Genomic DNA, 72,089 nt, shown 5'->3' on the forward strand with positions numbered 1-72,089 from the left:
TCTTAACGCACAACCTGTGATATTTATATCATATAAATAAAATATAATGCGGAAAAGAAATAACACAGACACCAAATTTTTTTAATGAGGAAACCGCAATGCAGAAAAACCCCGGGACCTAGTCCTGAATAAACACACATTAATTATAAGCTGTTACACCAATTTCCTACTACGTATTCGGACTAGATGTAATACCAGCTTCAACACTTGTAAAACTCCTAGCAGAATACCGATTCTCTTTAGGAATTCTTCACACAAATCTTCTAGCAGAACCCGAGGTTCTCTTTAGAAGATACCACAACACGATTGATACGATTCGATATTTTGTTTGCACAAAACACCGGTTTGATTTCCCTTTAGATGTGAATCAAGGTTTTGAAAATCTTGTGTTTGTTTTGATAAAAACAATTACTAGGTAAAAGTAATATCAAAAACAAACTTGTAGATTAGGGATTATTATACTCTTCAATAAAGGAAGAGAACCCTAATAGCTCTACAACAAACAACAACTAGAATAAATCTAGAGATATCTTGTCTAAAAATTCTCAAGGATTTTTACGAGATGCCTCAATAGAAGTTTTTCTTTCTAGTCTCCGATTTCGACTAACAAGTGTTGGGTATACGACCGGAAACTGAAATCTATCAAAATCTAGGGTTTATGATCAACAACTCTTGAATGGTTTTATATCAGAAGAGAAAACCTTAGAATAGACAAGAGGTGAAAAACCTAGATTACAAGTTGTATGATCAATCACGAAGATTAAATCCAACTTGGGTTTGTGATCCCTAATACAAAGACTTTTATCTCACTCTCGTTCACGAAGAACGGAAGACGTGGAAAACAACCTGCAGAGCTTACGCCAATTTTCCAAAGGGATAAAAACTGTGTAAACTCACGAACCCTCTATTTATAGTGAATAGGGTAGCTTGAAAACAAAGATAGGGTTTTGACTATTTTCCTTTTTCAAGACTCTCCTAAAAATGGGAGTCTTACCTAAGTTACAACTCTTTCCAAAATAATTGAATAAATAACTTATTTAGCAAAAATTGTATTTATGTGAATAAATCACATTTTAACTTAGGAAGGAATCACAAACACTTTAATATGGTAATCAAAAATGTTTGGACCAATAGCCATCTTTCCTAGATAAGGAAACATCACCAATTTGACCAAAAATGCCTTTTAGTCACGTAATTGGGCCCAAGTCCGCGAACTGTTACAAACAGCCCATGGATTGTTTCCTACTAACAAACTTTAGTAAATCACTCATAACTTCGTCGTTATAACTCGGAATTGAGTGATTCTTGGCTCGTTGGATTCGTAAGCTCATCCATTATAACATGATATTCTTTATATGGATAAAGGTTATTGTCTCCAACGTCATGAATCAAATAACCTCAAGTATATATACATAATGTACATTTACCGTCATCGGAATTGTTCCATATAGTGAGCATATATCTTGACAGATTAGAAAGTTAGAATTGAACAAGAATCCAAATGAAATCAATCACATACCTTTGTTGATGAAGTACTTGTTGATGTCTTCTTGTATTCTTCAATCTTCAATCTCCATCCTTTAAGAATAGCTTCGATTCAACTTCTTAGACCTAATCTAGTTCGAAACTATCTTTAGTATGCTAAATCAAGAATGCATTTTGGAAACTAAAATTGACAACTAACTTGACATACCAACGCTAGTGGGTTAAACCGAGCAATGCTTAAAAGATCTTTTTCCTATTTATCATATTCTTGAATACCAATTTATCAAGATTAACATCATGGATGTTAGCATAAAAGATTTTTGTACGAGTTTCAAATCCTTCACCAAGACCATTGAAGATGTTACAAAGATTATACTTCTCAAAACTAGATAATTCTTCTTTATGACCACTTTCCTTTACCAATTTCTTCTCTAGGATGAAATCCCTATTAGAAATTTTTTCAAAGGTCTCACTATTAGAATTATCGACAAACACAATTCTAATAGAGTCTTGGTCACTTGATATAATCTTACTCACGAGAGTGGTCTCTCACTATCTCCATTAGAGCTTCCCATAATAACCAAAAATAGTAAATTGTGTGAAGAAGAACAAGATTAGAATCTTACTTGATGGACTTCCTTGTAGATGCCTACTTCACTCTTCCTTGGACCAAATTTAAGCTTTCATGGTGTTGGTACGAAAACCCTAAGAAAAAGCTTCATGTTCCGTATGATATGAGGAAGAATGAAAGGTACGCGTGCCATAACCTTTATAGATTCTTAATGGGCTTGGACCCATACCGATATCGTTCCCCATGTAAAACAGAATTACACATCTTGAGAATCAAGACAAAATTCAGAAACAATGGACACACACACTCGGAACTGGGTGAGTGATGCATACCTACTATTACTAGCAGATAAAAACTTCATTCAGAACCCTTATTTATTTATTTTATCTTTTGATGTGGCTTTTGGTTTTCCCTGTTTTCGTTCTCTCTCAAATTTTTATTTTAATGAAGGTTTTGATTTTTTTTTTACTCCTTCAGGTGATAATAATTTAATTTTAAAATTGGGTATGCTCGCGATTATATCTCTTCATACTAATTGTAGGTAATTTAAGTTTCTTCTTCTCTCATACCTTTTCTCATAACCCTAAGGTATCCTCTGGTTTTTTTTTTACTCAAGCTAAAACAAAAATCATTCGAAACCAATGATGGGGTTGTGTTTTATGTTTTGGATATTCTTAAGGTTTTCTGAATTCGGTGTTGTTTAGGGGTTTTCTCTTGATTTTGTATTTTGATTTTTGTTTTAAAAAGAATGGGCTTCTCCATGTTTTGGATGTGGCAGGTCATATTTCATCTCAGTTATATAATCCATGAATGACAATTCCATTTTCATAAAGTATCGGTTCTGTTCTGTAGAATGCCCTAGCATTTTGTAGTGGTGGAGATCAGTCATTAAGAGGTAAAGATGGACATGTTTAAATCTACAATTTTGGCCACCTTAATGTTTTGGATCTTCAGGTAAGGTATAGATGAGTTATCTTTATAATCAAGGGGATATTTCTAAAAAAATACCATTTTAATTGATTATTGTTACCACAGGAAATATGCATAATTTCATAGTCATGTTTATATTCGTTACGTAGGTGTTTTAAAATGATTTTCAACGGTATAAAGTTTACGAAAAACCGTAGTATGGTTTAAGAAATGAATCATTTCCAAGTTTACTAGTTATTATCCATATGGTATAATTGTAAAAGATACTTAAACATACTCCCCTTTCCTCCTTGCCTTAAGAATTGTGCAAACTACAACTAGCTCATTTAATTTGAGACGGGGGGAGTATTTTATTAAGCACCTTGCTATTTCATTTTTCTTATCTTCTGTTTCTATCTTTATATAGGTACAAATACGTCATCCCCGAACATAGAATAGCAACAATAACCTTACTATATCTTCTTTAGATACTACGTATAATTACCTCTATAATTTCATCGTTTGTATTTGAAAGTATAACGGTACAATATATCTCCATACCAGGTAGAAGGTTACATGGTTGGTGGAGGACATGTACTACATATGGTTTGTGATTTAACAATAGTTGTTGACAATGCCGTTTGAAAGCCAAACAGGCCCAAAGGTACTCATTTTGCATCATTTTCTCTAATGTTGGATACTTGAAACTGATCATGGTTCTGTATGTATGTTAAAAGAATAAAGTTGGATATTTTATATCACCTAAGATAATGACAATGCATGATATTATAGAGAATTTTGATTAGTCGCTGCATGTTTTTCTTTAAGCGTATTTCCAGACCATAAACTTATTTTCCTCCTATAGGCATTTTAATTCTAATATCATCAATTCAATTATATAACACTTGATGCATAACATTGAAAAAAAATGAAAATTAGTCGTTGAATTTTTCTGACCGTTTCACTAATCTTCTATAGTTGTATGCTTCATAGGAGGTGGATTTAGTTGTATGCTTAAAAAAAAATAGGAGGTTTAGATATCGCCAACTTTCAAAACTGAAATAGGATTTTGAAGCCTTATGTAAGACATATTTTCCTCGCTTCTGTTTTGTATATATGACTCTCCATGGAGTATATAAGCCTAGTTTGGTATTGCTGTGAATTTTAAAAAAGCACTTTTCTGTTGTGTTGTGTTGTGCGTTGCTGTGCTATGAAAATAAAAAGGCATAACGTTTGGTAAACAATAATTTCAAAAGCGCTGTGAAATTAACAAACTGTAAATTCTATTTGGTAAGTTGGTATTTCAAAGTGCCGGTGATGTAGCTAATGACGAAAATAGACATGTTTTTATAAATACACCATAATTATAATAAATTATATTCTAAATTTTCATATATCTAATAAAATATAAGGATTATATGCAGAAGTAGGCCTGATCTGGACCCTCACTTTCATTTCTAGGCCACTTTTTTTATTTCTTGCAAAACTAGGCAAGTTAAACGGATTCCATCCACTTTAACCATCTCGGTCAATTTATCGCGTTGACTTGTCAATATCTCGCCAAAATATCATATAGGGAGATCTCATACATGTGGTAAGATTACTGAAATGTCCTTCACACGTGTGTGTCAGTCACATTAGATAAGATGTCCACGTGTTGCTATCTGAGAGCCTAATCTAACTAAGACGACATCTCGAGGATTAATTGAACGTCCATGATAGTGACGACATGAGTATCTGAAACCAGTCGAGATAAACTCGATCTCATTCATTCTTCTTCTTCTTATCTTCTTCTTCTTTGTTTTCTTCTCTTTCCGTTTTCTTTCTTCTGCTCAAATTAGTGAAGAGAGGATTTGGAATTAAATTAGGGTTTCACTGAAAATATTTGTAGGAAGAAATTGATGATGGTTCTGAAATTGATTGAACATGGGAATTCGAGAAAAAGGGTTTGATAGAAATTGAGAAGCAAAGTAGCTTAAGGTTCAGTTTGTGAAGAAAGTATTGATGGTGTTTGGATCTAATCTGAGGAGAATCAGAGACGGTTTTCTTCTATAATTGAGTATTAGATCGATGCGATTGAAGAGAGAAACCAACATGAACTGATGGAGATGCCATTGGTCGGAGATGTGATTTGCTGTTGTGCTCGAATTATCAAGAAGAAGAGGTTTTGAAGATGGGTACTGGTAGAGATTATGAGATGGTAATGGTGGTGAATTGAGCAAGGTTGAACTGTGAACAAGAGATGCGAACAGAAATAGAAGAAATGATTAAGCTGTGGTGATTCAGAGTTAGGGTTTCCGTTGGTTTTGCTGCTGCTGGGTGAGAAATCGAAGCTTTGTAATGAAGCAATCAGCAGTTGTGTTGATGAATAGAGATGGGTATGACTCATCTGGTGAATGGGTTTGAGCTCGATGAGAATTCAGGTGGGGTTCTTGTTGGATTAATTACAGCATCATAAGAATAAGATGGTGGTGCTACTAATTCACAGTTCGTGATGGCCTGGATGGATAGATGGGTGCTGTGTATAATTTCACAGAAGATTGAAACCGAAAATCGCATGAATTAAGAAGATTGGGTTGCTCCTAGATTTGATTTTGGTTTGTGTGTGACTGAGTTCTGATGGTAATTGGTGCTGGTAGTGCATTTGAGCAAGAAAAACACAGGGTATGAGTTGCTGCTGTGGAGATATGCAGGGGTTGCACTGCAAGAATGGTTGCAGTCTCAGATGGTGCTGGTACTTAGAATTACAGGTGGTATTGATCTATTGTTGGTGGTTGTAGCTCATGACAGTGAGGCATGAGGTGAGTAACAGAGCAAAATGTGCAATTGGTGTTGAATGAGCAGATGGGTTCTTGAGTTGGTAGGTGGTTTGCAGCGGAGTGATGCCGTGGTGAGATGAACTAACAAGAGCTGAGGGCAAGCTGTGATTGCAGGGTTGTAACTGAAGATGAAGCTGCGTAAATGATGAGATTACAAGGCTGTAGAAGGTAGTGAAGGATGTTGAAGGTAGTGAATTTGATGTGGTGATAGTTGGTTGAGGTGTTGCAGCTGGTAGAGATTGAAGACTGTATGTGTTTTCCATTCTAGGAGTTGCTTCTCTTGATCTTTGTTCGGGCGCAATACAAGGATGATATGTATCCCACTTGAAGTGTCCAAGGTAAAGAAATACTAAAACTGTGTTGATACTTTTTTTTTCAAAGCCTGTCTTCATGACCAGTCAACTAGTGAAAAACAACGATTATATTTTGTTGTAGTTGAAATTTTGTTGTTTAGACTGTATGGCTTGTGCAAGAATAGAAATACTGTTTTAGAGGAGATTTCTAAGTAAATGAGATATAACATTTCAGACACTAAGTGTGAGTTGTTGTAAATTCACATTAGACATTTGATGCCAAACTAACTAGAAAGGACACCTTTGTCTTGTGCTTGCTTAATTGGAATGTCTGGAGATCAGGCTGGTAGATTAATAAGATTTCGTTGGTGTCTTGGGCTTGATAATGCTCGTCAGTGTTTGAGCGCATTTCTTTGTTTCATTGGGGACTGTTGATGGTTGGCTTTTGTTGAAGCAGGCTTAAAAGATGGTTGCAATGGAACTATGAGATTTGTATTTGGCAGAAAAGCGTGAAACTGGTGTTGATGAAGGAATATAGGCTTGCAGTGGATTTGTTGCACAAGTATGGCTGGAAGAAGATCTGTTGCCATTTGAAACAAAGATGGTTGAAATGGTTTGGTTAGATTGCAGCTGTGGGCTGAGTTGTTGCCATGATTAGATGTATGTCTAGGATACATGGCTGGTACAACAGGTGTTTTTGTTGAAGCTGGTTTGCAGTGGATATTATGTTATTGTTGAAGCTGGTTTGCAGGTGTTTTTGTGGTTGTGGCAGAGTGCAGTTGGCAATGGCTGTGAAAGAAGTACAGTTAAGAGCATGACAAGGAGTTGTTGCTGCTAAAGTTGGCAGCTTTGTGCGATTAACTGGTGGTAATGAGAGGGCTCCCAACTGTAGAATCAGGTGGAGAGCAGGAGCAGTTGGTGGAAGCTGAGCTGCAAATGGTTTATGGAAATCTAAAATGGCAGCTCAGCTTAGTTGAATTTCTGGTGTAAATCTGAAATTGGGTTTTACATGGATTTATTTTGAATTGAAGGATATTGGGCCAACTAATGGAACTGTGAATGGTGATATGTACAAATTTTTCCCGTGACATGATTCCCACGTAATCAGTCCACATGGCATATCCAAGCCCACGTAAGCAATCCACATGGCATATCTGAGCCCACGTGTACAGTTTTCATGTTGATTTAACTGAGTTAAATCAATGATATAACATTAAATCAGTGATACAAAGTACTTTTAGGTCTTTTTAGTTACACCTAACGGTGCTAACTTTCCATCCATCACTTTTGGTCAAAACTTGCCTAGTCTAGCAATAAATAAATAAAGTGGCCTAGATTTGAAAAGCACCAAAAAAACAGGCCTATTTTTGTAAAAAGCCCATTAAATAACATAATACCATAGTGAATCGATTCTTCCTACAACTTCAATCAGTCCACTCCACCAAAGAACACCCGGGACATTCCCATAAATGCCTTCCATATGTGTCTTCTGCAGAAGAAGTCCATAAATGCATAAAAGTCCTGCAATCGGGATTTGAGCATGAGCTGATTCTCTGTGGACAATGTTTGTATTCGTGATCTCCATATCCACAATGCTTGCAGTGTAATAACTCCTTCTTCAATTTGGCTTTAAGTTTGAAGTTTTTGCAGAGTGTTGCAATCTTTTCTTCTTCTTTTTTTTTTAATCTTCATAGCATCATCTAGCATATGTGGTTCCTCTGGACAATTGGGATCTTGACATTGCAAATACCTGAGCTTTTTCGGTTGTGATTCAATCACCATTCTGATGCGTGAACAACCTTCCTGCGGACACTTTTAATACATCCAAGGACATTGTATAGGAATGTGGTTATCCATGAAACATAATGGACAAACCTATTTTGCTTCGACACATAATATTTGCTTCGCTTTTCCTTTAGAAAACATGGTGGATGTTGAGAAGGAAATCGATTGGTTTGGTTTAGAATAAAACTCTAGTGATTTATTTATAATAGAAAATAGGCGTTGGTGATTCAAATGGGCGCTTAAGGGAATGCTGCCCGCGACATTAATACAAACGCCAACAGCTAAATTTCCATTTCCAACGGAAATTTTTTCTCTCTCGTCCTATAAATTTCATTCCTTCCATCTCCAAAATCACATCTTCTTCTTCTTTTTCTTTCTTATATCTCTCCTTCTTTGCAGAAATGTATGTTAGAAATCGTGGTCCCAAGGTTACCGATGAAGAGGATATAACTCTATGCAAAGCATATTTCTTTCATAGGGTAATCACTGGTGTTCTTATTTCTCATGACAATTCTTTTTGGGAGAACGTTTTTTCAATGTTCGTCTCATTGACGGGAAACCCAGGAAACCGAAATGCTCGTCAATTGCATGCTCGTTTTCATTCTATTAGGCTTGCAGTCCAGCCATTTGTTGCTTTGGTAATAGAAATTGATCGAGAAAAGTTCAGCGGTGTAATTGAAGATGAAGTGATCCAAACAACTCTTGATAATTGGGAGGAAGTTCACGGTAAGGCTTTTCGTTACGAAGCATGTTTCAGAATTCTAAAATATGTTCCATCTCAAGCACATCGTTACTGCACTCGAATTCCGCTGCCGGAATTTACAATGGAAGAAGATGTTGCTCTTGTTCGATGTTGGTTACATCGTATGGTGAGACCTATGAACCATGACAATTTCTGGGAAAGAGTATTCGGACATTTTGTAGCATCGCGGAACGAAGCAATAAGAAACAATAAGAGCCTAGAACTAAGAATTGCATTCATCAGTAATGAAGTCAAACATTATACAGAAATATTGTGGATGGTTCATCGTAGCAATTCTGGATTATCCAACGAAGAACTGAAAACCATCGCTCAGACCAAGTTTACCGAAGAAAGCGGGAGAGAGTTTAGGCATTTTGAATGCTATGAAATTTACAGAGAGAATGTCGCTGGATTTGATGTAGTTTGATGTTTTTGTTGTGGTTTATTAAAATATAGTTTGATGTTATTTGCAAGTTTAAATAAATTGTAATAAATTTCACTTAATCTGAAGTGGAAATCTATTTTAAAATATAAACTTTTGCATTCATTGATATTACTGCCAATTTTATAAGATATAAACTTGACAATAATAAAAACTTCAATAAAAATCAAGTACAAGTTTTGGCCTCCTGTTTATCTTCATTTGACATATTTTCCATTCAACACGCTCTTTGACAGTTTCACCTTTGTTTTTGAATTTTTTGTTATTAACTTTCAAAACTGGACCTCTTCTTTGCCTTTTAGCGGAACATTTTCTTGGTGCAACTTCTAAAACTTGCACTTCCCTTTTACAATTTTCAATCTTTTTAAAACTCCCACATATCTTAGAAACATCAGCTTCAAGTTTTGTATCGCAAAAAAGTGTGATTTCCTTTTCAGCCATTTTTAGAAGAGAATTGTTTGAAGACCGTGGCAATTTATAAAGGGAAAAAGTGAAATTTGAAAATTAAAAATTATCCGTTGGCGTCAGCAGCAAAAGCGCAGGAGATATACCTAGTGACGCGGGTCGTCAGCGTTTGCATACTTGACACCAGCGTCCTAGTGTTGAGCGCCAGCGTTTTCATGTATGACACACGTCTACTCTTCTAACGCTCAGTTCTTTCCCATAGTGGAAAACCCAGTTTGGCCATCCATCTGGCTGAATTTTTTTTTGTGTTTGGCTATTTCCATAGGAATTGCTCTTATACGACAAACCTTCAGAAATTGGATTCAAGCTTTATGGTCAATGTGCACAAGTTGGATCTTGTAGGGTTTATGTGTTGGGTATATTAATTAAATACCCATAGGCTTTAGATGCTAATGAATTATTCCTCCGAGGAGAAGGTGCTGTTTTAGAGACTAATTCATTAAATGAAGGTAATCATAGACATTTAGTGATTATATCATGATTTTGTTAGTATATGTAAGAATGATCCGAAAAGATTGATTCAAAGTTGACTATTTAAGAAGAGAAAATACATGTAAAGGTAATTTGATTCATACTTTTAGTATTCAATTTGTAGCGTTCGTGAAACGACAATCAATTTTTCTGATTGTTGAAGTTTCAAGTTATCTTTAGCAGAGGGTAGATGGGGTTTAGGGGGCTTATATAACTGAACTTGACAAGTGCGCAAAGGATAGATGGGGTTTAGGGGGGCTTATATAACTGAACTTGACAAGAGCTCTTATTGCAATTTTCCAACAAATGAGAAGTATAGAATTGATGATTCTCATATACTAGCTTCTGTTTTGTACTTTCCCTTTTTTTTTCTCCGGAACTTACGGTGGAGAACTAGGTGAATAGGGACATATGGCTTGGTAGATACCATAGTTGAGCCTTAATTTTCCCCAATTTGAGCCGTACGGTGATCTATTACTTAAGTAAGATTTGTGTGTGTTCTGTTTTGTGGTGGTTCTTATGCAGGCGCACCCTAAACTTGGAGGCGGCTTGTTTTACTACCATAGCTTAATAGTTACCAGAGGAATAACTTTGCCAAAAATTGTAGGGAAGTGCAATCCCTGCAGCAGCTTCTAAGAAGTAAGAAGAGAAAATCCTACGCACTGCTTTAGGAAGATGGAGTGTTTTTGGTACAAGCAATATACCATGAAGATGGTTTACCTCGATGAAAACTAGAATCGGGATTAATGTTGTCAGCTGGTTGCTTCCATTTGCTTGGACTGTCCCGTTATCTTAAACTGTTGTTGTTGTCGCTGTCATCTTACTTTTGATTTGGGATTCTGTTAGAGCATGACTCGGTTGAACCCACCAAGCGTTGGTATGCCAAGTTTGGTTGTCATATTTTAGTGAACCAAAACTCATTTAAAGAGTCGCTTGATTATTTACTAGAGTCAACTTCGTATAGGTTAGATGAAAGTATTAGGATATGAGACATTACAAGTATTACATGAAGACTTGAAGAATGTGAAGAAGTAAGGAGATACAACGACGACATCATCCTTCCACTTGAGGTTAGTAATATTTGACTTGAAATGTTTCATTCCCTAATGTATCTTTCAAGTCGTGCATATTGAAAACATAACTGCGAAGCTGTGAATGATTATACTCTAGTTAGACGTAGTATTAAGGAATACAATACGAAGTATAACTCTTATCCTTTGAACCTCATATATAAGACATCGACATAATCGTGTGAATGCTATTGTGATTATGTATGGGTATGGGTGAAGATTTTGTCCTAGGAAACAATATTTTACATTCGTTCAAAGGAAGTACAATTCATAAACTTGTTTTATGAATCGAAGGGGACATCACTAGGCTTATTGGTATTGTTATTCATTGCAAATCTTTTGAATTACCAATATGTGTGTTTAGTATAATCGCTCATAACTTGTTTATGTATCTTGGTAAAACTATTCACGGCCTTACTTTTGTATTGGTATGACTTTTATTAGTGAAACCGATCTTAAGTAATTACCTGAGATGGTATGATCGATTTGTTGTAATTGGTATGACCAACTCTAGATATTGGGGAACCGATCCTAGTAAGAGGTGCAACCGGTCACAAAAGGGGAATCGATCCTTGTAAGAGGTGCAACAAGTTTTTAGTTATTGGGAACCGATCCTATGAACATGTGCAACACTTTTTTAGTTATTGAGAACCAATCCTAAGAACATGTGCACCGAATACAAGTTAGATACCATATATATGTGGGAACCGATCCTAGTACCTAGTCAACCAAGTTTTGGTAACTAGCATGACTAATTCTAGTACCCACATGGAGGTAAAATCGAAACTTGTTTTGGTAGAACCGTGAAACCCATGATTGGTGATTTGATAGGATAATCAATCACATAGTTCTTGGAAGTCAGATGAACCAATTCTAAACTCGTTTGGAAGTGTGGCAAATCGGTTCCAAGATGGTAAATATGAAAAAGGATCTACCAAGTAAAGATGTCGACATCTTTGAACATGTGCAGTAACGCTTATCTTTTATTGTTCAAAGATATTCCTTAATAGCTAAAGGAGAATCCCAAATCGAAATAAATTGAGAATCTTTTAATTAAGGTTTTTAGTTTTGCATATCTTTAGAAAATAAAAATTAGTAATGTGCATTTACTAGTTGGAGATTTTCTACTGAGATTTAGGTCAATATTTGGACAAAGCATTTCCAGGAATTATGAAAACCGAATTTGGAAATATATTGCATAGCTTGAGAATATTTTCGGTTTTGGAAATTCCTTGGTCTGTAAATATTGAAGTTTGCATTTCAAGCAAACTAATCCTCAGAGCCAGCAAAACTACCTTGTTGTGTTGTTACTGGTGGAGACGTCTATTCGGAGAGGAAAATAACCTAATTAGGAGAAATCTCTTACGACCGCTCGTTTTAAAGACTTCTTTGGGATTGGGAAGCTCTACGAGTACCGTTGGTGGGAAACTAGATAATTGTAGTTTATTATTAGTTTTTGATTTATTTGATTGATTAACGATTGTTGAACTTTGATTGCACCTAGTTTGTTTATGCTTGAGAATCTTCTCTTCTGATATAAGATTCACTCAAACTAGATCGAAGTTTCGACGAGGATCTTTAGACTGTTTGTAGATCTAAAGACGTCTTGTAATAATTCATTGTGAACAGACTCCATTCTGTGTGTGATTAATTACAAGATATTCAAGTTGATTGTGTGCAGGTGTTTATTGAAGATCAAAGAAGATTTGAAGACAAAGAAGATATTTGGGTTCATAATCTTTGGTGTGCAAAATACTTGTTTCGGCTGGAAAAGGATCCAACTATAATCGGTTTATCTTTGTGATAGATTTGATTGATTATTTGAGTAGATCGGCATCAATAAAATTCTTTGTGATTCAAAGTATTGATTACAAAATCTTGACAATTACTTTGGTAGTTGTTATTGGATATATCTAAGGACCTGACAAAGGAGTTTATTGGGATAAACGGAAGAGCCTTTTGTCAAACTCATATCACTTGATTGAAAAGACTTGTTACCGAACAGATTTGTTGTTCCTTTACTGTTTGGAATACGAACCAAAGGAATTGTTCCAAGTGCGTGACTTACTGCAAGTTGGAGGCGCAGGGATACATACGGAACTAGGTGAACTATAGGTTTAGTTGTTTGGTCTCAATTATACGAAGTTGGTTTAGATTTTGTATAGCGGCTTAATCCTGAGAGTATTCAATCATGGACAAGGTTCAGGGGTTTTCTGCATTTGCGGTTCCCGGTTAACAAAATCTTGCAGTGTTTCTTACTTTTCTATTTCCGCAATTATAATTTGTTTTATTATAATTAGAAGTAAAATACACAAACGTTAATTCATATTTACTTGATAGCAATCCTATTGTGTTTGGTTAAGTCCGATCATTTTATCAAGTAAATATACTTTTTTGTCGTACTGTCTCGATCCCGTATCCATAGACGATCACACGAAGTGTGAACCGATTAGTTGTATTGTCTCGACTCAGTCCATAAACAATCACTTTCGAAAAAAGAACTTATAGGTGGAAATTTTTTAAATTGAGACATATTTGAATACCCTCGCCTTTTCAGATTCAACTACGGAGTTAACATACTGTTGACTTTATAGCATTCGATACTATTGCAAAATAAGATAGAAGCTCAGGTATCATAAACTCTTAGTTTGTAATACATGAAGCTGATAATCATGTAACACAACACAGAGAATGAAACCACTCTTCTAGTTGTGTTGTATTGCACCCCTCCTAGATTTATAAGTGCACTAATCCAGACATTCATGATGAATTTCTTATCCATGATATTGTCGGGATGAATTTGGTGAACTGTAAGCTGTTCTGTAATCATGTATTTTCCTCTTTCACTGAGAATACTTTCATGGAAGCATTTTGTAGGTCCCTACTCCAAACTATTTAGGTTTAATACTTTTCTATATATATTATTTCAATCTCTGATGACAGGTTGATCACATGCAAAATATACTCTGACAATCTAAAAACTTTTCCTTCTTAATTGGATATCATTTTATTGATTTGTTGTTTAATGGCGGAGCTTGGGCATATAGACATTGCTCTATGCTGTTATTAGTCCATGGATTCCAAGTGACTTAGCGTGAGAGGATGTGAAATTTCTACACTTCGTTCTCGCTCAGAAACTCTTTAGAAAAATCAAAGATGATCACACACTTGTTTTTCTTTCTCACAAAGTTCATTTTCTAATAAACTCAAGAAACATGATAGAAAACTCTCACATAAGAAAAAAGACTTTTTACAACTCTCTAAATTCTCTTTTATCAAAAACTGATTTTCAATAACCAAAAAATTAAATAAAATTAAATGACATGCATTATTAAGTTATTAATTAGCACCATTAACCTATTCAATAAAAAACGATTTTTGGCATTAAAAATGAAATAAATTTATTCTTTAAAAAAAAGAATAAAAGTCACATTAAAACCATTTAAATGAGAGATAATTATTCGGAAATTAATTAATGTTTTTAAAACATGTATCCCAACAGTGTGACATAAGTATAAGCTGTGTATTTCTTTTTCTTCCTCTATGAGCTGAACTTCATAGAAACAAGCTTCATCTTGACCTCTTCAGAGTTGTACAATTTAATGACATTTACTCAATCGTAAAATGAAAAGACTAAGAAACAAAAATCTTGCAGCAAATGTATAAAACGCCGTGTTTCTTTTTTGCAAAAAATAAATAAAAATGAATATAGGGAGAGGCAATGTCCCATCTTTTTGTAGTCCGAAGAATAGGTTTGAGCATTCACAAGGCAACTGAACTATATACTTTTCACAAGGTTACCTTGTCTCTGATCTTGCAAGGACAAACGTACATTTTCACGTACAAAAAAAAATGAATCTTGTTAGTGGGGCTTAAAAAGGGTGGGTTTTTTCTTGGGGGTTGGGGGGTTGGGGGCTTTTTTGGGTCATGAAATAATAACCTATATGACCCCTTATATGTATTTTTCTCTAATGTCTAATCTACCCTTAATTTGATTAGTGTTAATTAAATTGATTAAGCTAACTAATCAGTCTTAGTGAATCGATTAAACTAATCCAAACATTAATTTTTTGTAAATCTAAACTTGACTTTTTTGAGTTTTGAAGAAGGAAAAATGTTGATTTTGGTGAAATTTTTTTGACAAATTTTGAAGACAAATGACGAAACCCTTCATCACAAAACTCAAGATAACCTTATAATCAACTCCCAACATCAATTTTATCAGTTCAAATCCGTCGAAAATCTGGGAAAAAAATCTGGATAAACTTGTCGAGCCGGCCGAAAATCAACACAACGGTTGGGATATTATAAATTCCCAGATGTAACACCAAAAAACGGTTGGGAAATCAGGAAATCCCAACCGTGATTACAGAAAACAGACAGGAATTTACGAACTTCTGGCCGTTATTTTCCCTGAATAACCTGAGTATGCAAAACGGCTGGGTTTACAAAACATTCTCGGCCGTAATTAGATTTGAAAGTTGAGAAATTTTTCGATTTGACATGAATTCTTAATACGATTGAAAATTACTAATACTTTCATTAACTAGACCACAATAAAACTCATTACATGCTTAATATATCCCCATTACAAAGTTGGTTTTAATAACATCCCTTCCGATGTATCAAGAAATCTTTGATGATGGTCATTTGAGCTTCGAAGTTGAAATTATAATCTTTCCATTTTCTCCATTCCTTGTTAGCTTGAGCTACGACTTCTTCATCAGTCTCACCTCTAAGTCGAAGTTGCTTGCACATACAAAGTAAAGCCATATACTCTTCCACTTTTTTGTGTATGTTTGAGAATCGAAGATACAATTTAATCCCATCGCGGTTGTTAGGGTTACCTGTTTCACTACAAAAAATTTCAAAAATCGCCTTCCAATAAGATTGACTTGGTACACCACCATTCCTTCCTTCTTCTCCCTTCTTTGGATAGCATAGCACAAAATTTTGACAAAGAGATAAGTCTTCATCCAAATTAAAGTCGGGTTTATCCTTTGAGTACATTGCATTGAGTTATTAGGAGTTTTACTAGAGCTTGTAGGTGTGATTTTGATTTGGAATGGGTGGTTATATGGAGAACAAGTTATTTCAAGTTTAAATAGGTGGTTGAACAGCTAGAACCTTCTATAGATTAGTCTTCAAACGGATATATTTTTCAAAATTCAAAAAAACTAGCCGTTTTGAAGTGGTACAAGTGAAATTATAGAGCATTACGGCTGGGAAATGCTAGGCATACCAAGCCGTAATTAAGTATGACCTGCAGAGTTGGTGGTCTGTCAGAGCTACGGTTGGGATTCCTGGCCATAATCCTGATTTTTTATTTTTAGCCAGAAAAACGGCTGGGAATCTTGTCTGTCCCGGAAATTACGGCTTGGATATGTAGCCGTTTCGAGGAGCCTTTTTTTTCTTGGTTTACCAAAGTACTATACGGCTAGGAATTTCCCAACCGTAAACATTCTCGGATGGGTTTCCGAACCGTTTCCCGTACAATGGATAGGAAATATGTTGGTCGACCAAGACGTAAATTTATTTACGAATATAAGACCTAACCGTGATTTCAGCACGGTTTGGATATCTAGCTGTAAACATGACTCATTGTACTTCAGGGAATTTAGACCAAACAACGGCTAGGTTTTTCCCAACCGTGGACAAGACACAGACGGGTTTCCTAACCGTGGTGCATTCTACGGCTGGCAGTTTTTAACCGTGTTCAATTTTACGGCTATGAAAGTTTATTTTTCAACATTTATAGGCATTTTCAGCTAGGTTTTGTGAAGCAACGACCTAGCAGAAAGTGCCTGAAAAAACAATGATGTTGTTTTTTTCCTCATTTTTCTTAGATTAAACACATTGAAAGACTAATATTAGTTCATAATTCCAAAGTTATAAAAATCCATCCATCTCAATCCTTAACCAAAGAACGAAAACAGTAAAATGTCAAAAGTTTAGATAACAAAACATTCATGAAGTAAAATACTAAAAAGCGAGTAGATTCTCATTCACTTGATTCCTCCCCGGAAGACTCTTATAAAAACGCATCCAATTCGTTCTCTTGGTCCCGTTCAACAACCTGTTCTACAACTCTAGCCATTTTACCTCCTTTTCCCTTACCATCTTGAGTGTGAGTCTTTTTACCTCCACCACGTCCACCTCGAGCAGCACTTGTTCCACCACAGACTTATTTTTTTCCACATCGAGCACTTTATCCACCTCGAGCACTTGTTCCAGCACAGCCTCCTTTTTTGCCGCCTCTTCCTTGCTTTGATGGAGCTTGCTCACGAGGGGGGGGGGGAGTATCCGAGTCGTTGTTAGAAGAAGGAGATCTATCCCTCTTATTTTTCCTTGATCGGTCATCTTCTTGAGGATATAAACCTCCTTTCTCAGGGAGTATTATGCCTTGGAATCGATTCCGAAGTAGTCTTAGTTCAGGGACGGTTAACTTCTCTCCCGAATCAATCATACGGGTGATGTCCTTGGACACCCAATTAACTCGTTCAACCTATTTTCATATGAAATACACTTGTTCAATATCTAATCAACAAAAAAAAAAACATTTATAAACATAATTAGTAGTATACGTACCACCATCTTCTCCCATTCATTTTGTTCATTTATCTCTTCCGCTGATTTTGAACTCTCTTTCGCCGCCTTCTTCAAATATATCCGCGCCTCGGGATCCAAATTTTCCACATAAGGATGAGCCCACTCTAGATACCATTCCATGTAATTCGCATCCGCTTCGAATGTCCCATGAGCAGCTTCAAGCGCTCTTATACTCATTTGGTTTTCCGGTTGGGAACGAGCATTCCAATTTTCGACCAACGGAGCTATTGTTGTTGCATAGTTCAATTTGACATCTTTGTCCTTAAAAATGGAGGTGGCTACGCTCAGTGGAAAACGAGATTCTTGAGGTACAATTTTCTGGACAATACCAATTTAGCAGAGCGTTCTACGAGGATCCAAAATGACGAACCCGGTTGAATGAAACAAAGGTCCCGTATAGGTCGCCGCATTAGAAAATACTCTATCACCAACTTACTCATCTCCATCCTCATCAAGTTTCAAATATGGATCAAAATTCACATCATTAATTGTCAAAGCATCCTCATTTCTCCTCATTTCGTTCTCTTTATCCTTGTGTTGGGTCCCGTTAAAGGGGTATCTTCCTCCTGTAGGTTTCTCTAGAGGCCATTTTTTTTATCCCGAGTAGGCCTCAAGATTTGAAATGGTCGTAAACCCATGACTACGGAACAAAAATTAATCAATTAACACAAAATTAAAATAAAAGTAAAATAAACCAACATTTGTTTACAAAACACAAAAATATACCTGGATAAGAGCAACACATCCCGTAATTTGTGTTATGTTCCACCTAGAAGCTTTGCAAAGATTCTCCATCACACTAGCAAGGAGGGTGGTGCCCCACGAGTACCTTGGAACCTCGGTTGTTTCCAGATCGAGACTGAGAGTCTTCAACCACTGCAAAACAAGCATTTACCTTATTTCCTGAGAAATCGGGAAAAAAGACGGTCCCAAGATCGTGCAACAAGTAAGCTATAACCATATGTCTAGCTCTTTCTGCGTCCATCACGATCTCTCCATTCTTGGTATTACGGTCAGAATCCTCAATCTGCTCCCTCAGACGAACCAGGTTAATCTTCCTTGACATATTAATTGTTTCACGACGTTCACCCGGTTGTTTAAATCCCCTTTTAGCTTTGGGCGGGGCTCCATAACCAATTTCAAACTCTTCTTCCGCTTGATCTTTGCTTCATCCAAGACAGTGGTTAGCCAAGACATAAATCTCATCATAAGGTAGATGAAATCCTCATACACAGTCTTTCCTTCCAAAGCAAGACCGGTGATTTCCTTTGCAGCATCCAGAGTCATAGTCATCTCAACGAATGGGAGTTGGAAAGTCATGGTTTCGGGCCAGAATCTTTCTCTAAAATTACAAACTGTCACAACATCATACGACTTCTGCAGCGCCTCGATTCCGGACCATAACCCCGAAGCTTTTACCAAAGATACCACATCTGGATGCTCTGGATGCTCACCCTCCAACTGCCAAAACCTTGGTTGTTGGTGCTTTAGTTTAGAACCTCTTTACCGGAAAACTACAAATAATATAAAATTTTGGTTGTTACGATTGAGTATCCATAATAAAATGAAAACAACTTATATTAAGTTTGATTTATTACCTTTGCGGCACAGACTCTAGCAGCCCATGATGACTCGTAACCAATCAAGACGGAACGATCTCTTGGCAAACCCCAATGTCTCCCATTCTTATTTTTAGGTAAAAACTCCATAGCATCAATGATGTCTCTTGCATTATCCTTTGGTGGATACTTCTTCTTTCCATCCTTCTTGTCCTCCTGAACCATTGCTTTACCTTTATCAAGAGAAGCACCACTAGAACTACCAACTTCAGTAACAACTACACCTTGATCAAGAGCAGCACTAGAAGTGGCGACTTCAGTAACAACAACAACAGTATCTACACCTTGATTTCCTACAGCAACATCATCTACACCTTGATTTCCTAAAACAACTTCACCTTGATTTCCTACAGCAACTTCACCTTCATTTCCTCCAGTAACAGCAAGACCATCATTTCCTCTTCAAACTCCACCTTCATTTCCTCCACTAACAGCAATCACAAACTCACTACTCCAGCTTCACTTGTATTCCTTGCGTTTGCACCCAATTGTTTTCCGTGACGAGGTTGCGGAGTGTGCTCCCTAGAAGGTGTTACTTCTATTGATCTTTTCTTCCTCTTTTCGTTTCTGTTGAAAACAAACCAGACAAGAATGCAAAAGAAGATAAGTCACAGCGGCTAGGAAATCTTGACAAAACCCAGCCGACAGCATAAAAACGGCTAGGATGTATGCAAAGTTCTAGACGAAAATACAGTTACAGATGGGTTAATTATCAAACAACCAAGACGTAACCTGAAAATGTCTAGGAAAAGTTAAAAGACCCAGCCGCAACAAAAATAACGGATGGGATTTTGATTTATCGACCAAGCCGTAAAAACAATAACGGTTGGGAAGTTTTCTTTTCTCATTGCTTACTCATGTTACGGATAAGAAAACCTAGACGTAACCACTACTGTTGAAACATGAATTCGAACACAGTGATATATACGGCTAGGAAAGTCCCACCCGTGATTAAGTTTTTGCGGATGAGATTATTTTATCTCGTACGAATTGACTAAATTACGGCTGGGAGTCCTTACATTTCCTAACCGTAGAAATATAAACGGCTGGGATTTCTTAGATATCCCAACCGTGATACATATAAACGGCTGGGAAACAAACATATCCTAACCGTGATACTTATTTACGGGTGGGAAACAAAGAACTCCCAGCCGTAAACAGTTTCTGAAACTGTTTTTACATACCTAAAATCATCGAAACTTAATGAAAGATCGATAAAAAGCTTAACTAAAGAGTGGGTATTTCGATTCATACCTTATTGCTGTCATCTCAGGAGTCTGGGAGGCTGGTCCATATCCTTCATTCAATTCCTCTTCATCTTCACTTACCACTTCATTAGTTGAAGTTGGTTTCTCTGCTTCAATAGGAGGTTGATTCGATGAAGAATGACCTAGTTTTCCTTTGATTTCATGCTTTTATACAATGAGTTTAATTGGCGACAAATTTTTTTGAATCGACGATTAATCGTTGATGAACGGAGAAGAATGGAAGAAGAAGAAGAAGGGTAGAGAAGAAGAAGAGGGACAACAGTTTTTCCTCTCTTTTAATTCATTTGATTTTCAGTTTTTTTACATTTAATGAATATCAGTTTTTTTATTGATTAGATTAATCAGTTAATGGAAGGGTAGAAGTGTCTTAAAAAATATATATGAGGGTGTTTTTGAACTTTCACATAAATCTGATCTCCCCCTATACCATTTAGTCTCCACCAAGCATTTTAAGCCCCCAAAGTCACACCCCTCTAAGCCCCAATAATAGGATTCAAAAAAATTACTAACAATCTAGTTATGTGTTCTTCCGATAATGAAAAACTATATAAATTGAGATAATTAATCAGAGCCCGTGCTACGCATGGGCCCACAACTAGTATATGCTTAATACTCCCTCCGTCCCTAATTAGTTGAGATATTTGGTTTCAAATTTTGTCCCACAAATAAATGAGTCATTTCACTAATCAAGGGGATATTTCTAAAACTACCCTTTTAATTGATTATTGTTACTTTAAGAAATATGTACAATTTGATAGTCATGTTTATATTTGTTGCGTAGATGTTTTAAAATGCTTTTTAACGGTATAAAGTTTACAAAAAACCGTGGTATAGTTTAAGAGATAATTCATTTCGAAGTTTTACAAATTATTATCCATAAGGGCATACTTGTAAAAAATACTTAAACATACTCTCCTTCTTTCCTTACCTTAATAATTGTGCAAAGGAAAAAATATGGTTTGGTCCTTTTTTAGGTGGTCCCATGTCTATTTGGTCCTTTCAAAAATCACCTTTTCCATTTGGTCCATAATTATTTAAAAATATTAAAATATCTAAAGTATCATTTCTCTCTCTTATTTTCTTTCCTCCTCACGTGAATCATTTTTCTGGTTTTCTCTCCCTTCTTTATTTTCTCTACTAATTTCTCTCATAAAAGTTTAAAAATTAAATATCTCTCAAAATATAAGTCAAAAATTAATAAATTTTATATATTCGGAAAGCCCCCGACCATTGTCACTATGTTTCAGAGCTTTTAATTTTTTTTCGGTATAATAGTAGTTCATATTCGAGAATGAACACTATTTTATAACATGGTAGTTCATTCTAGTTCTAGCAGTTCATTTCGTAGAATGAACTCGTATACGTTAGCAATTTATTTTGTAGAATAAACTCATGGTAATTGTTCAATTTGAAGAATGAAGTCGCAATGGTAGTTCATTGTTATAGTTCATATTGAAGAATGAACTAGTGATAGATGTTCTTAATTTCGAATGAACTCATAATAGTTGTTCATATTGTATGATTGATAATTCATGTTGTAAAATGAACTCATGATAGTTATTAAGAATGGTAGTTCATATTGTAGAATGAACTCGTAATAGTTGTTCATTATGGTAGTTCATTTTATAAAATGAACTCGTAAACTGTAGTTCATATTGTAGAATGAACCCGTGGTAGGTTTTCATATTGTATAATGAACTCGTAATAATAGTTCATTGTACCAGTTCATTTTGTAGAATGAAGTCGTATGGTACTTCATTTTGTAGAATGAACTCGTATGTTATTTAATCCAAAGAGTTCACGTTTTGGAATGAATTAACTAGCATGATAGTTCATTAAAGTAGTTGATTTTGTAGAATGAACTCGTATAATAGTTCATTAAAGTAGTTCATTTTGTAGAATGAACTCGTATAATAATTCATTTTATAGCTAAAAAATAAGGCAAAAATTAAAAGCTCTGAAACATATCGACAATGGTACTCGTTGGAAAGCTATCGTCGAAGGCTTTCTAAATATATAAAATTTATCATTTTTGGACATATGGTTCAAAGATATTTAAGTTTTAAGTATTTATTTATTTATTTTTATTAAGAGAGAGAAAAAAGAGAAAAAAGGGTACTTTTGTCATTATCAAAAGACTGTGACATTATTGATGACATCATCCCGCGTGGGTATTGTCCATCCTAGGACCAAACAATAATTTTTTGGACCAAACAACAATTTATATTTTTAAAATAACGCGCGTGTTAGAGCCCCAGGCCTGTCAACATCCATATAAGAAAACTCCAACTAAACAAATGATGTAAAAAAACCCCAAAATTCCTAAATTGTCTGAAATACCCTTTACTTTTATTCGGCTCAAAGCTAACACAGCAAATAAACCCTACTCATTTTTCCGATATCGTCATTACCTTCTTCTAGTTTTCTTTCCTAGTCTCTGAAACATAAGAAGAAATCAGATCCACTTCATCTGTCGCGAAATCATCTTCCGATTTTTGATTTTTCCTTCTTTTCTTCTTCAATGGTTACTTACTTCAACCAATGAAACCAATTCTGACCTAATCACATTTACGAATTCTTTCTGTCTTCATCCGTAGCGAAAATCATCATACGTTTTTCGATTTTTCTTTCTTCTCTTCTTTAATGATTACTTACTTCAACCAATGAAACCAATTCTTACCTAAATCGTCTTTATTTTCTGACCTAAATCCTCTGAAACAACAAAATGGTGAAGAATAAAACTAAACAAGAGAAAAGGAGAGATGAAAAGTCAAAGAAAACAATGAAATAAACTCCAAAAGGTAAGAATCGCGTAAACTATATGGTGATGATGTTAATTTTTTTTGTCTTTTTTGATGAAATCACGTAGGCATTAATTCTGGTATTTTTGATGAAACCATTTTTGGTTTCATCATTTTCCCCTTGTCGAATTTGGTTCCACCTGAACTGTTGGTGTGTTGATTAATTCTGGTAGTTTTGATGAAACCATTTTTGGTTTCATCATTTTTCCCATGTCGAACTTGGTTCCACCTGGACTGTTGGTGTGTCAATTAATTCTGGTAGTTTTGATGAAACCATTTTTTCTTTCATCATTTTGCCTGGTCGAACATGGTTCCACCTGGACTGTGTTTGTGTGTTGATTAATGGTTTCATCATTTTTCTCTTGTCGAATTTGGTTCCATCAATACTGATTTGGTGGTGTTGGTTAATTCTGGTCATTTTGATGAAACCAATATTAGTTTGGCAGTGTCAGTTTATTCTTGTTTTGGCTTAAATCATTCTGATGTTGAGATTAATTCTAATCTTTCTGATGAAACCACAAGAACTGTGTTGATTAATTTTAGTCATTCTGATGAAACCATTTTTGGTTCCATTATTTTCCCTTTGTTAGATTTGGTTCCATCAGAACTGTTGGTGGTGTTATTCTATTTTGGTCTTTTTGGTGAAACCATTTTTGGTTTCATCAGATTCCTTTTGTTATATTTGGTTCCACCAAAACTGTTGGTGGTTTTAGTTTGTTCTTGTTTTTTCGATGAAACAATTTTTTAATATCATACGGACAATTTTCTTTTGCATGTCTAAACATTGAGACATTTATTTTTGTAATTTCAGGGAAGATTGTGGACTTCATATTTGTTATTACATGAAGAGCCTCTTGAAGGGAAATCATGAAATCTCATGAGGTGAATATATCAAAAAAGGTGGAAAACATGAGAGCGAATCTTTCCTACATGATGTTGGTGGACAAACCACCGAAAAATTAGAAAAGAAGAGACTACTGTCATTGCAGACACAAAAATTAGTGTAATATCAGCTCGTTGTAATACTTGTAATAGCCTTTTGCAACATTATCTGTTTTCTTTAAAAATGCTTACAACAGCAAAAGATTTAAATGTTTTATGAATGGTTTCAATTATGATTATCACATTTATGTTTATTGGCACCACCTGCAACTTAACCCAAACCATATTGATATACTGGACAGGCAGCGAAATGTTATATGGTTATAACTATTTTATGATGAAACCAAAAAGGGTTCCAGCATGTTTTGGTTCCATTATAACAGTAAATATGATGAAACCAAAAAGGGTTCCAACATATTGCAGGTCCTGATCCTGATTTAAAGTCTTAATCGTGGCATGTATTATTAACTTAAACCCAGTTGCATATAACAATAATATGGCCGGTAATACAGGGTTCGTTTGTGGCCTTCAAACACACATATACAAGAACTGGGGATGTTAATATTTAAAGGAAAAATTATGATATATTTATAGGCATGGAATATGTTCATGTTCTAAGGCACTTGTGTTATTACACCCAAGCATAAAACTACAACATAAGACACACCAAGCATAATTTGATATATTGCACTAACCTACTACAATAGTCTAACAAAAAATCTCAAATAATATCTAGTCATTTTAACATTAGTGATACAATTAATGTTATTTTTCTCCATCCATAATTCATATATGTTTACTTAGAAATCATATCTATATATGTTTAGGTGATAACATGCAGTATCTTCAAGTGATCTTTTAGTTTAACATAAAAGTTAAAATGATGAAACCAAAAAAGGTTCCAACATATTTTTGTTCCAAATATAACAGTAAAAATGATGAAACCAAAATGGGTTCTAACAAATTGCAGCTGAAACCAAAAGGAAAAACATAATCTTAATAAAACAAAATGAAACACCAGCAGAAAATTACACAATTAATTGTAAGAAAAATATAGACAATAAAATGAATTCTCAAAACATAATAAAGTGTAAAACATCAATTTAACAATGTCGGAGAATCTTCATGAAGATCACACATCGTTTTCATAAGTTGCAATCGTGTTTGATGGAGATTCGACTACTACAATTAGATCAATCTGAAGATGATCGAATTGATAATTCGAATGATTAAACTGTACCTTCTCTTCTTTTATCGAATTAAACTGAAAATAATTCCAGATCTGAAAAACAGAAGTTCTTCAATTTCTTAAACACTGAAAATCAATTTTCAGATATATTTCGAAGCATTCAAATCTATGATTTCTTCGCTACTTCAACTAAACTGAAACAAAAACGAGATCTCAAAAATAATTTATGAGATGATCAGATCGAAATTAAAGTTAAAAATTGTTTATGAATTGAAAATGTTGATGAAATAGGAAGAATCAGAATTATTTGAACCATAAAATCCAAATACATGAAGATTTTTGTGGAGAAGATCTCGAATTCTCTGTGTAAATCTGATCTCTACAATTTCCATATCTGTTTCCGCCTAAATTTTCATTCTAAACATCGTATATACATAGGGAAGGATAAAACTAGAATTGTAAAATTTAATAAAAACTAAATTTACCGATGTTAAATGAAAATGGGGTTTTTGTTCCGTTTTTATTATATATGGTTCTTATGGAGGCCAAATAATATGGTTGGTGTATTGGTAATTCAAAGAGTATCACCTAGATTTTTTAGAACTTATTGTGTTTTTAAAAAGGACCAAACAAACAGTTGACTGGGTCAATTGGACCAAACTAACTCTAATATATTATTCTTATGACCAATTGTTATTTCCTACTTGTGCAAACTACAAATGGCTCAACTAATTAGTGATGGAGGGAGTAGCAGATACTAATTACATATCAATCGATATGTCAAAGAACTCAAGTCTTTAAACTCACATGTGCAAAAGAGCGTGGATACAAACGAGCGAACAGACGCGACTCTAGCACCGGGAAACGGGTTCCCGAAAGAAACGGCGTACCAAACGGTTAAGATTTGGTTAGCGAAACTACTGAATTTTGAATGGGTCCCACACTCACTTATTACAATGACCAAATTACCCTTTCACTCCACGCAGAACAGTAATAAGACCTTTCCTCCAAAACTCCCGCCCATGCAAATCAACGAGTATATATTCTGTTTCTCTCTCTAATATCTTTCCTTTCATTAATTAATCACTCTCTGTAAGATCAGAGAAAAAACCTAACCCTAAAAAACACAAAAACAAAAAAAAGTTACAGAGGGGGAGAAGAAAGACAGAGATTTTCGCTTTTGTTTTTCTTCTTCTGATTATTTCATCTTATTTGATTAACTTGAAGCATATATACAGAGGGGTTTTTGGAAATGGCTGCTACTCCTACAATGCCAGCCAGTCAGACTTCACCACCCCCTTCTTCTACAAACGCATCAGCAACTATTCAAGTTCCTGCATCACTTTATGTTGGTGATCTGCATTTCGATGTGACTGATTCACATTTGGATGAGTTATTCTCTAGGTTGAAGAATTTCGCTTCCGCTCGGGTTTGTAGAGACTCTGCAACTGGACGATCTCTTGGTTATGGTTATGCTAATTTCATTACTCCTGACGATGGTATTCATATTTATCCAAAACGATTTTTTGGTTGAATTGTGTTTAGGTTATTTGTTTGATTTTGTGATCTGGATTTGGTTTTCTTAATGGAATTAGAGATCATTTGTTATAGAATTCGGAAGAATTTTTGTTAAATTTTGGGATCATTTGTTTTTTTTTGTTGTTGTCATTTTTTTGATTTTTGTGTTTGTATTTGGTGCTTTTTGAGGATAGCAATTCGGGCAATTGAGAAGACAAATCACACTTTACTGAACGGGAAATCGATAAGGGTTATGTGGTCTAATCGTGATGCAGAAGTCAGAAAGAGTGGGATTGGTAATTTGTTTGTCAAGGTACGTGTACTCTCCATTGAACACTAGATATGTGCGCAGATAGTAATGTAAATTGATTCAGATCAGATGGGAATTGAATGTCATGTTTTGTGTCTTTGGATACTCTTGCTTAGAACTTGAATGATTCAATTGATAATGTGAGGCTTCAAGAGGTGTTTTCGGAGTTTGGTAACATTATGTCTTGCAAAGTTGCAATGTCCCAAGATGGGAAGAGCAAAGGATATGGCTTTGTTCAGTTTGAGTCAGAGGAATCCGCAAATCAGGCCCTTGAAAAGCTTAATGGCTCCACTGTTGAAGGAAAACAAATGTATGTCCTATTCTCAATTTAGTGTCAATGTCTTTCTCTTTGTAATTTTCCCCATTTTCTTTTCATATTTGTTGGGTCCTGGGCAATTCATTGTTCCTGGAATCGTCTACACTTGTTGCTGTTTTCTCATATTTATATATCTTTACAAATGATTTACCTGCAGATATGTTGCCACCTTTGTGAAGAAAAGTGATAGGGCTTTACCAAGCCCTGATTCTAACTATACTAACTTATACATGAAGAATCTGGATCTTGAATTGACAGAAGAACAACTCCAGGAGAAGTTCTCTGTGTTTGGGAAAATTACTAACTTGATTGTTACCAAGGACAACAATGGGAAGTCAAAGGGTTTTGGATTTGTCAACTTTGAAATCCCTGAAGATGCAAAACGGGCAACAGAGGCGATGAATGGAACACAACTAGGTCGGTTCTGTTACTTGGTTATTTTGGGTAGTGCTTAACCCCCACTTTTAACTTGCTAAACCTGATTTGGTGTGTTTTGTGTTGGCTACTAGGTTCAAAGGTCATATATGTCGGACGTGCACAAAAGCGATCAGAGAGAGACCAAATTTTACGTCGCCAGTACGAGGAAAAGCGCAAGGAGCAAATCCAAAAATATAAGGTAGTCACTGTAAATGTAAAATGTATTTTTCATTCTTTTTAGTTTGGTTTTCCTCTTTGATGCATATAAGTGTTGTCTGTCAAATTAGGGTTCAAATGTATATGTTAAGAATATCGAAGATGGAGTTGATGAGGATGAACTCCGTGAACATTTTAGCCAGTGTGGCACAATTACTTCTGTAAAGCTGATGCGTGATGATAAGGGAATATGTAGAGGCTTTGGATTTGTTTGCTACTCTACTCCCGAGGAAGCCAACAAAGCAGTAAGCACCTTCCATGGTGAGTTGATCCTTACCCTTCCATGGTCATGTATACACAGTTAGTAAGTTGTCAAAATTAGACTTCAAGGTTGCTTAGCATAGGAACAAAGGGGAATGGCCTCATGATCTCTGTGTTTAATCTGTGCTCATGGGACAGCATAGGAAGATTTTTGAGCCAGAGCATGGTGAGCGGAAACATTTGATTGAGACAGGCCATGGAGATGGAACTCACTCATATTTTACACTATATATAACTAGCAAATTTAGAAAATTGAAAAGATTCCTCATGCATTCGTTTCAAACTTTCGACTCATGATTTCTCTTCATAATAATCATTAAACAACATGCTATTTGTCATTGTTACACATGTACAGGATACATGTTTCACCACAAGCCTCTTTACGTTGCCATTGCTCAACGGAAAGAGGACAGACAAGCACAATTGCAGCTGCAATATGGGCAGAGAATGGCAGGATTAGCAGGATCCTCAGCTGCTGTTATACCTGCTGGATATTCTCCTCTATACTACACACCTCCTGGTGTTATTCCACAAATGCCTCCAAGACAGGGGCTAATGTATCAACCTTTAGGTATGAGACCAGGATGGAGGGCCAATGGATTTCTTCCTACTGCCAGACCAACATTCCAGCCTGTGCCACTTCACATGGTTAGTTTCTGAATATTTGTCTTTGGGCGTACAAAAGAAAAGATAAATTTAGCCGAATGTGGGGATACAACTGGATTATAATGATTTTCCCTTTTCTTTTACAGATGCCAGGCGCTCCTAGACCGCACAGGCACAACAGGGGTAGGATGACAGGGCCTATGTATTCTCCGGCTGGTGTCCCATTTAGGCCACATTTACAACACCAACCCACTCAAGCAACGAATTCAATGAAAGACTCGAATAATCCCCAGGTATGGATATTTCTACAATTTACTTATACGTTCTTATAAAATCCTAGTATCACTGATAAAGTAGGAAAGTGTTATTTTATCAGAATTAGAAGTGCTCTGAAGCATCATTTTGATTTGATAGCGGCCTGGTCAGGCCAAATATGTACCAAACGGGCGGCAGCATGAGAGGAGCAATGGATCTGCTGCTTCTGATGCTGGTTCACAGGGTGGATTGGAAATGTTGAGTAGCATGCTTGCTGCTGCTTCCCCTCAGCACCAAAAACAGATACTTGGGGAGTATCTCTTCCCACTCGTCCAGAACCTTGAGGTGATTTTTTCTTATTGTTGATAGTTAGTCTAATGGATTACACTATTATTGGTACATCGTATTTGCAACTGTTAAATCGCCACATTGAAGATAGCATTAATAAATTACGTTTATTTTTTTCCAACTGGAGGAGCCCATTTGTGGTATTCTTGATTGTCGATTTTGATCATCGTGTGTATATTGTTGCTTGGGTGGGGGTTTGCAGCATGAACTTGCAGCAAAAATAACTGGAATGCTACTTGAGATGGACAACTCAGAATTGTTACTATTATTGGAATCGCCAGAGTCATTGGCAGCTAAAGTGGATGAGGCAGTACAAGTGCTCAAGCTCTCCAAGGCAAAAGCAGCTGCTGGTAATGGTCAAGAAGTCATACATTCCAATAATTTTTTATCCACTGAGGTTGCGGTCAATTAAACACGATTGAGTGCCGCCCACCTGCCTGCAATTGGATTTTTGGGGTGGACATATGAGGCGTGAATTTTTTACAGTACACGATTGGAATTTAAAAAAACCTTTTACAAGAATTTTTGATAGTACACCATTGGAATTTACAAACTTTCTGAACTCTTTTTTATTTTATTTTTTCTCCTGTTAGGATTGTCTTTCTAGTTCATTTATTAGACTTGGACGATATATATATAGAGCGATAAAGAGAGCATTTTGCTTGTATTCATGTTTTTGCTCTCTTGGGGTCTGATCTGATTCAGAATTGAGGATGATGTTTTTAAGTTTTTTGATATTGAGTTGATAGTGAAGATGACATTCTTTTTCTTACATTTATGTTGGCTTGAAAATCTTTTCCATTTCATTTCTTTCTCGTCATGCTGAAGTAATATCAACGCAACTAATGTTGTAGTTATGGAGGCTTTTTTAGTTAGTTTGATAAATTAAATGTGATAATTCCTCTGTTGACTACAGGAGCATTAGTGCATTACCTCCCCCACTTGATATTGATTTCAGTTTAATCCATAATTACTGAACTCCATCATAAAAAGCATCATCAACATACTCTCCAAAAGTATGCCACATTTTTAGCCTGATAATCTTATTTATCACCCAAAGCAACTAACTTTCTTATTACCAAGGAAAAGCCTTCTGCGCCGCGACAAGATTTTGTGAGATCTTCATCAGTGAGGTGATCATTGGTTATTTCTCAATGGGGTGCATTTTGTGTCTCTCAAACAATGATCATTGGTTGATTTTAAATGGGGTTACAATTCGAACATCGAACCTGATCTAACGAGATATCCGCATAATTTTCGATAATTGTATATAGATTAGGTGCCTGGTGCCCAAAGTATTTTACAATTAATCTTCTTCTTTTTTTTCTTTTCTATAAACCTAAGTCTTTGTATCCTACTATAAGTTTCTTGATATTATTCTTCTGAATTTTCATATATTTTTCCAAATTTAGGAACCCATTGTCTACAAATATAGTGCTAATTCCCCAACTAGAAAAAAATACTACATAGCACAACTGACAACCCTATGGAATGAATGCAAATGCAGCTCCTTAATGCTTTCCCCATTGAGAAAGTTGCATTGCTTTTTTTCTCTACACTACTTAGAATTGTCAAAGTTATTCTATGGATGTCTACATCTTCGGAATCTTTATGACTTTCTTTCTTTCTTTTTTTTCTCCTTTGACCAAGTAGCTTTTCTACACACAGAAAAAAAAGTATCTGATCCCAAATAGCCTTTTGTTTATATCCTCATCTTGACCCTACTTTTGTATATAGAATCATTCAAGCCTATCTTAGCAACAACTTTCATATACTTGGAAAATCCGTACATTCCAGGAATATTCAAAAGCTAAAACATGCATGCACACAGTTCACATACATACACACATATACTATACCACCGTTGTATTAAACATCTTCTAATCAAAAGCGTTCACGCAAAAATTAGAAACTACTGTGTACGCATATATCTCACTGTCAAACACGTGTATATAAAAAGATACGTGGAAAGCATGCAGGCCAAAACATTAAAACATGATGCGATGCGAAACACCAAATAAACTCCGAGGAGTTACTTTATCTCATCCCCAAAAGAGAAGCTAAGATCAAGGGTGGAGAGAAAGTTAGCTGACACAGACGTGACAGGGGCAGAAGACACTTGTCTGACACGAGCAGACCTCTCAACTACCCACATTAAACACTCTGAGCGGTGTACGTGTCGATCAACCTGTGGAACGAGCGAGGATGCATCTGCGGGATCAAGGGGCAAACGCAGACCTCTGCGTGATAGACGCAAGAACACAAGAAAATAAGGTTCCAACGGCCTTCAGAGATGGGTCCCACATTCTAACCTTATAAATACCCCGTCTCCACCAAGAGGAAGGGGGATCGGCAAAATCAGGAAGGGAAGGAGAGAGAGAGATTGCAAGTGTAAGTTAATCCTTTAGAAGAGAGAAACATGTAAACCCAAAAGTCATTCGACTATTCGTGTAACCGTGAAGAATATAGTAAAACAACAAACCCCGTGGACGTAGGCCTTAGTGCTGAACCACGTAAACCTTGGTCTTGTTTACATTTCAGCACTTTATATTTATTTAACCCCATGGATCTTTACTTATACGTTTTGCTTTCTTTATTTGTACTTATATCCCGTGCGCAAACGCCTCGCATGGAGTTGTTAGATGAGGCTATGATAAACCCGAAGGTTTTGAGCCAAGGAATCAACACTAGGATATCATCATCACAAATCTCTTTAGATGATGATGATTGATTGTGAGCATTCGGATGCCTTCGTGATTTGTGTGTTCACAAACGCCTCGCATGGAGTTGTTAGATGAGGCTATGATAAACCCGAAGGTTTTGAGCCAAGGAATCAACACTAGGATATCATCATCACAAATCTCTTTAGATGATGATGATTGATTGTGAGCATTCGGATGCCTTCGTGATTTGTGTGTTCACAATTTGGCGCTAGAAACAGGGACTTCGTCCCGGTAAAAGATTTATCTTGTCCTGTGATTTCATTTTAAATTGGCATATGATTGCTCTGATTTATCAGCTCGGACCGTATAGATCATTTGTTAACTGTATTGTATTCAAAAACCCACCTTTTATCTTCGATAAGATTTATTGTTTTAATCCGTGGATTTACGATTTTCTTTAGATCTCGTGCGAACCCGTCTCTCTGGGGTTTTTTTTCGTAGTTCTTATACTAAGGATCTCCTTTAATAAAACTTTAACCCGTGTATTGTAACTTGCGTGTATTAATCCTCTCCTGGAAGAATGTATTTCGCCAACTAACCCGATTCACGCGGATATTCCCGTTTTTTGTTTGAAATTCCTTATGCAGAAAGAACGTATTGTGAGTAAAGAAGGCGAGTTTCTGCGAGATTTCATTGTCAACAAAAGGACACGTGATGGAAAAGACGCAGGAAGCAGGAAAATCCAAAGCTTTGTCAAAAGAAACACCCAGGACAACCCCGGTCATCACCCGAAGCAAGCAGAAAGGAGACAAAGCTAAAATGACCAGTCAAAGGCAAGATACTGCGGAAATCACTTCACCTATGAACGCTAATTCAGTTGCAGCGGCGGCTCTCAGAGCAGCGGCGACAAAGTACGGTGCGGCTGCGGTAGTCCCGAAGGATGCAGAGGCTAGCAATACTTGCGTCATGAATCAACTTAATCAACCAAGAGAAAGGGTGGATGAATCCAGAACATTCCAACCCGTGCACCTTCTCACTTTTGGAATGCCACCAACAAATGATCAAAATCAAACCATACCGGCGGCTCTAGCACCACAGAGGGGCACTCACCCCAATTTGGAAATGCCAGCAACCGAAGCTGAACCTCTGCCACCTTTAGTGCAGACCGTAGAGGAAGGCGGCACCATGGCCGTAGTAGCACGCGCTGGGACTCCCAATCAGGGGTCCAACCAATCACATCGACTGATGGCTGAGCTTGAGGAACTGAAGAAGAGCCAGCGGGTTTATGCAGATGCTGTAGCCCTGTTGGCCAGAGAAAATCAAGATTTAAAGGAGCGGATTGCTCTAAGCACGATGACCAGCCAACAACTTGATGAAGCAAACTCCAAAGCACCAGAGCCAAACCGAGACTGTAGAGTCGTCATAGCGGCTAATGAAGACGCGACAAGGGGAAGTAGCGTATCTGACCCGGATTATGACGACGGAGAGTCAGACGGTAACGAGCAGAAGAATTTAAGGCACCACCGCGCGATGGAAGAGCTACGAGATGAGATGATGGCCGAGATCAGGAAATTAAAAAATAAACAAGGCGGGGGGAGGTTAGAAGAGGTCATGAGAGAAGCTAACTCCACGCCCTTAACTCATCGCTTGGCCAACACCCCTATTCCACTGAAATGCCCTGTCCCAACGTTCGAATGCTATGATGGATCCAGTGACCCTGCTGCACATATTCGGTACTACAACCGTGTCTTAGCTAGATGGGGTCAGAACGACGCCGTACTCTGCAGATACTTCCCGTCAAGCCTGAAGGGATCGGCGTTATCATGGTTCGATAATCTGCCACCAAACTCCATCCACTCATACGACCAACTCGCAGAGAAATTTTTAAGAACGTACATGTACAACAAGACTGTAAACACCGGAATGGATAAGCTCTTTTCACTAGCGATTGGCTACAAGGAAACCACGAGGGAGTACACTAACAGATGGCACAAGATCTGCCAAGCCATAGGGAGCGTGGACCCAGTGGTAAGCATCAATTTCTACAAATGGGGCTTAGACCGAATGAGTCCCCTATTTGTTGAAATTCATGGGAGCGTGCCTAAGACAGAGGGAGATCTTTGAATAATTATCGAAAAGCACGCTCGACTTGAAGAAATTCAACGGGAAAACCCGAGGGCATATCCGCAGAGGTCTCACCGCACCAATTCAGCAGAACAAACCAATGGGGCCAAAAGGAGTTGCTCAGGGGAGAGACCTCACGAAGATAGGAAGGAACGAAGGGATGAACGAAGAGCAGGTGACCGAAAATTCGAAGATCAAGTTTACACGAAACTCAACGCTAGCTATGCTCGTATCCTACGAGAAATCAAAGGGAGGGAAAACTTGGAGTGGCCATGGTCTAAGGGAAAGCAGCCCCCGAGATCCGAGAAGTCTAAAGATTACTGTGAATATCATTGTTTCAACGGACACCAGACCGAAAAGTGCAAGAACCTTAAAATAATGATCCAAAAATTAATTGATGCGGGAGAGCTCAAACATTACGTACGAAAGGATGTTACCGAGGACAGATCCAAGCGAACCAAACCATTCCAACTTCCGGAAGGAAACCGAACAATCAACGCTATCTCGTGTTCTGAAGCCACTGGACCCTCACTTACAGCGCAGATAGGAAAGAGGTTACGGAAGCAATTCGAAGACCGCTGCGAATTATATAAGGTTGATGGGATAGTGGAACAACACGGAAGCAATTCGAAGACCCTCACAAACAAGGAACAACAATAGCAGAGAATTTACAAATCAACACAGCGTAAAACAATGGAAACAAAGAAAAGAAAAACTTACCGGCAAAAACAGCAGCAGAAGAAACAAACAGTAGAAGCGGGCGTGATTAATGCTAAGGTGGAGAGAATTTAAGGTCACAGGTTCAATGAAGACTGACAGAGAATTTAAGGTCACAGGTTCAATGAAGACTGACAGAGAATTTAAGGGCTGAAAAACAAAGAATGAAAACTGAGAGAATGTTTAGGAAGAATGAAATTAATTTTCTTTCTCTCCTTAATATACCCGAAAGAAAGAGAAGGAAATTAATGGAGGAATGGGAAACGTGCCCGTTACATAAGCAGTTAATGCACGAATAAAAGACGTGCCCGAGTATCTAGGAGAAGTTATTAGGAGTGAGAAGAATATGCGACGATGGTTTTTCTTCAAGGCACCCATTAGACATTCAAGCCCGAAGAAAAGGGGCAAATTGTGTACACATATATCTCACTGTCAGACACGTGTATATAAAAAGATACGTGGAAAGCATGCAGGCCAAAACATCAAAACATGATGCGCTGCGAAACACCAAATAAACCCCGAGGAGTTACTTTATCTCATCCCCAAAAGAGAAGCTAAGATCAACGGTGGAGAGAAAGTTAGCTGACACGGACGTGACAGGGGCAGAAGACACTTGTCTGACACGAGCAGACCTCTCAACTACCCACATTAAACACTCTGAGCGGTGTACGTGTCGATCAACCTGTGGAACGAGCGAGGATGCATCTGCGGGATCAAGGGGCAAACGCAGACCTCTGCGTGATAGACGCAAGAACACAAGAAGATAAGGTTCCAACGGCCTTCAGAGATGGGTCTCACATTCTAACCTTATAAATACCCCGTCTCCTCCAAGAGGAAGGGGGATCGGCAAAATCAGGAAGGGAAGGAGAGAGAGAGATTGCAAGTGTAAGTTAATCCTTTAGAAGAGAGAAACATGTAAACCCAAAAGTCATTCGACTATTCGTGTAACCGTGAAGAATATGGTAAAACAACAAACCCCGTGGACGTAGGCCTTAGTGCTGAACCACGTAAACCTTGGTCTTGTTTACATTTCAGCACTTTATATTTATTTAACCCCATGGATCTTTACTTATACGTTTTGCTTTCTTTGTTTGTACTTATATCCCGTGCGCAAACGCCTCGCATGGAGTTGTTAGATGAGGCTATGATAAACCCGAAGGTTTTGAGCCAAGGAATCAACACTAGGATATCATCATCACAAATCTCTTTAGATGATGATGATTGATTGTGAGCATTCGGATGCCTTCGTGATTTGTGTGTTCACAAACGCCTCGCATGGAATTGTTAGATGAGGCTATGATAAACCCGAAGGTTTTGAGCCAAGGAATCAACACTAGGATATCATCATCACAAATCTCTTTAGATGATGATGATTGATTGTGAGCATTCGGATGCCTTCGTGATTTGTGTGTTTACAACTACTTTAGCAGCTAAATCACTTGAAACATTGTCTTGATTCAGCATGGTAATGATAGATTGCAGTTCTTCAACTACATCTTTCATGCTAGGCCTCTCCGTCTTCTTTTCTCGGAGACATGCCAGTGCTAGATCAGCAAAGAGTTTCATACTTGTCAGTGTTGTAGTGTAAGGCTCATTGTCCAGCAACTTACTGTCGATTACCTCCATCATTGCATCACTACTGACTAGTCTGTTCACGTATACTGCCAGGTTTACGTCGTCTTGATCTCGTGTGAAATCGATAGCTTTCTGGGAAGTAAGGAGTTCGAGTAATACAACTCCGTAACTGTAAACATCGCTTTTGTCGGTTAACTGGTAGTTTCTATAGTATTCAGGATCCAAGTATCCTAGTGTTCCTTGTGCACAAGTCGAAACATGGCTCAACCCCGGGACAGCTAACCGGGAGAGTCCGAAATCTGCCACTTTTGCGTTCATATTCTCATCTAATAGGATATTGGTTGATTTAACATCTCTGTGATAAATGGGTGTGTAAGCTGATGAGTGTAAGTAGCTCAATGCTTCAGCAGTTTGCAAACTGATTTTCAGCCTTGTTTTCCAGTTCAGAAATGAAGAGAACTTGCGCTGTAGATGATCATGGAGGGTTCCGTTGGGTATGTACTCGTAAATCATCAACGGCAATTCTGCTTCGATGCAACAACCCAAAAGTCTGACAAGATGTTTGTGATTGACTTGAGAGAGAATTCCTACTTCATTCAGTACTTGATTTGTGCTCTTAATATTTCCCACTTTAGCAGATTTAACAGCCACTACAGTGCCATCATGAAGCTCACCTTTGTATACCTCCCCAAAGCCACCGATGCCTAAGATTCGATCCTTACAAAACCCGCAAGTTGCTTTCTTGACCTCCTTCAAGCTGAATATCCTTGAGGATTTCCCTCCATTGCTTGCTTTCAACATATCTTCTCTTGATTTTGCAAGCTTCGCCTGATTGCTAACTCGTTTGAAGTTTCTTAATGCAATGACAGTTGCAGTTATGACAAGAAAGAAGGAGGAGCATATTCCAGTCGCAACCTTTAAACCCAGACTTGCGGTGGATCGGTTCTTGACCTCTCTTGAGCAAGTTCCAAGAGCCTGATCCCAGTAATATCCCTTAATGCAAAGACAACGTGAAACACCAGGCTTAGTAGAACTCGAACATGTCGAGGTTCTTGAGCAATCAAGCTGGGTTCTGCAGAGAGGTTCGGATGGTGGAGCCCACTGGATTTCTAAACCTTCTTCCCATTCACTAGCTGGTTTTCCAGTGTCGAGATGAAGGATACTTCTAAATGCTCTACAACCTGAAGCATGAAGACGTATTTTGTAAGCCGAAGGCATTCCTCCTGCAAGAAAACTACAACAAGGTTGAACCTCATTAACACATTGACGGGCACGGTTGGGGTCTACGCGTCCAGACTGTTCCAGGTACTGGTGACAGAGACTAGCGCTGCTGCAATTCAGAGGAGACACAAGAAGGCGAGGTGAGCAGTTAAAGAAGAAGACGGTATTTGAAGACGTGACGTTAAAAGGAAGTGTCTGGCTCAACCAAAGACCCTCACTGATCGGCATGTCTTGTGTAACACATGTCCCAGGTATCCATGGAGATGTTTTCACCACCATGCGGTGCATGGAAGCTTGAATTTTAAGAACAAGATATGAACTTCCATTAAGGGTGTCGAAGTAAAGCTTTTGTGTGTGAGAATCACAACGAAGAGAGTACTCAGGGTTGCCACAGTTTGGACTAGTACTTAAAGGGTATGGAACTTGCATGGAACCACAGTTTGGGCAGGTAATCTGGGAACAACAGAGATGATTAACGAATAGAAAGAAGGTAGACCAATATAGAAAAACTAGTTTTGGGTTTAGAATACTTGTCTTCATCTTCGCCAATAAAAAAAAAACACTAGGCTGAAGAGTTGGAAGTTAATGGTACAAAGACACAGATAGAAGATGGGCAATAAAAACTGGTGTAAAGAGAATAAAGTGGAGATGGCATTAACATGTGAAAAGAAGCTTTAAGTATCTAAGAAATCTTTTAATAAAGTTTGGCATTTCATAGGGCTGTTGGATTCCTTCCCATGTAGTGTTGTAAACACTTAAATCACGAAGGCATCTACGTGTTCACAACCAAAGTTCGTAATCTAGACAGACTCATATTGATGATACATTTGTGTCGATTCCTTGGCTTAAAACCCTCGGGTTTATCACAGCCTCATCTAATAACAACGTGCGAGGCGTTTGAGCACGGGACCTGAGTAAAAATAAAGAAGACCAAACATAGAAATAGAGATTCATGGAATTTTAGACGAACGTAAAGCGCTGAAATGTAAATGAGACTGGGGTTTACGTGGTTCAGCACAAAGGCCTACGTCCACGGGGTTTGTTGTTTCACTATGTATTTGAGAGTTACAAGGATAGTCGAATGACTTTGGAGTTTACATATGTCTATCTTATTGTAAAAGACTTACACTCACAATTATTCTCTCCCCTTCTCTCCTTGATTTTTCCGATCCCCTTTACTCTTGGTGGAGAGGGGGTATTTATAGGGTTAGAGTCTGGGACCCATCTCTGAGGACCGTTGAAACCTTATCTTCTTGTGTTTCGTGTCCATCCCGCGGAGGTCTTCGTTCATCACTTGATCACGCAGAACCATCCTCGTTCGTTCCACGGGTTGATCGACACGTATACTGCTCAGAGTGTTTAATGCGGGTAGTTGAGGCGCCTGCTCGTGTCAGACAAGTGTCTTCTGCCCCTGTCACATCCGTGTCAGCTAACTTTCTCTTCACCGTTGATCTTAGCTCCTTTTGGGGATGGGATAAAGTAACTCTTCGGGAGTTATTTGGTGTTCCGCGGTACGTCATGTTTTGATGTGTTGGCTTGCATGTTTTCCACGTATCTTCCTATATACACGTGTTTGATGGTGAGATATGTACACACAAGTGTGACCCATGGATTCACTTTTTCTTCTAAGAACATAACAACTAAAAAAATCTTGCATAATAATGAAATGTAATACAGAATTCAGAGTTTTCGGATTTTCATGTTATCCGTAAGGAAAGATTAACGAAAAAGAGAGGGACGAAATGGATGTACGGAAACATCATTTCATTCATTCATGAGAAAAGAAAGTAGAAAGTCTTAAAGAATAGATTTAGCAAGTGATTTTGCGTTTTATGTTTCAATTATTCATATCAAGACCGCTACAGATGATTTGCACGAATCATTATCATTGTATATTAACTAAGAAAAGATTTCATGAATCTGTATTTGTCTGCAATTTGCTAAGTGCGTGGTGGTCTTTTCAAGAATTTGTTAAAGTAAAAAATTCTACCTTCAGAACAGGCCAATAGTTGGCGCTAGAGGCCATCGTTCAAACCATAACTGTTATCATCACCACCATTTACATCGTTTCAATTTTAAAGGCGGACAAGAAACAGACACATAGTGAAGGCCATGGTGTCTGATGCATCCATCGCCAATAGAATCGATTCAGAACCAATCATGGGTCCAAGGCCATTTACTAACCAGAAGACTTCAATGATCAGTGATAGTGGGGGGACAAGTGCACAATGACCGACATTTCTCTGGAATAGTGGCGCATAAGAGGATTCCAGAACCTTTTTTTAACATAAGGAAATAGTTTCATTTTCTTACCATAAAATAAATGGTGTGAATATTTAAAGATTTACAAGCTGAATTGGAACAAATGTGCAAAGTAACATTCAAGCCACGCAAATGGGAGCACTTAGTTGAGGCAGTAACTGGGCTGACTGCCTAAGCCATTAACTGACATTGACGATATTCCTTGTGACAGGAATTATAGCTACCAATCACCAGTAATAGAATTGGATTATAGACGCCATCCTACTGACATTCATCCTCTTATTTATGACTCATTCCCGGACATACCAATTTTAGATGGAATCTACAGGCACTTGTGAAGTCATGCTGTTCCAGAATACTCAAATGCCCAGGAACATGAGGATGGTGCAAGCTCAAACTCAAATATCGAAGAAGCAGATGCCAAGGTTACTGTAGTAGAAGCTCAATCTGCATCAGCTTTGACCTGGCAGAAGTTGATACAGATGCTGATGTCAAGATAACTATAGATTTCCTGAAGAATATATCAAATAACATAGGATGGATGGCACATGCACTCTTATCAGATGCACCTCAAAGAATAAATATGCTTCATCTATTGGTTTGTACCGTTAGTTTATCAATTTGATTCTCAGATCCTGGCCCAAAAATTTACTGATGCATCCGTCTTACGTGATATGCATTCGCTTCCTTAATGCTTCTTGTATGCCTTCTTGTATCAATTTTGTTTCTTGCAATGATGTAACAGTAGACTCCTATATTAACTAAGTTACTACAAGTCTACAAAAACTAAAACTAAAAGTATACACAAAAATTAAATAGCATGCCCAAAAATTGAAAAACCATGGACAGGAAAGAGTTGTGATTTGCTAACACATACAAGCTGGACAAACACAAAATCAACCTATATAGCCCCACACATTACAACCATAATTCATAAATATGGATGTCGAGAGAAAGGTAAGTTTCTTGAAACACTAACCTTTCAAGTAGATTCATTTTTCCATCAACATATTACTGCATTTCTACCTGATGAAGACTCAAACTTTTGTTAGTATATTTCTGACTGTATCACCATGTTTTATTCCATTTGGTTTAGTATGCGGGTGAGGGGGAAAATTCGTGAAATTACCCTCACCTGTACCTGAACGAGGGAGGTGATGCAACAATTTACTTGTACATGGGGTGAATTCAAACCTATGGTACTGTTGCGGATTCCTGCATCCAGTTCAGTTGGTTCTCAGATACTTTCTTTTTAGGTCGAAATTTCAGCTGCATCATTCTGATTGATCTTATGTAGCTAATTATAACAACCCAACTATCTTTAGTGTTCATCAACAACGTGGCTTTGAATATTGTGCTTTTGATACCTCAAAAACTTGAAAAAACACTGTTTTTCTTCTAACAGGGTAATCAGTTAAACAGAGCTGTAACCAGGAATCTTTTCAATTCTTTTTTTCTTCATCATCTCTCTCACTCTAGCAACTTCCTTCCATAAACCAACTCCTGCATAAATATTTGATAACACAACATAAACTCCATCGTTCCACGGTTCTAATTCTTCTAATTTCTTTGCCACATATTCTCCCATTTCCATATTTCTCACAAGCTCCCATCAATGCACCCCATATTGCAGCATTTGGCTTCATAGGCATTCTCTCAACCAACACTTTAGCTTCTTCTATCAATCCAGCTCGTCCCAACAGATCAACCATTACACCATAATGTTGTATCCTAGGATTAATACCGTAAGTTTGCTTCATCATATCAAAGTAATTTTTTCCTTCACTTACCAATCCTCCATGAACGCAAGCACTCAATACTCCGATGAATGTCACACTATTAGGAGGAACTCCATCCAATCTCATGTCCCGAAAACAGTCAAGTGCTTCGCTTACACACCCATGCATTGCATAACCTGTTATCAACGATGTCCACGTAGATACATTGCGACATACTACCCTTTCAAAAACTTTATGTGCTAAATCCATTCTGCCACACTTCCCGTACATGTCTACAAGAGAATTCGACATCAAAATATCTGATTTCTCTATAGTTCTCGCTTGAATAACACATTTATGCAACTGAAGACCTAGTTCCAAGTTGCCTAATCTTCCGCAGGCGGAAGTTATACTAACCATGGTAACACCATCCGGTGCAAAACCTTCTTTCAATAGTTTGATGAACATATGTATAGCTTCTTTTGCATTTCCTCCTTGAGCAAGTGCTCCTATAATGGCATTCCAGGAACCCAATTCTCTATCAACATTTTGTTCGAACACTTTGCGTGCAATTCCAAATTCCCCCGCCTTGGAATACAAACTAATTAGAGCACTTTCACAAAACTCATTTGATTCAAGCCCATTCTTTATAACAACTGAATGAAATTGCCGCCAATTTACCACATCAAGAAGCCGACAAGCAGCTTTTAACACAATGGGAATCGTATAATTATCGGGCGAGACACCGGAACGCAACATCACGAGATAAACTTTAAGTGCGGCAGATGGAATTTCACTCCTAACATAAGATCCCATAATGTTGTTCCATTGGAATGTACCAGGGTACAATTCTAGCATATATGTTCGGATAATCTGGCCATAAACATGATTTAGTTCTCTCACGCTGGTACAATTTGACAAATGATTTGCAAAAGTTTGGGCTGAGTTTGAACCAGAAACCAGAGATTTAATGTTTGTTGTATATTTGAACATCCCAATCTGGTGGGAATGGAAATGTCTGTAATGGAAAGGAGAAATAAGTTTTTGGGGTTCTTTAATCTTAGAAAGGTTTGATAAGAGGGAGTGAATCGACGTCATAATATAAAACCTTGAATCCGAAGCTTTTTCTCTCGCAGCTAGAAACTCATTCGGAAAGGTGTAGAGAAAACTGCATCTCATGAGCACTTGACAGCCTACGCAGTGTCGCGCCATCCTGGCTGCACACTGACTTGGCCTGTAATTCTGTAACGCGTAATCATTATGCGTCACTTACATGACCGTAACAATAACCCATTAGGCCAAGCATTATGGTGCAAGGCATCCGTTCCCTCACTATGGTGCCCTTTTTTTCCAATCCTGTTATAGGGGCATCATGATCCATTAGAGGGACGGTAACCTAATAAGACAAAAAGGGTCATTACATGATAATTCATGCCACCCCTTATCAAAAAAAATATGGAAATGACCAATTAACCGTTATTATTTAATAATCAAGATTAGTGATGATAATTAAGATTAATGTTGATAATCAAGATTAGTGTTGATAATTAATTTTCACTTATAATAACTCTAAAATCAGATTTTTAGAGTTGAAAAAAAAAGTTGTGAGGAGAAGAAAAAAGACATTTTTGTGAAACCCTAGATTTTGATTCACTCAACCAAAATGAGTGATTCCAGTGACAAATTTAAGATGGGTGAATCTCTAAATTAGTTCCCATTAGCTTTTTGTCGCTCAAAATTATCTAAAGTACGTAAAAAAATCGAAACTTTTAAAATTTCAGAAGAACTTACGGTTGGAATTTAGCTCGTTACCAACCGTAACTCTCAGTTACGGTTCCAAAAGTATCGAATACCAACCGTAACTGGTTCAATTTGGGAAAAATCCAATCGTAATACCAGTTACGGTTGGTAGAATGACAACATATAGCAACCGTAACAAATTACGGTTGGTAACTAATGAATCGAGATCAACCGTAATTAACCTACGGTTAGTAAGGTTATTTGAGTTACAAGTCGTAACTCAAATACGGTTGGTAACAGTGATGCAATTACAAACCGTACGTAAAAAGAAAATGAAACATCCAGGAACTTAAGTAACGAGACCAACCGTAAGTAATTTACGGTTGGAAAAAAAATTCGTAACTGAATATTTTATCTCAAAATCAAGAATTTACGGTTGGTATTTGAGTTAAATGAACCGTAACATCAACCAAATCTATAGTTACGGTTCCAATTGGAGTTATTACCAACCGTAACTCACATGCAACACAGAAATTTCAATTTCAATTTTGATCCAAAACCCTAATTTTTGATACAAAACTAACTTAAATCAAACACAATAAACAAAACTCTAACTGGGTCTTTTGGAAATATAGTTTTCAATCAACGATTATCAATTTTTCAAATCGTTGATTAATCGAGGACGATGAAAACTTCAATTTTAATGGAGGAGGAGAAGAGAAGAGAAGATGAAAAAAATCAAAAAAACTGTTTTGGTTTTTCTGATTCCATTAGGTTAAAAATAGGAGTAGGGTAATCTGGTCAATTTACATCCCCTATAGGACATCCCCTAACTAATAAGAGGGACATTGCTATCACCCTTGCCGCCCCTTTAACAGGATTGTTTTTTCCTTTTCTGCACGATACGGCTTCCGTATTTTTTTTCCCAGTTTTTTTTCCAATAGAAATATATTTGTCTAGGTAAAAAAATATATTTTAGAGTAAAAAAAAGATATATAATAGGTAAAAAAGAGATATAATAGGTAAAAAAAAGAGTAAAAATGGAAAGTTTTAAGGTAAAACTTTAAAAACCAGAAACGAAAACTCAGTAGTCATGTAAAATGCTTTGGCAACTCAGTGGCCGTATCAACTGCCATACGACTACTGAGTTTCCGTAAAGCGTAAATTTATTCGACTACTGAGTTGTCGTGTGATTTCCTTTCCCTACAAGGTGGATCAGATCTGATCCACTATGCCTCGTAAAAAAGGAATATCCTACTCATATAGGGATATGGGATAGAGCTGTCAAACGGGCAAGCTAGGGTCAACCCGGCCCTAGCTTGCCAACCCGTACTAGGGTTAGGGTCAACCCTAGCCCTATTACTATTCACGAACAAGCTGAAAACCGCAACCCTAAACCTAGACGGGTCAACCCTGACGGGTTGGCGGGTTGGCTTGTTAATGTTATCAATTTAAAAATTAAATTTAAAATTTAGGATTGTTTAGGATTATTCATTTAGTAAAGGTCGAACCTAGGTCAATTTGGTGTTTAACTAAAAGCCCCACCACTGAGTTGTAAAGTGGACGTTTTTATTGCCACTTAATCAACGAGATAGCCGGTTAGGACGCTTTAGTTTTCTTAGGCAGAGAACCCTAACATCAACTAAGCATTTTACTTTTTTTTTTTATCATTTTATAAGTTTAAATTAATGTGAGTAAGACTAACTCACTGTTTAAATTATGCTAGTCCTTTTATCAATTTAGGACATCCCGAATAAATATGTGATTGATGAATCTAAGTTGTAATTTAATTTATTGATTGATTATTTAAAATCTAAAAATTGTTATATTTGTTTGGGTAGATCCAAAATTAGCTTTATTTATTGATTTAAAATTAACTAATTCTAATATATGTTTGCAAATCATGGATTTTAAAGAGTTGGTGGGATTGAGGGATATATTTATTAATTTTGACGGGTTGACGGGTAACCCACGGGTTGGCCCTTGCCCGGCTTGTTTTCTAGTAGTTGTATATGCCAACCCTAACCCGACCCGTTTAGATAACAAGCCAAGCCGGGCCGGGTTGAAACAAGCCGGATTAGGGTCAACCCGCAAACCGGGTTATAAATTGACAGCTCTAATACGGGAGATCATGATGGATGGATTTTTAGCTTTTTCCCAACATACGAGGGATAGGTAGGGAAAAGGGGCACGATAGTGCTTGGCATAAGAAATTTGGAGTAAAATTGCATCCACCGGAAATAAATATATCGAGCTCAGTCCGCGAGTTCCAAATCACTGTACCGATTATTTTACTGGGAAAAGCATCCATATAGAAAATACGAGCAGCCCCAAAAATGCGTTCCCAGTAAGTTACTGGAGTACCCGCTGTTATCCCTTTCATCCTCACTCACACATCTTGACTTCCATCGTTCAGCTCCAGTTAATTAGGGTTTTAAAAAGAAACCCAAATGAGAAACTAGGGTAAATTGTTATGACCTAGATAAAGTATCTTTGTAGTGTGGGAGGTAGTTAATGGGGTTATCACGATTAGGTTCGAAATCATTTAGATGAGATTGAAGGAGTTGATCATTTATCAGACAGGTATAAGCTATTGCCAAAGAGGTAATCTTTATCTCACTACTCTGTGATGTTTGTTTAATCTTGTCGATATCATGACATTTAACTACAAATCACACAATTATTAGGAATGTATTCGAATCTAGTTGCTTTTTTGTTTATATATATCGGGTGTGAATTTGCTTTTTCATATTGGGTTGTCTTGTTCATGCTGTTGGTTTTAGTAGAAAGCATTTGAATAGAAGGGACCTTTTGCAAATTCATAATTAGATACCCCATAGGTAATTGCGCTTCCACTACATGTAAGCAAGGCAGTAAGCAAACGTATCACACACCAATTAGTTTTTCCTCCTGTCAATTAGAATTAAAATGAAAAACTGGAAGCCGTCAAAAGAGATTGCAGTGTGTTGCTGTTTCTAAAACCTGTTTTATCAGTTGTTGTTTCAGCGTAGATACTTAGGATGAGTAAGAAAAGTGATTGAAGGTGGAGTAGGAAACTTTAGTGTAGTTCCAATCCAGGGTTGAACTGAGATTAAAGTGTAGTTGCTCTAATTAGTGACGGACCAGTGTAGTGCTAAGCGAAATCTTATTTAAAGAGCAATCTCATTTTCATTGCTTTTGATTGAGAATAAAGATTAAGAAGGGCTATTATTTGGACCTGGAAGTCAATAGGACAAATGGACTGACCATGTTGAAAGAGAATCAATCAGAGTACTCTGAACGATGAAATGTTTGTATTGCTATAGGAACTTCTAACATGAAATTTTTCTACCCAACCATATCCAACTTCAGATAAAGTGGGCCTCTGTCCATCAGATACACAATAATCTTGCTGTGATTTGCTTGGGTACCAAGTTGAATAGTAGAACTTCCCGAAGTTCAGATTCTGAACCACTAAAACTACCAAATTTTCTAAAAAAATGGAAAGACGTAATTTTAGGTTTATACATTCAGATTGCTCCTTGTATCAAAAGCAGCGACTTTCCACCAGATTCTTGGAATTTAAAGTTTTAACACCAACTTCACCCTTCAAGCTTCAACAGAAAATGCATTGCATTCGTATCATGTCAAACCCTTATAGAAGTCATAAAGATGCAAATTTGTCTTCGTATAAACATTAAAAACTACGTTGAAACAAGGAAAAGAGGAGTATTATCTTCAGATGACTAGTATGGGGTCTCTCTCTGAACTTTGTCATTCCTTGAGGAGTAAGAGCAAAGTGGCATGTTTAAGTCCAAACAAACGAGTCCTTGTTCCTGGAGCTTCTGGTTTAGGTGGTATACTGTACTATATTCTCTGCTCTAATCTGATATAATCTCACACTTTACCCTACTTTAGTATGTTCCAATTGCAACAAAAGATATTTGTACAGGTCAATTTTCATTTAAGAAATTAAAGGAAAGATCAGACAAGCTAGTGCGAGGGGTTTGATAAGACAGAAGGAAGTAAAAAAAAAATGTTTTGGTTAAGCTATGTCATGATACAGCACTTTCTCTATTTGTTTAAAGGTTTAGGCTCAGTTTGATGTAGATTTGGTCCAGAGTTTGATTTTTAACTTAAGTCATTAAAAGCATAAAAAGGTACTCGCCTTTTATTTGTGCAGGTTTAACAAATTTTACCTTATCTTATAAGGTTTAAGCTGAGCTGCACATGCAGTATATCAAAGAAATTCACGTGTTGTGCGGATATGCATGCTTGTTTAGCGTAGATTTGTTACCTTCTGAAGCAATTACTCATGATGTGCTTGTAGAATGTGCATTGCGAAAGAGTGATTAATTGGATTCAAGTTTTGTTGCCGTAGTGTTTATTTTGAAATATGTAAAGAACTACTTAATTTTGTCAGATAGTGTAGTATCCCAGTACTAAAAATCCTCTCTAGGTCTTTGAAGTAATAGTTCTTCAGGATTTTGATCACAGTATTACTTAAAATTCCAATACTTGAGTGTTGATGTCTCTTATATGTGAGGGTTTATCATGTTCATTTTCAAAGAGGGTCAAGTAGTAACTGTAGATTACATCTTCTTGGAGATCATAGTCTTCAAGTCTTTAATAATCCTTTGCTGCATTTCTTTTGTTTTTCGTTGTTGTACTTTCTCTTCGGTTTTTGATTTGAACAAAAAAATAAATAATCGGTATTTGGTTAACTGATCCATATGATATTTCGTAAAAAAAAATTACGTTAAGTAAATTAACTCCATATTGATTAGCTAATTGTTTGGGAGTAACATTAGTATCACAACAAATTCTAACATTTAAACCTCCCGTTTATTGCAACTGCATTGGTTCTGAAGAACTTTGTTTGTTCGTCTCTCTGTGTGTGCAGACAGAAGTCTGCATCAGCTTGCTATCACCAGTGCGGTTTGCAGCTGACCATAGGCAGCCATGCAAACTGTTTCTCTAATTCGCTCATGTATTTTAATCAGGTTTCTCTCTCTCTCTGCGTCTCTCATGTGTATATATTGTCAGCATCATCTATTTATTTTTGTGCGTGGTTACTTCTGTTCATCCTATCTGCAATCCTCTTGTAGAAAAAACTCCAATAAATCATTCGGAAGGAGGAGAAAGGAAGTCCCATATGGGATTCAAGTCAGATTACCTTGTGATGCCCTCAATTATAAGTTCCGCAAATCTATGCATCGCTCCAGACTCTTTGCAGCTCTTGACACAAACGACAATCATCCACCTATTTTGGTTCCCGAGGACAATGCTAACAACGTACCTGAACAGGAACAAGTTTCAATTCTTAGCGGATGGTCTCCTCCGAGACCCCTCTGGAGGGGATTATCAGTTTTAATCTTGGCAGGGCAAGTAATTATCAGGCTTCTAAAAGGAAAAATCCACAGAAAAAACACCCTTCAGCAGCTGGAGAGAGTTGGACCCAAATCAGTTGGGGTCTGTCTTTTGACCTCAGCTTTTGTAGGCATGGCCTTCACGATTCAATTTGTTAGAGAATTTACCAGATTGGGATTAAACAGATCCGTTGGTGGAGTTCTTGCTCTTGCTTTTGCTAGAGAGTTGAGCCCTGTTATCACATCTATTGTAGTCGCAGGGCGTATAGGGAGTGCATTTGCAGCAGAATTGGGAACAATGCAAGTCTCGGAACAGACTGACACCTTGAGAGTGCTAGGATCTGACCCTGTTGACTACCTGGTTACACCTAGGGTTATCGCTTGTTGCGTTGCTTTACCAATTTTAACGCTGATATGCTTCACAGTGGGTATGGCCTCCAGTGCTCTTCTGGCCGACGCAGTCTATGGAGTGAGCATCAATATCATTTTAGATTCGGCTCAGAGAGCTCTCAGGCCATGGGATATAATCAGTGTGATGATCAAGTCTCAGGTGTTTGGTGGGGTTATTTCTATTGTAAGTTGTGCATGGGGGGTTACGACTCTTGGCGGTGCTAAAGGTGTTGGAGAATCAACCACTTCTGCCGTGGTGATATCACTTGTGGGTATTTTTATCGCTGATTTTTTCTTATCATGTTGCTTTTTTCAAGGTGCAGGAGATTCACTGAAATCTTGCATGAGTTAGTTCTGTTCAATCTCTTTAGTTTAGTTGTTGGTCAGTCTGTAGTGATTTTATGTGTGCTCGAGCTCTTCAATTGAAACACATTGGTTCAGTCTTGCCTGTAAATCCTTTTTCTGTTTCTTTTTTTTCTTTTGTTTTTTTATAGTATGCCTGAAGTTGAATCTCTATATCACTTTCTAAACTGTTAATATATTATAAGGATATCATCATCGTTTTCTTTTCCTTCTTACTTAATCAAATGTGAATATATGCAAGTCGCTCTACTATTTCAAGGAGGCTGAAGAAACTTCCGGGCACGGTGTTTCAACTTGAATACTGTCATTGTTTTGTACACCACCAGTAAGGGAAAACAAGCCAGTAACATCCAGTGGGAATCCAAATTTTCCTTTCCATGTTTTCCACGGCTCGGTGAATATGATTCTATGAACCAGGCATTGTGACATGCCAGGGCAATGTTTGGCCATGCATTAACTGGCACTCGTTGGCTTCAGTGTCTTTCTTAGAGCAAGTCTTATGGTGGAATTCAAACTATTCCAAGTGTGGAAAAATCATGGAATGTCAAGTCTAGTGGTTTCCAAGTTGGGGTCTTTCACAGAAAATCCAAGCAAGGTTTCACGATTTCGTGGAAGGATTCGTGGAATCCATCTGAACGCTAATAAGAATAGCGCTAAAAAACGCCATTAAGAATTGCGTTTTTTTTTATCCGTAGATTTAAAATGAGTTGTTGAAATCTAACGGCAGAGAAAAAAGCTTCATTCTTAATAGCGTTTTTTTAGCTCCATTCTTAATTGCATTTTTTTAGCTCCATTAAGAATAGTGTTTCTACTATTCCACCATTACACTTGCGCTTCCATCCACAGTTCCAAGTGTTGAGGTGGCGTGGAAGATGGATGGATTCCATCATAAGACTTGCTCTTAGAATGGCACAACCCCGAAGGGCCAATGAAGTGCAAGGGTGGCACTACATTGTAAATGCATTTGGCTAAGTAATGAAGCTATTGGCCGACACAATGAAGCTTCATTAAGTAGAAGGCAAGACAAAGCCAAAGTTGCAAGATGCAACATGCAACATGCGAGTTGGTATGTTGGCATGCGACATGTTGGCATGTCCGTGGAATTGAGTTGGCCCAAACTCAAGGACGATGCAAGCATGTAGAATAGACTAAGGATTAGTCTATGCATTAGTTCAAGGCTGGCCAAAGCTTGAACAATGCAAACAAATTGGTAATGCAAGAGTTGCATTGTTGTTGTCAAGCTAATTGGCGAAGTGAAGCATATATGACGCATGAGTAACTAGAGTGAGCTTAAGGAGCTGGCCTCGATGTTTAGAGCATAAGGATTGTCCGTGCATGAGTTTGGAATGATAAACATGCAGGGCCAAGAGAGCTGAACGTTGGTGCAAGACAGAATCCAGTATGGCACGGCAAGTGTGCAATACGGCTCAAGTGACGGTTAGGAGTTGGTTATTGGCTTTGCGAGCATGTCAATGAAGTGAGACAAGATAGAACGGTTACAAAAGAAATTTTTAACCATGTGGAGTGTTCATAACCACCAAGAACAGGTGTGGCATCTGTTGGCTTGACAACACAAAAGGTGGCAGTTGGAAAAGCAAGCTGGCGGTTATGGAAACTACCTGATGGGACACATGGTTGTTCCATGCGTGTGCAAGTGTTGTGCACGGTTTTGGATAGTGAGTTTGATGTATAAATAATCCTAAGGAGTGGGAAAAATCAGTAGGCTTACATAGAGAGAGTTTTGTAGACATGTAGTCTCATACTTGAGAGAAAAAAGGCATCACCAAGAGGGTGATGGCCTGTTTTGGTCCATGTGATGGACTGTTTTGTATAATCTTCCTTAATGCAATGAAATGGGTTTATTGTGTTAGTTCTTTGTGTTCATTATGTTGCTGGTCTTGTGTGAGAAGTGTTGAAGTGCATGGAAGAACCTCTTATGCTTATGGGGACATGAAGAGTTAGAGAGAAAGAACAAAAGACTTCCGTTGTTTTATGCCTTATGAGTGAAGGTAGATGCGTACTTCGATGCAAGTGTGCAAGGCTGAGTGATTGTGGGTGAAGATGATTCACTGAACCACAATCATTGCCGGTCATGTCCCATGAAAATTTTAGGCTACCGACTTCACATTCTACGACGGTTTTGGTTGTGTTTGCTTTCCATTTCATTTCTCAAGCCCATTTTGCCACTGAATATGTGACCGGTGGTTTAAAATTTTCACCACCTGATTCCGTTGTTTCAGCGATGTCTTAGTTTTTTTTTTTTTTGGATCGATGTCTAGTTAGTAAGGGCCTACTAACAGAAATGGGTGTGTGGCAACCGGAAAGAAGAAGTGCTTCGGCTTCTCACACTTCGCTTCTATCAGGATAACTTACGAGCAACTTCTAGAAGTTGTTTTAGTATTTTACAAATCCATTCAAGCTTATTGCCTTTTTTTGCAAGTGGTTGCCACTAGAGTAAAAGGTAAATGAAAAAAGAATGAAGAGGAGGCGAAAGAAACACATATACTATTGATAAACTTCAAGATTGTTTATGTTTTTCAAATTGAATTTCTTGTTTAATTACACACCAGAATCATGGATCAAGCTAGGAAAAAGAAAGGGAAGAGGATTAGAGAAGCCACACAGAGAAGAGGTTGCAGCAAAAAAATAACATGTCTTGTCGAGCAGATCACAAACTCAAAAGAGTGGAGACCGAAAGATATTCCCAAGAGGCCGTTGTGAGTTACCATTTAATAGAACAACTTTACAAGTATTTAATGAGTAGCCAAGCAACAACAGCCAGACCAACAATCCCAAGGACGGCTAACAGCAAGCACATAAAGGAGCAACCACCTTTTGTACGCTTATTCAATATGGCCAGTCTCTTTTGCACCCGCTGCACCCACAAACAAAAACAGGTTAATGTAATGACCACTGCAAACCTGCACTCACCATTTAGTGGCTTCAATATAGGTAGGTAACAGAAAGAAGACCCGCTATAAGATCGGTGGGCACTTACAATTGCAATCCTTGAAAATCTCAAAGTAATACATGGGTCAGCCAAATAATAATATTGTTTCACACTTCAGGCAGTTTCAGCCACAGATGAAACGAACTGAAGCTATTGGATTAAAATCATACTTGTTCCTTTTTGGACTAGTCATACACAAGAATGTTTTGACAAAGATATGGCATTCCAGTTTGCTCTATGTTATACATACTGGGCTCTTCAAGGAATTTTCTTTGCACCTTGTTAGAGATCCTAATGTACAGTAGTAAACCACCAGATTTGGGACTGCAGCTAGTAACTACACCATAGTGTGCTGACACTGGAACTGTGTGCATATATGAAATAAGTAGTTGCATGCCCCATTTGAAAAGATACATGGATAGAAAGTGTCACCTGCAACCGGGAGTTTGATTGTTCTACATGGTCATCCAAGTTATCCTGCAAGCCCAAAGAGCAAGGAACGTTAAAGAGTCCAATATAGAATTTTGACAAACAAAATAGGAAAGACCAAGAGGAGAAACCATACGATCAGCCTAGTATGTAGAGTAAGTTCCTCATTGACTGCCAATGCAATATGTTTTGTACTATGTACTGTCTCCTCCAGCTTCTCGAGACCCTCATCTTGTTCTGCTCAAATGAGTATGTGTATTGATCCACATCAGAAAAAATTCACGTCCAAGTTAAATATAAGAAGAAGTTAAGTAATATGTACTACCTTTCATCACTTGCCTCTGAAAACCAACAAGACCGCGATTGTCCAACCCTGTTGCTCTGGTCATAATATCAGCTGGCTTTATCTCTTGACCAAGCAAGCTATCCCTGGTAGCAAAGTTCGACATATTCAATGCGGAGGCCATCTGATTTGCTTTTGATTTCAAATTTGTGAGCATGTCCTGCCGTTTCTGCATCTCCTTGTCTTTTCTGCGTATTCAAACGAGGATGGCATACATAAACCTCAAGAGACAGGAATGATATATTACACCCAATAAGCAATTTTGTGAGCAACTGAATTTGCTTACACCAAAAACTGACTCCAAGTTGTCAGAAAACAAAATTCATAAACAAGGACTCCCTTATACGACCAATCCAAAATTTCCGCACAACAAAAAGACATAAAACATGTTTTAGACACTAAGAGAAAATACACAATATAGGATTGTAATGTGAAGTAGAATCAGAATAGAAACTAACACGAAATTAGTTTGGGGATCTTTTACTAGTTTAATTATATCATATCAACTAATAAAAGAATGCGAACTGCATACATGTTCTGCTTATTTGGAAGCTTTGACAACAGGGACTGCAAGCTGTCAAGTCTTGTTCTTAGAATGGTGATTTTCCTTCGAATTGCAGATAAGTAACGTTGCGTATCTGGTCCTGAAGAAGGTAATGAACCGCTATCTGTAATCATGGCACTGACATCATCAGACAATTTTGATGCTTCAGTAAATTCCTTCATCCATGAGTCTGAAGATGAAGCCATTGCACCTGGAAAAAGACAAACCACAAATACCCCCAAAATAATTAAAATTAAAGAAACCAAACACATCCAGAAACAAACATTTACATGCCCAAAGATCTTAATTCCTCTGACAACATTCAGTTAGGGTTAAAAAGGGATTAATTGATCTAAATTTCAAAAATAAAATAAAAAATACAATGATTCACAAATTAATAGACCAAGCAATTCAAAACCCTAAGTATTTGAAAGACAAGGATTTGTTTACCTTGGATTGGTGAAGTGGAATCAGACAAGAGAAGAAGGAATTTGAAATGGATCGATTGTTTTGATTAGTTGTTGATATCAACAGCTGGGTGTGTTCGTATGGGGGAGAACAGAGAGGAGAGTAGATGTTTTTCTTCAAAAGGTCAAAAATAACTTTAGGGTCACCACTCACAGGATGACATTTGGCATAATGTCTCTTATTATATACACGTGAGCTGTGCTAACCGTCGATAAGAGTTAAATGCATACTGCTAGAGAGTTCACCAAATTTTACAAGGGTTATTAATCAAGTCTGGTAGACCCGGTTGAAGCATGGTTGCTAACAGGGCACTAACTAGGGCCGTAAAGCCGTCGGTTGGTTCGGGTTTTAACCAAAACTGGCCACTAAGCCGATAGTCTATCGGTTTTGAAAATTATAATAGTCACCAAGCCGCCTAGGTATCGGTTCAATGTTAAATCAATCTGAGTTTGTCCGGTAGGTAGCGGTTTATAACGATTCAAATGTATACAAAAAAAAAAAAAAGAAAAAAAAAACTTAATTTTGTTTTTTCTCAATTATACAGACGTGATGTTGTAAAAAAATAAAAAATAACAAAGATGTTTATATCACAAATCTATTTTAATCCAGGCTCTTCTACAATCAATGTTATGACAAAGCCTCAATACTTCATTTCCATTAATGAAATCATATTCTCAAAGATCTGAAATACCTTGTGTTAGAGCACTGTTCGGTCGAACTCGCAAGCGTTGTTATCTCAAGCTTGTTTGTAAAGTTTAGTTGATCCAAACTATATACTTGATTTCTAGTCTACTTATAGTTATGTCTCGGATTAGGATAGAATGTGTGGTTGAGCTTTAGACTTCATGGCGTTCACCAATTGAAGACGAAGATCTACTAAGGAGCTTGGAGGAACTTCATCAACATAAGGTATGTGGAGACTAAAACTTATCTATCACTCAGAAGTTTATTCTATTATATCGTATAATGAGATTAAGTCGTATAGTTATATAGACTTTTACATTATACACACTTGATATTTCGAGCCGAGTTTATCTCGCTTATCTTTTTCTCGAAATATGTTTTGGAAGTTTTTTGCTTTAGCTATGTTCATCATATTCTTGACGAGTTTAGTTGGAAACAATTTATTTGTTGGAAACTAAATACAATGTCAAAAGATGATCATGTGAAAATTACCTTGAACATCTTATATGATTTGTGTGAGACAGTCATATGATGTTAGCTTGGGAAGTTTCGTATTGATCATTCATTCACTTGAAAATTACTTGAATCTAGTAGTTTGTGAGACAACCATTGTCGTCTTCCAGGGATGTTTCAATGATTGAAATGAGAGTTTAAAACACTTACCCATGTGTGGATACAACACGGTATGCATACCTAGTATGCGAACTGTATTGTGATGGTTCAGGTCCGGAGCTGATGTTCGCGTACCTGGTTGGCGAACGCAATGGTAAAGTTCTAGAATCGGTCATGTACTCATGAACTAAAACATTTATGATCTGAGGAATGCAATCTTTGCAAACCGTGGCTTGATGTTTATGAATTGATTCTTGTATAAGTACTTTGTACGATTACGAATCAAACCGATTAAGATTCAATTTGTTCATATATATTTCTATAACACAATTAGATTCATTTGATTAGCTTTCGTGATTGATTGATCTTCATATTTTATCTAGTTTTGTTTGATGAATACGGTTAAGACAAAAGTGTCCATATGGCTAACTTCGGTTAACTATTATTGAGCCAACTCAATATACACGTTTAGGTACGGTAACCCATATCTAAATGAAGGTATATTTCATTTGTGTGTAACAAGATAAGACCATATAACGGTGGAAATTGATTTCTTTATTTTTAAGCAGACTTAGCTTGAATGTTAAATCAGGTTTTCATCTAACGGTGAATATTGAATGTTTTGTTATTAAGCTATCTTAACTTTGATTGAAAGGAACCTTGATTGGAAAGACTATATAAGGGAGAACTCTAGCAATGGGAAAACCTAATCCCCATACTTCTGTGTGTTCCTAGTTGCATACTAGAGTTGATTCTCCTTTAACCTAGGTTTTTCCTAAAACCATTATAGGTTAACGACTTGAAGACTTCATTGGGATTCGTGAAGCCAGATTTAACCATTTTCTCTATAGTTGCGTATTATGACCTTACTTGTTCCATCGTATTGAGTTTTATCTTCTCTAAGATTTACTCGAGATTTATCTCTGATACGTAAGATATAAAAAGTAATCACAACAGTTCTTCGTCTCAGACTCTTGTGATTCCACAATAACTTTTCCTGTTAATCAGTTGGGTTATTGTGAGGTGACTAATATTTTTAGGTTGCTCTTCGGGAGTATAAGACCGGATTATTAGTTGGTTCATGTTCACCTTGATTTCATCAAAAGACGGAACAAAAACCGAATAAAGAATAGACATATCTGTGGGAGACAGATTTGTTTATAAGTCTTCGACTTTGGGTCGTAGCAACTCTTAGTTGTGGGTGAGATCAGCTAAGGGAATCAAGTGCGCAGAATCCAGTGTGGTTCTAGAAGAGTAAAGAACGCGGCTGTACCTTAATCGATGTGACACTTGGTTAGGGCTCAACTACATTCCAGTCCGGAGTCAACTTGTAGTAGGCTAGTGTCTGTAGTGGCTTAATACAGTGTGGTGTTCAGAACTGGACTAGGTCCCGGGGTTTTTCCTGCATTTACGATTTCTTCGTTAACAAAATTTCTGGTGTCTACGTTATTTCTTTTTCGCATTATATTTTTATATAATTGAAATATCACAGGTTGTGCGTAGTTTAATCAGTTGATAAATTTGACCTTATTTGTTGGATAGAAGTTGATTGACACTTGGGCATTGGTCTTTGGTACCGTCCAAGTTATTTCTCATATCAATCAGGCTCGCAGGTTGCTATCTGTTTGGTTTGCTGATTGTATTGAGAGAGAGAGATATAAACTCTTTGATTTAATTCTTTATTGAGTCTCGCTTTTAAGTTGGTGCTCTCGGAACTAAGTTGGAGGTTGGTCTATACAGATTGTCGAACGAATTATTGGGTGTGGTTGTTATACCCCTGTTTTTTCAATTGGTATGAGAGCAGGCAAACACTCTAAGACCTCATAAGTCTGTGTTTGTAAAAATCTGACTCTATGGACAGTAGTGCTATCTCTGAGAAACGCATCACCAGGAATAAAAGTTATGATTCTATGGAATCTATTAAAGAGAATGATTTGTCTGTCTCAAATATAGATGAACATCTTGTTCCCATGAAAAAGGCAAATATTGATAAGTGTTATCCTTTTTACCTTATTGATGAGTCTGACTCTGAAATAGAAAAGTAAGTAGCCAAAGAAAGTGCAGTAATTCTAAAACAAGCTAGAATTCAATCCACTGAAGTTATCAGGCCGAAACACAAAGTCAATATGCTTATCAGTATAGTTAATGATCGTGACTCTCAGATAAAGATTCTCCGTGAAGAAAAAGCCGAAGTAAGCTTGTCAAATAATTTACTCAAGCCCAAACTAAAGGAGAATGTTTTAGAGGTTAAAAAGCTATTGAGTAAATATATTCAATGCAACGTTTGTTCTGAAGAGCCCATTATACCTATTGCTTCTGAAAAAACTGAGATGTCAGAAAACATGACTTCTACTCATAGTTGTCTAACGAAATCAGTTTCATAAGATAAGGTGCAATTCCTTCTGATTACTAAAGATGTGCTTACTACCTCCTCTAGTTAAGGAATTAATGCATCTCACGGAAGGAATCTAAGGATTATGTTAAATCTACTCACTCTAATCACTCCGGTGATCAGAAAGTATGTTTCTTTTGTTTTACAAAGGGACATGTTCGACGGAAATGCAAATCAAGGTTGGATAATAACTATATTGGCCAACTCCAACACACCTTAGATTTAATACTCAAAGTGTAACTGATATTTGTATGTCTAAAGCAATTGGTTCTAGGACTCACCCTGAGATTTGTTCTAGGAAGATCATTTCAATTTTCTCCTCTAATGTTCAAACTTATAATAGTAGATTTGACACGAATCGGTCAAGGAGGTTTCAAAAGAATCCTTCTCAAAGTAATTTTGGGGATGGTTTTCAAAGTGTGAAAAAGGTACCAGAAGGTGTAAACAACGATGAAGATGTGCGATTGAAAAAAACGAAGAAAAAAAACCCGAAAAATGCTTTCCCATGAAAAACCAGATATTTTCCAGTTTCTCTTCTTCTTTCATGGAAAAAACCTTCTTCTCCGAGTAAACTGTAGGGCCACTTGGGGGGAAAGACAGATCACGAGCATAGGGATGTAAACGAGGATCCTGATTAAGGTACAAGAGGCTGTTGTTGGGGGCGAGATTTTCTTTCACCTTTTTTCCTTTTCTTTGTTTAGGAATGTCCATGTCTCTATCGCATTTGAAAATCTACTGAGACTTTCGTTAACAATCTTGTTACTTCTTAAGTTTTCTGTTCAATCGTGATCCTGAAATGTCTAATTAAGTTTCTTTTTTTTTTCAATTTTGGGTAAGAACCAGGGTTGGCAATATATGGTCTTTCATTTGGGTAGGCTTCGATTTTGACTTAGGGGTTCTCAATTGAGTTTGCAAATCTTATTTTGGATCCCTCTCTGTTTTCTTTGTTATTTGGATTGATATTTTCCGTCTGCTCTCAGTGTCTTTTAGTCCCTTATGTTTTAGGTGTTGTAACGATCGCTCCCTTCCTTTGAGCTAGGGGCTTTCTTGATCTGTTTGATTGATCGGTTTTTGGTGCTTCATTTTAGGAATTACATAATCCGTCACTTGTCTCTATCTCTTTAAGTCGGTTTGTTTTTGATGTGCAATTAGAAAATGGTTTTAGCTTATTTCTCCCTATCTTGTTGCTTCTCTAGAAATTGGGATAATCTAATTGTTTTAGTTATATGGTTTAATTCGGGTCTTTATAATTTCTATTGAAATTGTGTTAATGATCAAATATGAATTAGGTGAGTTCTTATTCATATCTAAGGTTGAGTAATTTCTTTCGAAATTGTTATTATAATCTTCTGTTTATGTAATTTTTATTGAACTGTGGTAGTAATCAATTGGAATTGTATGTTTTATAGTGACAATTTAGGATAATGTAATTTCCTGTGTAGCCATCATCTTAGTGCTCTGCAGTTTCTATTGATCTGTAGTAGTAACCAAATGGAATTGTGAATTTTATAGTGACAATTTAGAATTATGTAATTTCCTCTGTATCCATGATTTTAATGTTCTGCTTAGTGGTATGCAGTTTTGTTTCGAATATCTAAATGAAACTTTGTATTCAATCTCTTGCCATTTTCCTGGTCTATCTACTAATATCTACCTTGGTTTTCCCTAATCTTGTCTTATTCCATGTCTGTGTTCTTTTGGCCTTGTGTGCTTTGTATTGGATTGATCTGTTAAATACTACTTTTCCAATATTCTCCTTGTCTGGATTTAATTAACTATTTGTGTCTTTCATGGTACATACTGTGGAAAGTTTGTCTATCTCTTCAGTACTACAATTTTCGCAGATTTTTTTTGCTATTGGAAGCAGTAGTACTACTTGTATTTTCTTATTGTCACAACATGTCGTTTACAAGTATCGTTGCAATGTTTTATTGTAAAAGTGCTGCCTGATTTTGACCAAGTTCTTTTCTTGTGCAATGACTGAACCAATTTGTCTTAACTAATTACACCTCCCAACCAGAACGAGATGTCTTTCTGCGATTGCTGGTTTCAGTTTTTTTTTTTACCAATTTCGGTTGAGGGTTGAAACAAAAAATATTTGTGATATTTATGATGATATAGACAATTGGGTACTATAGTTGGGGGTGTGATTTCAAAATCTATAAGGATTCTGTTTGGATGCTTTAACCTTCCTCTCTGTGGTTCTTTTGTCACCAAAAATTCAGCTCATTTTATGTGTTCTCATCTGGTGTTATCATAGTTCTCCATGAGATAGTTAATTCTCTTGTATTTTTTTTAAGATCTTTTTTGTTTAATGTTTAGTAATATAGGATCTGTTTTCTCGTTAGGTGTTTCTTTCTCGTGCGATTTATGTCATTTGTACATGTTTTTTAAAACCTTTCTGTTGTCTTAGTTTTGTTTGTTAGAAATCTTCCACAACGCCTCTTTTGTATACACCTAATATGAAGAATGATACCCCTATCCCAAACCTATGCTCCTTTGATCTGGATAACCCCCAGGTAAGTCCTCGTTGAATACTTTGGTCATGTCAACCTCCTTCTCTCCCTCTTATTTACTCTCCTGCGGCAAAACCCACTTCACCTTTTACTTTTTATCCTCATAATGACTATCCTAGATTGGAATTGTCAAGGCATAAACCTTCCATCCTCAATTCAACACTTAAGAGGATTGGTCTCTCTTCATAAGCCCAGCATTTTGTTTCTTTCTGAAACTTTAGCTAGCAATCAGCATATGAGAAGCTTATCACAATCCCTTCAGTTCCATAATCACTTTTCAGTCCCAAAAATTGGAAGGCGAGGTGGTCTCTGTTTGATGTGGGAAAATAACCTAAATATCCAGATCTTATTTCACTCACAAAACTTCATCCATACAATAGTTACACCACCACCCCCTGGGCAACCTTGGTTTTGCACCGGTATTTATGGCCCGCCACACCCGGAAATTAGGAAAAATCTTTGGCAAGAATTTCCAACAATCTTCAACAACATCAATCCTTCCATACCATGGCTTTTATTAAGAGACTTTAACGACGTCTTAGATCAATCAGAAAAAAAAAAAAGGAGGAAGGCAAGTAACATATGCTCAATCTAAACATCTCCTCACTCTGATGGACCAGATGGGTTTTATTAATCTGGGGTTCCGAGGAGACCCCTACACTTGGACAAACAATCAAATGGGTTAGGATAACATTCTAGAAAGACTAGATAGAGCAATGGCAACCCAACATTGGCGGACTGCGAATCCGCATGCATCAGTTACTCATCTTCTAAGAATAGCATTTGATCACGCCCCAATACTACTACAAGAGAAAGCAATGGATTGGCAGGGAACAAAAAATTACAAATTTGAACACTTATGGCTCTCTCATCCTCAGCTCAAACAAGTGGTTGAAACATCTTGGGAACAACAATAAGATAATGAACCCACCCTTGATCTTCAACTAAAACTCATAACAACCGGACAAATACTCTTGGAATGGAACAAAGAAACTTTTTGCCACCTACCAACCATGATCAAGAAATCGACAACCAGGATAAAGCACGTTCAGCATCAATGTGCTACACAATCGGGCAACGACCTGGAATTTTGGCTAATCCAAGAAAAACAACTAAGAATTGATCATGATGGGCTACTACAATTTCATGCGACATACTGGCAGCAAAGATCCAGAATCCAATGGTTGCAATCGGGCGATCTCAACACAACAACATTTTTCCATACTAAAGCTACCATTCACAGAGCCTGCAACAATATACAACAATTACAAGACCCACGGAACAACTGGGTTAACATGAAAGAAGACATTGTTCAACTCATTCTGGATCATTATTCTCAACAATATACGGCCCCACCTACGGTGATAAATGAAGATCTTTTTACAAATATCAGGCCAAGATTAACTCCCAGAGAATCAGACCTACTTACGAAGGAAATAACTACAACATAAATCAAAGAAGCACTCTTTTCCATAAACTCCGAAAGTGCTCCTGGTCCAGATGGTTACACAAGTAAGTTTTCCAAAGTATTCTGGGAAACAACTCATTCCCAATTGATAGAAATGGTTCGAAGTTTTTTTAATAATCTAAACATGCATCCTCTCATGAATCATACAAACATAACACTAATACCTAAAGTAGACCATCCTTCAAAACCTTCACAGTTTAGACCCATAGCACTTTGTAACGTCACATATAAAATCATTGCAAAAATCCTAGTCAACCGAATTAGACCCCTTCTCATTTTATTAATAAGCCCCTACCAAAGTGCTTTTGTGCCACAAAGATCAATCCACGATAACGTAGCAATTGTCGGAGAACTCTTCCACCATATCAGAACCTCAAACCTCACGAAGGATCCAAAAATAGCTCTCAAACTAAATATCCAAAAAGCCTATGATAGCTTAGATTGGGGATTCATCAAAACCTCCTTTACAAAACTTGGATTTCCTTCATCCTTTATAGATTACATTATGATGTGTGTCACATCAGTTACATATTCAATCAACATAAATGGCACACCTTATGGATACATCAACCCAACTAGAGGTATCAGCCAAGGAGACCCGCTATCTTCCTATATTTTCATCATATGTGCTGAAATCCTATCTACAAATCTAAGAAACCTTGAAAACTAAAAGTTAGTTCAAGGACTAAACATTTCAAAAAACGCAACACCCATTACTCATCTAATGTATGCGGATGATTTACTAATTAACTATAAAGCCTCGGATCAGAGTAATCATTTCCTTAAGACCCTACTCCAATCCTATGGCACTTATGCAGGACAAGTAATTAATACTTCCAAATCAGTAATAATTCATCACCCAAGACTAGATCTGATCAAGGTAAATGAACTACAACAATTTTCCGATATGCCGACAACATAAAATCCTCTAACCTATCTAGGCATCCAATTCAAACAAGGAAGAGCTTCAAATCAAACCTTCGTATCACTCCTACAAAGATTAGCTTGGAAAGCTAAAGGATGGATGACAAAATGCCTAACTCCAGCTGGAAGACTAACTCTCATCAAAACCTCCCTTACCCCCATCTCAAACCACATTATGCAAACACAAAACCTACCCAGTAATGTGCACAAACAAATAGATCGTATCACTAGGAATGTTTTCTGGGGACATGACTCAACAACTAAAAAGCTTCACCCTATAAGATGGGATAAAGTAACAAAACCATTATCCGAAGGAGGATTAGGCATCAGGAAAAGCAGTGATCATAATAAGGCTCTCCTCATGAAAAGAATTTGGAATTTTCATGAGCAACCTAACTCCATCTGTGGAAGTCTCTTCAGTGCAAAATATCTTGATCAACAACCTATTCTACAAGGCATTCATACCATACCTTCCTCTTCCAGTCCTCAATGGAGACAACTGGCATCAATTGTCCCTTCCATGCAACAACTGATTTTCCATCGTATTGGAAATGGGTTATCAACTCCAGTAGAAGCCAATTGGATTCCACACTCACCACTTCTAGACCCAGTACAATGTTACCTAATCCGAATGGTAGCAGATATCATTGACCCAATATCCCATACCTGGAATCAAGAAATATTAAGCACCCTTCCCAATCCTATAGCCCAAAAAATCATAAACATCCACCTTCCCCAAAATAACCCACGGGATAAAATTATCTAGCCACACTCAAAATCTGGAAAATACACTACCTCTTCGGGATACAAATGTCTAACCCATAGTCAACCAACTCATACCCCTCTTCCCCCTACCAAATTCCTGTGGACTTTACCATGTCCACCAAAAATTCGGCTTTTCTTGTGGAAAGCAATCAATGAAGGATTACCAACCTTCTCTCTCCTACATCATATCCATTTGACCAACTCTGACATATGCCTCAGATGCAATGCTGATCCAGAATTGGAGAGTCACCTTCTAATTCATTGTCCGACGGCGACTACATACCGGAACACCTTGCTCACTCAACTTTCAAACTCACCAAACTCCAATTCCCTCTCACTCTTACCTTAACACCTCAGAAAACCATCTCCCAAATCCTACAACAATCTGAACCAACAGTTATAATCTCCTCCTTTTTCTTTCTATTTTGGACCTTATGGTTAGCCAGGAATGGCCTAATATACCGCCAAAAACAAACAACTTCAGCCGAAATCATAATCTGGGCTGAAAAACTGCAACAAAAATTCATTGCGGCACTAGATTCCTTACTACCGGTCTTACCAGGAGATGCACCGATATATAACAACCCAAGAGGAGACAAGAGGATATCTACGATATCGGTTGGATGGTCAATTCCAAACATCAATTGAATTAAGATTAACACAGATGGGGCAGCCAGAGGTCACCCAGGTTTTGCGGGAGAAGGATTCATCTGCAGAGATTCTGAAGCACGAACTTTAATGGCTCTAGCTCAACCTTTAGAAATTACGACTGCATTAACCACAGAAACTTGGGCTCTACTATTGGCTTCAAGAACGGCGACAAAAAGACAATGGCCAAAATTTCTCTTTGAAACTAACTCAGAAAACCTTTTTCGCTTCATCACATCCTCTACCCCACCTCCTTGGCACATCTCTGGGATGATTGAGGAAATAAAGAATAGATTCAGACAGATCCCACAGGTTGTTATTCAACACAACTACAGGGAAGGAAACCAAGCAGCAGATGGTTTGGCCAACCATGCGGCAGATGGAAGTCAATTGGGAAACTCATCAACCAAAATATGGGACCAGGAAATCCCGCTTTTTATTAGTCAAATTCTATCTCACGACTCAATGGGTACCACATACCCACGACAAATTGTAACCTAATTTCCTATCAATAAATTGCATGCTTCAAAAAAAAAAAACAATGAAGATGTGAAGGGTACAAAGATCTTATCAACAGGCTGTCAAATTCCTCCATATAAACTTCTTCAGGTAAGGATTCAAACTTGGTTTCATACTTTGATGATAGTAAGTTTTATGATAATTTTTCTCATCAAAAAGGGTTCCTCGAAAAAGTATAAGAAAAAAGAGGTTTAACCATGAACATTTTTCATCAGATGAGCATAAAGCTCATACTTGTATTAATTAAAGGTTGAAATCTTACTCATACAAAGTTTTGTTGAGTAAGATATGCTAATGATCAGGTATACTTGATGGCAAAATTGTCTCTGTTTAGTTGAGTTATTCTCTTATCGTTCATAGCTAGACTATTGTCTACATACAAGCTTGCATGAGTATTTTGTCTTGGATAAATTTTACCAAAGTTTTGTTGTTTTTGTATCGTAGGTTGTTTACAAATGGCTTTTGTGCCAATATTTTCTGTGTAACCTTTATGCCTTGTGGATGGGTTTTTACAGCATGTCTAAAGTTTCTTTTTTGTGTGGGCTATATTGGTTTTTGTATGGGTACTATGTTACATGTCACGAACCAGTTTTTAGAAACCCTAAAATTACTTCATGTGAAACCGTTTATATACCTATCGTTTTGAGCTGAGTTCTCTCATTCTAGATTATTTATTGTTATCAAGAATGTCGTCTCCTTACCGCGCTTGCGATTTTATGAAAGGATTTCTTGATAAGGGGAACAGTTTCGGATACAAAGGGAAGAAGAAAAGAACTCTTGTGGAAAAGACAATGTCGCATATCAAAACTCTGAAGACTGTCCTGCTGTCTCATGCTATTATGCATATACTCATCAAGACGTAGAGCATGATGAGATGGTTTCTGTTGAAGTTGTTCATGATCTTCTTAAATACTCTGAGGAAGCAAAATTGCAAATCGTTGATACTATGAAAGGTCTTGATGTGTTGTGAACAGAGTTGAAAAAGGTTAATTCTGACCTTGTTCTCATGAAGACTCATGTGGAAGATCTACTCAATGAGGATATCTTCTCTGAAGAAGCGGTTGTTGCTATTGATCACTAGCTCAAAGGTCTCAAAACCCGTGAAGATTCTAAGACTGTGTTGTGAGTCTTTATTAGTTTTTTGATAAATAATGTCTAGGAAACTTCTTACGAGAATTTATTCTTGTGTTGAAGAAGGATAAATAGGGTTTGGAATATCATTAATTGTGATTACACATAGCTATTTCAAGGATTTTCATCTTGCAATGTTTTTAGATTTATTTATTTAAATTCTAAAGTTATTTGGAAGATTATTTTTGTAGTATTTAATCTTTTTGATTTCATATAGGGATATTTTGACTTTGGGTCCCATAAAATGGTATACCTTTGCATTTGGAGCCTAACTTTGTCCAACTTTGAGTTTGGGTCCCGGTCAAAGATTGACTATTCTTGACCATCCAACAATCAGTTAAATATGGGTTATTTTAACGAAAATATTACTTTTTATTTATTTACTAACTCTACCAAGTTATCTAAGACAGTGAAATGACTAACGAAAACGTTTTATTTTTGTTAAAATATCTCATATTTAACTGATTGTTGGATGGTCAAGAATAGTCAATCTTTAACCGGGACCCAAACTCAAAGCTGGACAAAGTTAGGCTCCAAATGTAAAGGTATACCATTTTATGGGACCCAAAGTCAAAATGTCCCTTTCATATATTACAATTACTTAAGAGATATATATGTGTTTACGTTTGTGAACTATGCTTATCTCATATATGTTCAAAAGTTCAGTCTATTATGTCATTATCCAAATATTGATGAAAGATAAAATGAACTTTTGAAAATATTCTGCAATATTGATCTTTCCCTGATCCGCTTTTATGTGAAAGTACTGTATGGCTCCACAAATTTTCTTATGTTGAGCGTTTCCGATTAAATTAATCTATAAGATCTTCTTTTGATTAATTTATTCGATTTTACTGGATACAAATCCATGTAATTTGTTAATTTCCAAAGAAATCCTTCTTTTCTTTTAAAAGTAAGGTCGCTCATGTTGTTCTCTTGGGAATGACATCAAATGGGGAGAGTTCTTAATTGAACTTGTGTTTGATTGCCATATCTTTGTGGGGAGTGCGGTTGTGGAATATTGTAGGAGTTATCTTGTATCTTTATAAACTCCTTGATGAATACACTAAGTTTCGACTATGTGAAATCATCGAAACAAAGTTGATATGTTCTCTTTTAGTCATGAAGTATCTTTTTGAAAATTTCATTATGATCCCTTAGTTTTCATACCTTTGCCAATTTATATTGACAAAAAAAGGGAGAATTATTTGGTAGTTCACACTACATACATATGGTTTACGGATCATTATGTAAGGGGGAGTGGTTTTCATTGTAAGATGAAGTATTGACTAAGGGGGAGTGATACATATCACCATAGTATTATTTCAAAGTTGTGATACAATGAACTTTGATTATCTATAATAATACTATGACATTGTATAGCAATGATTGGGAACATTTGTTTTCTTATTGTTATGGCTACGGATCTTCAACAACAATGACGCTGAGTTGAACATGTTCAGAATCACTGAAGTACTTGGAGAAGCGAAGAATTCAAGAAATGTTTAAGAACCAAGGAAATCAAGCATTTGGATGAGAAGCTACAAAGTTTATTTATTTTGTAATCCATATGTATTGGTAGTTTTGTCACTAAAATTGACAAAGGGGGAGATTTTTAGATCACTTCTCGGTCGAACTCACAAGCGTTTCTATCTCAAGCTTGTTTTTCAACTTTAGTTGTCAAAACTATAAGTCTTGATTTCTAGTCTACTTATAGGTATGTACCGGATTATGATAGAATGTGTAGTTGAGCTTTAGACTTCACGGCGTTCATCGATTGAAGACGAAGAACTACGAAGGGGAGCTTCATCAACAAAAGGTATGTGGAGACTTGAACTCATCTATCACTCAGAAATCTATTCTATTCTATCTCTTATTGAGACAAAAGTCGTATAGCTATATAAACTTTACATTATGCACATTTGATATCTCGAGCTGAGTTTAACTCGCTTATATTTTTCTCAAAATATATGTTGGTAAGCTTTTTGCTTTAACCACGTTCATCATTATTCTTGACGAAAGTCAAAATATGATCATGTGAAAATCACATGGTAAAATTTTACATGATTTATGTGAGACATTCATTTGATGTAGGCTCGGAATTTTTCGTATTGATCATTCAATCACTTGAAAATTGCTTATAAGCTAGTAATTTGTGTGAGACAGCTATTGTCGTCTTATAAGAATGTTTCAATGATTGAAATGAGAGTTAAGAGATAAAACCCATGTCTGGATACATTACGGTTTGTGTACTTAGTGTACGAACTGTTTTGACGGAATTCAGGACTGCAAGTTTGCATATCCGTTCGCAAACTTATTCAACTGTTTAAGTATGGGTACTTAAGTTTGCATACCTTTTCACAAACTGATTAACTGTTGAAGTCCGGGAACCAAGTTTGCGTACCCGTTCACAAACGGGTTCAACTAAATTAGGTCCGGAGGTAAAGTTTGTGTACCCGTTTCCAAACTGTCGGTTTGTGACTGATTTATGATTTTTCGTGGGATGTAGTAATTAGGATTCGTTTCAGACTTGTGAAGGAAATGGAATTTTTAGATTTAATAAATATATACAAAAAATATTAACAATATGGGCAAGAGTACTGGGATTAAAGATTCGGCCGTTTTTTTTTCTTCAAATGGTTCAGAAATTAATTCTAGCAATTATAGTTCAAAAACAAAACAAATATTAACTCTAGTTTATTTCCAAGATAGATTTTATAAAATATTACTTGTATTTCTTAAGCATGGCATATCAAAAATTCCTAGGACTAAGCATACTCCATCAAATGAAATCACAAGTAATTAATTTAAAATCTTAATTCAATTAAAATTAGTGCAAAAAGTAAATAAAAGAATTAATGAAATTACCACATGGATGAAATTCGACCTCCTCCGTCGTCCCAGTGTTGGGTTTAGCTCATCATGATAAAAACACGCTCAAAGTATTTATTTATTGCTCAAAGGGTGTTTACAAGGATGAAAATGGAGATGAAATAATAAAACAGTGCATGTGCGACCCACAGAAAGCGTCCAAAATGAACGACACAGAAGAAGTGCTATTGTTACTGTAGCTCTAAGACCCACACCTACGACCCACGTCTGTGAGTCTATTTCACTTTTGAAAAACGACTGCTGATGCAGGTCCGTTCTTCGTGTTCTTCATATTCATCATCATCAGCAGCAGCAGAAACCGAGTTTGGGAAAACTCGAATTTCTTCTTCTCTGGCTCTCCACGGCCCCCCAGACTCTCGACCCCCTCTCTAGTATACCCAAAGAGCCTATTTATACCCAACAAAGATCCAAATCTCGCCAATAACTCCAATATAATTCTTCATTATGCGGGCAGTGAATAACAATATTTTCCGAATATTTTCTTACCAAACTTGGAATTTCTTGCGTAAACTTCCTCCCTCCACGCTCCAAATCGATTCTTCACGACCCAAAGTGATGCTCGAGCCATTCCACATCATCAGAACACGTCCATAACTCTCCATGACGCGTGATTATCATCCTCCAGTGCTTGCTTGCCCTGTTTTGAACTCGAGAATCAAAACACGTATTCCAGCCAAATTTGATCGAAACCACCACCCAAACTTTGTTCCTTATGCCAAATCACATCTTTCTTCCAATTTTCAGCGATTGAATCGCACTCTAACCCATTCATTTTGACAATCAAAATTCTGCCAGTTAAAAACTTCATTTCCCGCCAAAAACACAAATTCAAATTGTTAAAGAAGGTGCCCCTTATCCAGAGTGCTGGGGTGCGAATATCAATTGGGGTGGAAATAGTAATTTTTATGGGTTCCTCCGGGACATTTCTGGGACGCTTCCGGTGCATTTCTGGGGTGCCTACGTTACATTTCTCGGGGGTGTAAAACACTGCTTTTTGAGCCCATTTCGCCGCAAGGGCTTATTTCTCTAAAATTTCCTACAAGAACACAAAATAACACAATAAGTACTTAATCGAGTCTAACAATACAGAACATTGAGAACAAAATAGACACATAAATGCGTCTATCAGTGACCAATGTCCGGAACTTAAGTTCGCGTACCCATTTGCAAACTTAAATGGTTCAAGTTCTTAAATGGGTTAAGTATGATTTCATACTCATGAAAAAATACACTTATAAATTAAGGAATGTAATCTTTGCAAACCGTGGCTAAAATGTTCATGAACTGATTCTTTTGAATCAATCAGAGTTTGCTTCAATTGTGTCTTGTATACTTCTATGAGAATATAAACAATTGAACAACTCTATGAGTAACACAATTAGATTCATTTGATTATCAATTGATGTAGAAGTGTTAAGATGAACAAGGTTAACAAAAAAGTGTTCATAAGGCTAACTTCAGTTTAACTGTTATTGAGCCAACTCAATATACACGTTTAGGTACGGTTACCCATATCTAAATGAAGGTATATATCATTTGTGTGTAACAAGCTAAAGACCATCTAACAGTGTAAGATATTAGCTTGAATCTTAAATAAGGTTTCATATAACGGTGAATCTTGAATGCTTTGTTACCAAGGTAACATTGATTGCAAACCCTGATTTGAGAACTATATAAGGGAGAACTCTAGCATTTGGGGAACCTAATACCCACACCTCTTGTGCGATACTAGTTACGACTAGAGCCGATTCTCCTTTAACCTAGGTTTTTCCTAAAACCGTTATAGGTTAACGACTTAAAGACTTCATTGGGATTCTGAATCCATACCCAACTATTTTCTCTGTAGTTGCATGTTCTGATCTTACTTTGTTCTATCGTATTGAGTACTATCTTCTCTAAGATTTTCTCGAGATTTATCTCTGATAGGTAAGATATAAAAAGAAATCACAAAGCTCTTCGTCTCATTCTTTGTGATTCCACAATAACTTGTTCTACTACCATATAGTTAAGTTATTGTGAGGTGATTGATATTCTAGGCTGTTCTTCGGGAATATAAGACCGAGTTATCAATTGGTTCATGTTCACCTTGATTTATTAAAAGAGAGAACAAAAACTTAGTAGGTATTTCCATGGGAGACATATTTATATATTCAAATAGACTTTTCTTTGTGAGATAGATTGTTTATCATGTCTTCGACTTTGGATCGTAGCAACTCTTAGTTGTGAGTGAGATCAGCTAAGGGAATCAAGTGCGTAGAGTCCTGCTGGGATTCAGAAGCGTAAGGAACGATTGTACCTTAATCAGTGTGAGATTGGTTAGGGCTCAACTATATTCCAGTCTGAAGTTAACTTGTAGTAGGCTAGAGTCTGTAGCGGCTTAATACAGTGTGGTGATCAAAACTGGACTAGGTCCCAAGGTTTTTCTGCATTTGCGGTTTCCTCGTTAACAAAACTTCTGGTGTCTGTGTTATTTCTTTTCCGCATTATATTTTCTATATAATTGAAATACCACAGGTTGTGGGTAGTTCAATCAGTTGTTAAATACAACATTTGATTGTTGATTGAAATTGATTGACGCTTGGATATTGGTCTTTGGTACCATCCAATTTATTTCTCATATTGATCCATCTTAGAGATTCATATATGTTCGATTGCAGATTGATTTGAGAAACTGGGATATAACTCTTGGATATATTTTCCTTGATTGAGTCTGACTGTCTAGTTGATTCTCTTGGAATTATATTGGAGTTAGTCCATACATATTTCCTAAAAGAAATATTAGGATTGGTTGTTAGACCCCCGCTTTTTCAAGAATTAAAAATCTAAAATCTTAGGTGATGGAGCGAGGCTAAGCCGAGTCACACCAAATCAAAAATGCATCACACGTTTTCATCCTTCATCAAACTCACGCGACACCAAAATCAAAAATGCATCAGGACGGGGAGAGGTGAAGCCGCGCGACACCAAATCAAAAATACATCGGGATGGGGGCGAGACGAAGCCGAGCCACACCAAA

General features: G+C 37.0%; 4 protein-coding genes and 1 pseudogene across 5 annotated transcripts; 2 read left to right on the forward strand and 3 right to left on the reverse strand.

The window, feature by feature from the left end:
- Positions 1-26,474: 26,474 nt before the first annotated feature.
- Positions 26,475-30,441, forward strand: LOC113309106 (polyadenylate-binding protein 7-like). The gene is made up of 10 exons (XM_026557532.1): positions 26,475-26,919; positions 27,133-27,251; positions 27,365-27,558; positions 27,722-27,981; positions 28,074-28,180; positions 28,269-28,458; positions 28,814-29,106; positions 29,211-29,357; positions 29,479-29,664; positions 29,870-30,441. The coding sequence occupies exons 1-10, from the start codon at positions 26,673-26,675 to the stop codon at positions 30,077-30,079; spliced, it is 1,953 nt and encodes a 650-aa protein (XP_026413317.1). The 5' UTR covers positions 26,475-26,672; the 3' UTR covers positions 30,080-30,441.
- A 6,030-nt stretch (positions 30,442-36,471) lies between these two features.
- Positions 36,472-38,528, reverse strand: LOC113309522 (wall-associated receptor kinase-like 20). The gene has a single exon (XM_026557953.1). The coding sequence runs from the start codon at positions 38,505-38,507 to the stop codon at positions 36,531-36,533; it is 1,977 nt and encodes a 658-aa protein (XP_026413738.1). The 5' UTR covers positions 38,508-38,528; the 3' UTR covers positions 36,472-36,530.
- Positions 38,529-40,303: 1,775 nt separating this feature from the next.
- Positions 40,304-43,063, reverse strand: LOC113314295 (annotated as a pseudogene).
- Positions 43,064-45,894: 2,831 nt separating this feature from the next.
- LOC113313662 (protein TRIGALACTOSYLDIACYLGLYCEROL 1, chloroplastic-like) lies at positions 45,895-49,996 on the forward strand. Of its 2 annotated transcripts, none has more exons than XM_026562457.1 (3): positions 45,895-46,270; positions 48,570-48,669; positions 48,775-49,996. In XM_026562457.1, exons 2-3 carry the CDS (start codon positions 48,629-48,631, stop codon positions 49,775-49,777), a joined length of 1,044 nt encoding a protein of 347 aa, XP_026418242.1. In that variant the 5' UTR covers positions 45,895-46,270; positions 48,570-48,628; the 3' UTR covers positions 49,778-49,996. The 2 variants fall into 2 exon arrangements, with proteins under 2 accessions (XP_026418242.1, XP_026418241.1); XM_026562456.1 differs by having other exon boundaries at positions 45,896-46,291.
- A 2,275-nt stretch (positions 49,997-52,271) lies between these two features.
- On the reverse strand, positions 52,272-54,637 carry LOC113307679 (syntaxin-52-like). Its single transcript, XM_026556132.1, has 6 exons — positions 54,505-54,637; positions 54,043-54,265; positions 53,493-53,698; positions 53,304-53,404; positions 53,171-53,215; positions 52,272-52,663 (listed from the first exon to the last, which is right to left on the reverse strand). Exons 2-6 carry the CDS (start codon positions 54,258-54,260, stop codon positions 52,532-52,534), a joined length of 702 nt encoding a protein of 233 aa, XP_026411917.1. The 5' UTR covers positions 54,261-54,265; positions 54,505-54,637; the 3' UTR covers positions 52,272-52,531.
- Between the last annotated feature and the right edge of the window lie 17,452 nt (positions 54,638-72,089).

The sequence above is a fragment of the Papaver somniferum genome, chromosome 9 (assembly GCF_003573695.1).
Source record: "Papaver somniferum cultivar HN1 chromosome 9, ASM357369v1, whole genome shotgun sequence".
NCBI lineage: Eukaryota > Viridiplantae > Streptophyta > Magnoliopsida > Ranunculales > Papaveraceae > Papaver > Papaver somniferum.

Excerpts from the sequence above, each read along its gene's own strand:
- LOC113309522 (XM_026557953.1), bottom strand. The coding sequence starts at position 38,507 with ATGAAGACAAGTATTCTAAACCCAAAACTAGTTTTTCTATATTGGTCT.
- LOC113307679 (XM_026556132.1), bottom strand. The coding sequence starts at position 54,260 with ATGGCTTCATCTTCAGACTCATGGATGAAGGAATTTACTGAAGCATCA. Across the intron at positions 53,699-54,042 it reads CTTCCAAATAAGCAGAACAT|AAAAGACAAGGAGATGCAGA; the intron begins GTATGCAGTTCG and ends TTGAATACGCAG. Across the intron at positions 53,216-53,303 it reads CTCTACATACTAGGCTGATC|GATAACTTGGATGACCATGT; the intron begins GTATGGTTTCTC and ends TTGGGCTTGCAG.
- LOC113309106 (XM_026557532.1), top strand. The coding sequence starts at position 26,673 with ATGGCTGCTACTCCTACAATGCCAGCCAGTCAGACTTCACCACCCCCT. Across the intron at positions 27,559-27,721 it reads ACTGTTGAAGGAAAACAAAT|ATATGTTGCCACCTTTGTGA; the intron begins GTATGTCCTATT and ends ATTTACCTGCAG. Across the intron at positions 27,982-28,073 it reads GATGAATGGAACACAACTAG|GTTCAAAGGTCATATATGTC; the intron begins GTCGGTTCTGTT and ends GTTGGCTACTAG.
- LOC113313662 (XM_026562457.1), top strand. The coding sequence starts at position 48,629 with ATGCAAACTGTTTCTCTAATTCGCTCATGTATTTTAATCAG. Across the intron at positions 48,670-48,774 it reads CGCTCATGTATTTTAATCAG|AAAAAACTCCAATAAATCAT; the intron begins GTTTCTCTCTCT and ends ATCCTCTTGTAG.